The sequence below is a fragment of the Polypterus senegalus genome, chromosome 3, assembly GCF_016835505.1.
Source record: "Polypterus senegalus isolate Bchr_013 chromosome 3, ASM1683550v1, whole genome shotgun sequence".
Taxonomy (NCBI): domain Eukaryota; kingdom Metazoa; phylum Chordata; class Cladistia; order Polypteriformes; family Polypteridae; genus Polypterus; species Polypterus senegalus.
The window spans coordinates 291,213,479-291,285,567 of record NC_053156.1 but is presented as its reverse complement, the minus strand read 5'-3'; the positions used below and the strand labels follow the sequence as shown (position 1 = coordinate 291,285,567).

The following is a 72,089-nucleotide window of genomic DNA, read 5'->3' as shown; positions in this document are numbered from 1 at the left end:
AGTATTTAAAAATAAAAAGATAGATATAAAAGTCACTGTATGACAGATAGATAGATATAAAAGGCACTATATAATATATAGATAAATAGATAGATAGGAAAGTCACTAGATAGATAGATGGGAAAGGCACTATATGATAGATAGATAGATAGATAGATAGATAGATAGATAGATAGATAGATAGATAGATAGATGTGAAAGGCAGTACAGTTGTGCTTGAAAGTTTGTGAACTCTTTAGAATTTTCTATACTTCTGCATAAATATGACCTAAAACATCATCAGATTTTCACTCAAGTCCTAAAAGTAGATAAAGAGAAACCAGTTAAACAAATGAGACAAAAATATTATACTTGGTCATTTATTGATTGAGGAAAATGATCGAATATTACATATTTGTGAGTGGCAAAAGTATGTGAACCTCACGGATGATCAGTTAGTTTGAAGGTGAAATTCAAGTCCGGTGTTTTCAATCAATGGATGCCAATCAGGTGTGAGTGGGCACCCTGTGTTATTTAAAGAACAGGATCTATCAAAGTCTGCTCTTCACTACACATGTTTGTGGAAGTGTATCATGGCACGAAACAAAGGAGATTTCTGAGGACCTCACAAAAAGAGTTGTTGATGCTCATCAGACTGGAAAAGGTTACAAGACCATCTGTAAAGAGTTTGGACTCCACCAATCCACAGTCAGACAGATTGTGTACAAATGGAGGAAATTCAAGACCATTGTTACCCTCCCAGGTGTGGTCGACCAACAAAGATCACTCCAAGAGCAAGGCACACGTGTAGTCGTCGAGGTCACAAAGGACCCCAGGGTAACTTCTAAGCAACTGAAGGCCTCTCTCACATTGGCTAATGTTCATGTTCATGAGTCCACCATCAGGAGAACACTGAACAACAATGGTGTGCATGGCAGGGTTGCAAGGAGAAAGCCACTACTCTCCAAAAAAATTTGCTGTTCGTCTGCAGTTTGCTAAAGATCACGTGGACAAACCAGAAGGCTATTGGAAGAATGTTTTGTGGACGGATGAGACCAAAATAGAACTTTTTGGTTTAAATGAAAAGCGTTATGTTTGGAGAAAGGAAAACACTGCATTCCAGCATAAGAACCTTATCCCATCTGTGAACCATGGTGGTGGTAGTATCAGGGTTTGGGCCTGTTTTGCTGCATCTGGGCCAGGACGGCTTGCCTTCATTGATGGAACAATGAATTCTGAATTATATCAGAGAATTCTAAAGGAAAATGTCAGGACATCTGTCCATGAACTGAATCTCAAGAGAAGGTGGGTCATGCAGCAAGACAACGACCCTAAGCACACAAGTCATTCTACCAAAGAATGGTTAAAGAAGAATAAAGTGAATGTTTTGGAATGGCCAAGTCAAAGTCCTGACCTTAATCCAATCGAAATGTTGTGGAAGGACCTGAAGCGAGCAGTTCATGTGAGGAAACCCACCAACATCCCAGAGTTGAAGCTCTTCTGTACGGAGGAATGGGCGAAAATTCCTCCAAGCCGATGTGTAGAAATGATCAGAAGTTACCGGAAACATTTAGTTGCAGTTATTGGGGGGTCACAACAGACACTGAAAGCAAAGGTTCACATACTTTTGCCACTCACAAATATGTAATATTCGATCATTTTACTCAATCAATAAATGACCAAGTCTAATATTTTTGTCTCATTTGTTTAACTGGTTTCTCTTTATCTACTTTTAAGACTTGAGTGAAAATCTGATGATGTTTTAGGTCATATTTATGAAGAAATATAGAAAATTCTAAAGGGTTCACAAACTTTCAAGCACCATTGTATATTACAGATAGATAGATGTGAAAGACACTATATGATAGATACGTAGATAGATCGATAGATAGATAGATAAAGATCAAGGGAGGCTCTATGTTTCCCTGATCTGCTAGTTGACAACATCCTTGGACTTCAGTACACATTCAGACACCCGCAGGGAATGCTGGGAACTGTAGTCCAGTGGGGCCAGTTACACTCCCTACTTTTTAGGACTTCTGCATGATCCACAAGCGCTTCTGGTGGGTGACAATGCCCTGGCACCAAATGTGCTCTCAGGTTTTTGATAAGGGAAGTCGGAGTCGGGAATGTAGGGGAGCTGAACAACACTCGTCTGGTAGGAGTGGGGGAAATAAAAGAGAAAGAAGAGTATTTGTAATTGAGCAACATATAAGAAACCTTTTAAGTAAGGTGTTATTGTAGAATAAATCACTTTATTTATTTTGGGACCTGTGCCATTTGTGGCTGTGTTTGGGCTATGGGGTGCTGCAATGCCCCATGTTGGCCACAATTTCTGCAAGTGTGAATTTGTACGTAAAACTGCAAAACATGAAAATCTGCAAAGTGATGTTTTCCAAGTCGTTTGGGATGGCAAGCAAAGGATATTGCCCCCTATTTGTTATTCTAAGGCTGAACCCCCCCTGTCCCCTTCCTTGACTGAACCTCCAAACCTCAAAAAAGAGTTTTGCTAATTTGAGTGTTAGTTTCATGAATGTTTGCAAATTGAAACTTACTTGTTTCACCCATCACACAGACCATACAGATACAAAGACCCCAAAAAACACAAGTATTATGAAAACAGTGATGCTGACCATGATGGCTCATCTACTAAAGGTTACCACTTCCAGTAATTATTTTGAATACGTACCTTCTGAAAGTAAGAATTTGAAGAGTCTGAGCTGACCCATGGAGAAAGGTAAGAATGTCAGTAGGACCCCTGAACCGATGTGTAGGAGCAGCCTCCGTGGGGACACAGCACTCTGGCAGATGGCTGGTTGGTGCTTTATATCCACCCTTTCAAATCCTCCTCAGCTACAGCCATGAGCTTTTGAGAAATGTGCCTTAAAGTGAAATACAAAATAACACAATAATTAGAGAAAGAAATAATAAAGTGGATAGCCTTGTATATAAGCATAGGAAAATTAAAAACAAGGGGAAGCTACAAAATCTGGATGATGTTGGCATGGATAACTATTCCTTCAGTTTTATCCAGAGGGGAGTACAAAAGGCTGGGCCTAAGCCAAGACACAGCAATGTATGGTGGTCTTTGATGTTCTTGGAAAAGTACCCCCTTAGTTAATATCCTTCACTCCATTTTTTTTAAACATTTCAGACTCACAGGTCCCTGCGTGGAGATTGCATGTTCTCGCCGTGTCTGCGTGGGTTTCCTCCGGGTACTCCGGTTTCCTCCCACAGTCCAAAGACATGCAGGTTAGGTGGACTGGCGACTCTAAATTGGCCCTAGTATGTGCTTGGTCTGTGGGTGTGTATGCGTGTGTCCTGCAGATTGGCTCCTGCCTTGTGCCCTGTGTTGGCTGGGATTGGCTCCAGCAGACCCCCGTGACCCTGTGTTCGGATTCAGCGGGTTGGAAAATGGATGGATGGACTCACAGGGTGCTATCCTGGTGGCCTTTGCATTGAGTTGGGCACAACGCCACCCCTTCCTATACATACAGCGGGGAAAGTAAGGATTGAACACGTCAACGTTTTTCTCAGTAAATAGATTTCTAATGGGGCTACTGACATGAAATTTACACGATATGTCGGTAACAACCCAAGTAATCCACACATACAAAGACATCAAAACAAATAAGTCCATAAATGAAGTTATGTGTGATAAAGTTGAATGACACGGAGAAAATAAGTATTGAACACGTGTACTGAAATGTATTGAATACTTAGTAGAAAAGCCTTTGTTGGTAATGACAGCTTTCAGTATGGAGAAACGAGTCCCATGCACGTGTGATTTTGCCCATTTTGGCCCGTTCTTCCACATATAGTGTCTTCAAATCTTGAAGGTCCTGGGGGGGGGCTCTTCTATGAACTCTGAGCTTCAGTTCCTTCCATAGATTTTTGATTGGATTCAAGTGGGATGATTGACTCGGCCATTCTAGCAGCTTTATTTTCTTTATTCTCTGAAACCAATTGAGAGTTTCCTTGGCTGTGTGTCTTGCTGAAATGTTCCCCCCTCATTTCATCTTCTTCTGCGTCCTGGAAGATGGCAGCAGATTCTTATCAGGAATGTCCCGGTACATTTCTCCATCCATCCATCCATTATACTGCCTGCTATATCCTAACTATAGGGTCACCGGCGGAATGTGCTGGAGCCAATCCCAGCCAACACAGGGTGCAAGGCAGGAAACAAACACCAGGTAGGGCACCAGCCCACCACAGGGCACATACACACACACACTAGGGACAATTTAGGATCACCAGTGCACCTAACCTGCGTGTCTTTGGACTGTGGGAGGAAACCCACGCAGACACGGGGAGAACATGCAAACTCCACGCAGGGAGGACCCGGGAAGTGAACCCAGGTCTCCTTACTGCGAGGCAGCAGGGCTACCCACTGCGCCACCGTGGCTCATCCTGCCTTCAATTCTATGATGTCTGCCAGTATTATGGAGTGTTTTGGGGGTGACGTGCAGTGCCATTTGTCCTCCCATCATGGTGTGTACAATGACATCCAAAGAGTTCAATTTTGGTACCCATCGGACCAGACTCTATTCTCCTAGTATTTCATTGGCTTGTCCAGATGTTTAACACAAGCTTCAACGTGCTTTCTCTTGCGTGGTGAGTGTGCATAGAGTCCATGGTGGTTGAGTGCATTCCTTCTTGTTTTCTTTGAAACAACTGGACCTGCTAATTCCAGGTCTTTCTGAAGATCTCGGCCAGTGGTCCTTGGCTCTTGGACAACTCTTCTGATTATTCTTTTGTCAGACCCAGCTCACTTCACTCGCCCACCCCCAGGTTTGGTTATTTGCTCCACCCCCAGCTCGCTTCACTCGCCCACCCCCAGGTTTGGTTATTTGCTCTGCCCCCATCTCGCTTCACTCGCCCACCCCCAGGTTTAGTTATTTGCTCCGCCCCAGCTCGCTTCACTCGCCCACCCCCAGGTTTGGTTATTTGCTCCGCCCCCAGCTCGCTTCACTCACCCACCCCCAGATTTGGTTATTTGCTCTGCCCCCATCTCGCTTCACTCGCCCACCCCCAGGTTTGGTTATTTGCTCCGCCCCCAGCTCACTTCACTCGCCCACCCCCAGGATTGGTTATCCAGATATACAATATAAAGAGATTATTATTTTCATGGGAATTGTTACCTACTCTTTTGATTCTGTGTTGCATCGCTTCTCCATAGTCATAAATATTCGTTTTGAGCATTGAACAATGCTTACGCGAAAAGATTACTATAGATATTTTGCCTGTAGTGTTTGTGGATTTCACTTTATCAAACAACAAATTTTTTAATTCTCATGGATACGTCTCTTCTTTGGGAGGCAACACTACTTTTCCCTGATGGCAACATGAATGTGACGATCTACAAGTCTCCGACTTAAACTTTAAAGCCTTACAATATCTACATACTTCTGACATATCACCTATGTCCATATATTCGATCTCTTTTTGCTGTTCCGTTATTTCACCGTGTAATAATTTCCATTTGTTTGTGCTAATACGATCTTTATGTACTTTTTTTTGAGCCTTTCGAATTTTACTACTTTCATAATCTCTAACCTGCTCTGCATGTGTATCGTGCCAGCATTTCTGAACGTTTTCATGAAGTCTTTTATTTCTGACCCCGATTGGACCTATGAGCTTTTCAATTCAGCTTGGTCCGGGCTGATTATTACTTTCCTTATTTTCAGAATTTGCACATAGATTACTATTGTTCTTTTTTGCCTTCTTTTCTCTCCAACGCTTTCGAGTCTCTCTTTGATGCGCTGCTCTTTCCTCTTTGAGTAGTTGTTGACGTACCATCTAGAATGTTTAAAATGTTTAAGAGCTCAGAGTGTGTCTGCCAAAAGCATTCCAACCACTAAGAGGTTAGATGTCCGTGATCTTGTTTCAAATTGATTGTTCTCGCGGGACGTCAAAGTGTCTTTCCGAGAAGGTCACGTCTCGACCCAAGATTCCATCCATCCATCCATTTTCCAACCTGCTGAATCCGACCACAGGGTCACGGGGGTCTGCTGGAGCCAATCCCAGCCAACACAGGGCACAAGACAGGAACCAATCCCGGGCAGGGTGCCAACCCACCGCAGGACACACACAAACACACCAAGCACACACTAGGGCCACTTTAGAATCGCCAATCCACCGAACCTGCATGTCTTTGGACTGTGGGAGGAAACCGGAGCAAACCCACGCAGACACGGAAGAGAACATGCAAACTCACATGTCCATAAGTATTCACAGCCTTTGCTCAATACTTTGTCGATGCACCTTTGGCAGCAATTCCAGCCTCAAGTCTTTTTGAATATGATGCCACAAGCTTGGCACACCTATCCTTGGCCAGTTTCGCCCATTCCTCTTTGCAGCAACTCTCAAGCTCCATCAGGTTGGATGTGAAGCGTCGGTGCACAGCCATTTTAAGATCTCTCCAGAGATGTTCAATCGGATTCAAGTCTGGGCTCTGGCTGGGCCAGTCAAGGACATTCACAGAGTTGTCCTGAAGCCACTCCTTTGGTATCTTGGCTGTGTGCTTAGGGTCGTTGTCCTGCTGAAAGATGACCCGTCGCCCCAGTCTGAGGTCAAGAGCGCTCTGGAGCAGGTTTTCATCCAGGATGTCTCTGTACATCGCTGCAGTCATCTTTCCCTTTATCCGGACTAGTCTCCCAGTTCCTGCCCCCCACAGCATGATGCTGCCACCAACATGCTTCACTGTAGGGATGGTATTGGCCTGGTGATGAGTGGTGCCTGGTTTCCTCCAAACGTGACGCCTGGCATTCACACCAAAGAGTTCAGTCTTTGTCTCATCAGACCAGAGAATTTTGTTTCTCATGGTCTGAGAGTCTTTCAGGTGCCTTTTGGCAAACTCCAGGCGGGCTGCCATGTGCCTTTTACTAAGGAGTGGCTTCCGTCTGGCCACTCTACCATACAGGCCTGATTGGTGGATTGCTGCAGAGATGCTTGTCCTTCTGGAAGGTTTTCCTCTCTCCACAGAGGACCTCTGGAGCTCTGACAGAGTGACCATCAGGTTCTTGGTCACCTCCCTGACTAAGGCCCTTCTCCCTCAATCGCTCAGTTTAGATGGCCGGCCAGCTCTAGGAGGAGTCCTGGTGGTTTCAAACATCTTCCACTTACGGATGATTGAGGCCACTGTGCTCATTGGGACCTTCAAAGCAGCAGAAATGTTTTTGTAAACTTCCCCAGATTTGTGCCTCGAGACAATCCTGTCTCTGATGTCTACAGACAATTCCTTTGACTTCATGCTTGGTTTGTGCTCTGACATGAACTGTCAACTGTGGGACCTTCTATAGACAGGTGTGTGTCTTTCCAAATCATGTCCAAATAACTGAATTGACCACAGGTGGACTCCAATGAAGCTGCAGAAACATCTCAAGGATGATCAGGGGAAACAGGATGCACCGGAGCTCAATCTGGAGCTTCATGGCAAAGGCTGTGATTACTTATGTACATGTGCTTACTCAATTTTTTTATTTTTAATAAATTAGCAAAAACCTCAAGTAAACTTTTTTCACGTTGTCATTATGGGGTGTTTTGTGTAGAATTCTGAGGAAAAAAATGAATTTAATCCATTTTGGAATAAGGCTGTAACATAACAAAATGTGGAAAAAGCGATGTGCCGTGAATACTTTCCGGATGCACTGTATCTCACCCCTCGCCACTCAGGACTACCGGTAGGACTGTTTCATTCATTTATTACAGAAGCTGTTCCTGGGATTGTCATCTTCGCACCAAACCATTTCGTCCACTTTTGCTGATTGGACTGACTATATAAGGACATTATCGTAAGTGTTTATTGTTGTGGTTCATTGTTTTGTTAAAATTGTATCACCGTAGGGGAAAGGGGAGGTTTGTCTGATTGTTGTTGTTTGTATTGGGTTTTCCATTTAATATATTAGTTATTCATTTGTTAGTTTTGTGCCTCTGCCTGTGAGTGTGAGAGGGTCGGGCCAAGGCTGGGTGCGTTCCTGGAATCTCCACCAAAAAAATAAATAAATCACCGTCCTATTGATGGTTTGAATTTTAGCAGACCGCTACAGGGTTAGGGTGGTCAGGAAAAGTTTTAATGCTGCAGTATGCTGGGCCAGCGACATCACTTCAAGAGAGGCCCACCAAATTAAGAAGCCGATGAAAAAGACAAGCTAAGATGTGGGAGGCACTATGGACCCAATGGCGTAGCTAGGAGGGGACGCCATTATTGGCCAAAAGGCTCAGTACAATTCGTGTGTAACCAGCCGGGTTTGGAAAAATATCACTCATGAATGACTCTGCGTTTTTTCCCCAGTTGACTTTGGGGTTCGTCAGCGGTCTGTTTCTGCTCCTACTCTGTTCAATGCTTGTATGGACTGGGTGTTGGGCAAGATCGTAGGGTCCAGCAGCTGTGGGGCATCTGTTGGTGAAGAAAGATTCATGGATATTGACTTTGCTGATGATACTGTGATGTTAACGGAATCAATGGACTCGGGGCGCTTGAGAGACTGAGTGAGGGGTCTGAGTGTCTGGGCTTGCGAGGGTCCTGATAAAAACCAAGAGCCAGGCCTTTAATGACCTCTTAGGCACGGCCATCAGCAGTGTGTCTGTCTGCAGAGAGAGTGTCGACCACGTGGAGAGGTTTACTTACCCAGGCAGTGACATTCACGTCTCTGGTGACTCTTCCTGTGAAGTCAGTAGACGGATTGGGTGAACATGGGGGGTCATGAGGTCACTGGAATGGGGTGTGTGGCGCTCCTGACATCTCTGCAAAAGGACGAAGGTCCAAGTCTTTAAGAGTCCTGGCGTTTCCTGTCTTGCTATATGGTTGCGAGACATGGCCGCTATCCAGTGACCTGAGATGAAGACTGGACTCCTTCATGTGTGTCTCTCTGGAGAATCCTTGGGTACCATTGGTTTGACTTTGTGTCGCTCATGGAGTCCCGAATGAGGCACATTACCTGCATTGTGAGGGAGCGTCAGTTATGGCACTATGGCCATGTGGTGCGTTTACCCAAGGGTGATCCGGCTCATAAGATCCTTATTGTTGGGGACCAGAGTGGTTGGACCAGGCCAAGGGGTCACCCATGTAACTCCTGGCTGTGGCACATAGACGGTCATTTCCGTAGGGTGAGACTGGACCGCGTGTCTGCCTGGGGGGATTGCCAACGTCGTGTGGAGGGTGTGGCAACGTGCTGTACCAGTGCATGCGCCTCAACTTGACTTGACTTGAATGATAAAAGTAAAATTCTCTGAATTTTATCCACAAATGCTTCAAAAATAATTTTCAGACTGTCCTTCTGTGACGGCATCAGACACAGCAATTGAAATTTATGAGGTAATAACAAAAATAAACAAACGTTACACCAATAAAAATAATTTCTAGGAAGATAAACAACTACCATAATTTATAATTTATAATTTCATTTAGTTAGAAATCCAAATGCGTTCTTGCTCTGCGCAGAAAACATCCCCACCTATCACTTGCACACTGCATTGGTTTCTGGTTGTCGCAGCGTAATTATATTAAACTAATAATTAGAACACGGCTTATGAGTGCGTCTATACGATATTCTTGTCTAGTTGATGCTTATAAATAATTATATGTGAAAAATGATTGCTGTTTCTCTATATATGAATAAATCTGTGCAAAATTGATCTTAAAGTTTTCTCTATACGTCATTTTAATTTTCGATTTAAATAGGTTAACATATTCAGATATGTTGGAGGGCAGCAAACTGAAGCCCCACTCTGCCCTGTCCCGTCCCGAGCGGCACAAACCCGAGCTACGCCACTGCCTGGAGGTGGTACTGGAGAAGAGAGTTTAAACAAAACTGAACTAAAACTAATAGTTTCTTTCCAGAGCCATAGCCCCCTCAAACCATAACTTAGCCTGTCACCTTTGTATATTCATTCGTTCTGTCATGGACTGTATGTACAAGTGTGTGTGTGCACGTGCATACACTCCACACACTCACACTTTCACTTGCACATCTCTTTTATAATCACGCTATTTTGCAATTTTGTATGAAGTTTTTCTTTTTAACGTATGTTATTTATGTAATGTGTATGTGATGTTGTCTTCTATTATAAGCAGCTCAAAATCTACCAAGTTAAATTCTTATACATTAAGTACTGGAGAATAAAAGTGATTCTGATTCTGACTTTCAGGCAATGAGTTAGTTATTCAGAATGTGTCAAGAAATGCTGCTGGAGCTCCCTTACCGTTAGAGAGCCTCACAATGATTACGGCTGCTCTTTTTATCTTTAGCTAGGTCAGAGGTTTTCTTTTAATTATTCTTGTGTGTATTTGCTTACTGTCTTATTTATGTATTGTCACATATGTGCACTCAGGAGTCCTCAGACAAGTTTGACTGGGGTAGGCAATACCACTCTGGGATGAGCGAGGGCGCTGTCGCTAGTGCTATCCTGTCCTTTCTTCACAGCCCAGAGAGGGCGCTCCCACCTGACCGTGACTTCCAGACCAACTCCTGGCCCTTATGGCTGATCTGTAATATAAACAGATGGCACAGAAAGGTGGTGTAATTTAAGTAGACCTGGATCTGAGTCCACTAAGAGCCAGAGACGCATACCATAAAGTGAAAGCAGGGAAAGCCTACAAGACTGACCTCAAGTCATTGTCTTTTTAGTTGGGGATTGAAGAACTTCTTTTTGCCTTTTTGTTTTTGTATAATTAAATGGGATTGCAAGGGTACAAAGTACGCATTGATTTATGTAGTTGTTTATTGCGCTTCTGTAAAAAAACTGGTTTCCTTTTTGGGACAAGTTAGAGTTTCATTCATTCATTCATTACCTACCTACCCACCTACCTATACAGTACACCCACCCACCCAAACCTACCCACCTACCCACCTACCTACCTACCTACCTATACACCCACCCATCCTACTAAACCTACCTACCCACCCACCCAAACCTACCCACCTACCCACCTACCTACCTAGCCACCCACCTACCTACCTACCTACCCACCCACCCAAACCTACCCACCTAACCAATCTACCTACCTACCTATCTAGCCAACCCACCCACCTACCCACCTACTCACCTACCTACCTAGCCACCCACCAACCTACCTACATTGATACCCACCCACCCAAACCTACCCACCTACCCACCAATCTACCTACCCACCTACCTACCTAGCCACCCACCAACCTACCTACATTGATACCCACCCACCCAAACCTACCCACCTACCCACCAATCTATTTATCCACCCACCAATCTACATATTTACCTACCTACCTACCTATCTACCTACAAAAATCCACCCACCCAAACCTATCCACCCATCTATGTACCCACCAATCTACCTACCTAGCCACCCACCCACCTACCTACCTACCTACCCACCCACTAATCTACGTGTCTACCTACCTACCTACCTACAGTGGATTCAGAAAATATTCAGACCCCTTCACATTTCGGAAAGGTTTACAAATTTTTTAATAATCAAAAACTGAAATCTCTCATTCATATAAGTACTCAGACCCTTAATTCAGTCGTAGAAGTCACATTTGCAGCAATTCCATCTGAAGTCTTCTTGGGTAAGCGTCTACAAGCTTTGCACCCCTGGATTTGGCCAGTTTATTCTATTCACCTGGCAGATCCACTCTGTATTGACCAGGATATTTTAAGGGTTACTTGCATACTGTTTGAAAACCCATAATTCTAAGGTTTAATTAGGAATGTCATTGGCTACACATCATATTAGTGTGATGACACAACAGCCAAGAATACTCACCCCAAGTGTGTTATATGAGGTTGCAATATTAAAATGTCTGGGGTGAAGATGGACATTTAAAAGTTCTCAGGAATATTTCTCTTAAGTTCTAATAAGAAAATCCTAAAGGTACTCCATTACAAACCACAGATCAAGATGCCACTCTGGGTCTCCTTGTGGTCAATTTTGTTTCAGTGCTCACTGCTTGATTCTCACACGGTTATACATATGAGGCAACAATGCACTGTCAGAGGGTCTCATTATTATAAACCTTGGGATCTAGAAAGAACCTTAAAGGAATCTCTTATAAATATGGAGTAAGTGTCTGGTGTTATAGACTTAAGAGTCAAGATTCACTGGCAGAATCTAACAAGGCAGTAGATGTGATGTCAAGACGCACTGCCAGAAGGTTCCAGTCACCAAATATATCCATATATTGTGACAGGCAGCAAGGTCCCATACCCTGCCGGGACGCCCCTGCTGCATATGTTCCGGGGGAACAGTCATGGGCTCCTCAGTACCTCCCCTGGGATGCTTGGTGGCAGCCTCCCTGGTTGACGATGGTGCCTCAGTTTCCCGCAGGGTTCCATGGGAGATGGAGTTCTCCACAACCCTGTGGGGATCTGGGGTGGCCGCCAGGGGGTGCTGCATGGATCCCGGAGCCAACCTGGACACTTCTACAGCCCCGCCCGGAAGTGCAATTAGGAACAGGTGATCAAGCACCTGGAGCATTTCCGGGTGGGCTATAAAAAGGGCCAGCATCCACCACTCAGGAGGCAGAATCGGGAGGAAGAGGACGAGGTTGCCTGGGAGGAGAGGTGGTGCCAAGGTGGAGAGTTGTGTGTTATATCAAGTGCTTTTGGGACTGTGTTGTGGCTGGGGATTCACGTGCCCTCCGGCTGAAGAAAAGTAAAAGTCTAGTGTGTTTTTACACGTGCCTCTGAGTGAGTCTGTGCCGGGTCAGGCGCTATACAGCATCCATTTTACAATATATATATATATATGAACAGCAAGTGTTCAACAGCAACTCTTTCTTAAAACCTCATTGCTGAAGTGTCATTGCTTATTTCTTTACACAATGAATGCAAGTATCCAGACCAACATAAACTACCTTACAAATGTGAAGGCTACAAGAAAGCTCCTGGCACGATGACTGGGCAGAGGTCAGCTCACTGCAGGATGTCACCCGTGTCTCATCACAGTCCAACTGGCCATTTTCTGTATTCCATTTGTGAGAGTTAGAAACCTGATTAGCACTAACAGCCCAAAACCTTGGACCCTCCAGCAGTAGAGAACACCAAAAGTGCTGGCGGTCTGAGCTTCACTATGAAATGAGCACAAACAAAGACACTTCACACCTTCACTTCTCAGGCCACTCATCACCATCACAGCAGTGCCTTAGCAGGGCAGAGTGTTGTCAACCTGACAGCAATGGGGAGGACATCCCAGTTCAAAGGCCAGTGCAGTGCACCAAAGCAAATTTGGAGAATAGCACCTTCATTTAGACACTGATATGAAGGCTTCAAGAAGAGCAGGCGGCCCAGGAAGGAATTAAACTGACCGTCCATGTGCTGTCAAGCCTTCTTTAGATGGTGCCTTTCAAACCGAGCACCGTCACAAAACACTAATGACATTTTAATGATTATTTGCTCAAAAGGCCACATTATTCGGCCATTTTGGGAGCTGCTTGGCAAACACATAAACAAAATCAAAAAGCCCTTTTTGTCAAAAAATGTACAACCTAAAAGAATATGATCTTAAACAATGTGATGAAATAAAAAATAAAATAAAAGCTACTGTACAACAGCCTACCTTCTCTTTCACATCAGGACTGGAAAAAGCATTTAAATTGTGGAGAATTTTTCTAGGGCCACTGGAGCTGCTCCAATTCTCAAAGGGGGTCCATTTTTTTGATGAAAAAATGCTGTGGTAAGCAAACTACATTTTTACCCGTTACGGCTGAGCGAGAACAAAGAAACAATTTAAAATAAGGACTTCTGGACAGCCATTTGGGTGCAGCAGGAAATGCCTCTTGTCAACTTTTGTCTTCTGCGGCAACGTGGTACCAACTGGCTGCTGAGTAATGAGACAGACTGCACTGTGAGGCGTTCCATGTGCTGGAGGAGGAGGACAACCATCACGTAACACAGAGTGCAGGTGGGGCCGGCTTTCCAAGGTGTGCCTCCCATTCATGTACAGTTATTGTAGGATTTACAGTCGTAATTCATTCAGACCACGTTGCAGAGATCTGTTGTCTCTGTGAGTCTTTCTGTTCACTACAGTCATGGCCAAAAGTGTTGAGAATGACCCAAGTGTTGGTTTTCACCACGTTTGCTGCTGCAGTGTTTTTAGATCTTTGTGTCAGATGTTTCTCTGGTATACTGAAGTAGAATGACAAGCAGTTCAGAAGTTTCAATGGCTTTTATTGACAAAGACAACGTTCACTAAAACACTCATGTCACAGCTGAGCTCCTTAAAGTTCTACTTGGCTGCATATTCATGTGCTGCGGGATTGAAAGTACAGCCATATTAGCCATCCCATCAGTATAGTGACCAGTGGGGATTCGGAGTGCAAGGGCATCTTCTTTTGACAGCGTGGAAATCCCTCAAATGTCCTCAGCAATACAAAGTCTATAACTACAGTTGTGGCAAAAAGTTTTGAGAATGACTCAAGTGTTGGTTTTCACCAAGTTTGCTGCTTCAGTGTTTTTAGATCTTTGTGTCAGTTGATTCTATGGTGTACTGAAGTAGAATGACAAGCAGTTCAGAAGTTTCAAAGGCTTTCATTGACAATGACATGAAGTTTATGCACAGAGTCCATATTTGCAGTGTTGACCCTTCTTTCTTTTTCAAGACCTCTACAATTCACCCCTGGCAGGCTGTCTGGCAATCAACTTCTGGGCCCAATGCTGACTGATGGCAGCTGCCCATTCTTGCAGAATCAATGCTTGGAGTTTGTCAGAATTGATGGGTTTTTCTTTGCCCACATGCCTCTTTAGGATTGACCACAAGTTCTCAATGGGGAGATTCCTGGCCATGGACCCCAAATTTCAATGCCACTTAGCTCTCACTTTTGCCTTCTGGCCTGGTGCTCCATCATGCTGAATTGTTCATTGTTGGTCACTAAATTGTTCTTGGATGGTTGGGAGAAGTTGCTTCCGGAGGATGTTTTGGTCCCATTTAAACACAGCTTAAATCTGTTATTCTGTTCACTTGGATGGCAACGTACTGGCATTCCTAAAGTACATTTCTGGAATCAAGAATGGCAAAAATGAAGCAGCTTTGTCAAGAATCATGTCAGTCTGTTGATTTTTTGCAGAATAAAAGTTATTCCATATGTCAGCTTGCCAAGAAGCTAAAGATTTAACACACTTTCTCACCAAAGGAACTTCTTTTAGGAACCAGGGACCTTTTAGAAACTCGGGAGCTTTGTAGCATTCCCATCACAGGAACTCAGGCCATTTGTAGTTTGTGGCATGTTTTTTAAGCTCCTACTCCAGGGTATCCATCCATCCATTATCCAACCTGCTATATCCAAACTACAGGGTCACAGGGGTCTGCTGGAGCCAATCCTTGACCAACACAGGGCGCAAGGCAGGAAACGAACCCCAGGCAGGGCGCCAGCCCACCGCAGGGCACACACCCACATACCAAGCACACACTAGGGAGAATTTCGGATCACCAATGCACCTCATCTGCATGTCTTTGGACTGTGGAAGGAAACTGGAGCACCCTGAGAAAACCCACGCAGACACGGGGAGAACATGCAAACTCCATGCAGGGAGGACCCAGGAAGTGAACCAGGGTCTCCTTACTGTGAGGCACTCCAGGGTCTGTGCTTTTGATTCAATGAGAAACTATTGTGGGTGGGGCTCAGGTGATAAATTGTGCTGATTGGTTGACCATGAGCAATGGCGCCATCTTACACAACTGTTAGAGAGTTATTAGTGAAGACTGAGAGATGCACTTTGTATCACATCACTCTTAATAGTAACTTCATATATTTTGTATATTTATGCTAAATATGTGTAGAGCAGTGGTTCTCAACCTGTGGGGCGGGACACGAAGTAACAAAAAGAGATGTGAAAAAAAGAAAACAAGAATCAAAAATATGAAAAATACATCTATTGAAACCAAAACAAATGAACATAAACTACATTCTGATACTAGAAAAATAAATATAGAGTTAGATAAATGTCGATAAAAGTTAAGTTGGTATAATAAAAAATGCATCTATGATATATCATTAACTTAAAAAAGAACAAATTGGTATTAGTGGGCTCCTTTCAAAAAAACGTTAGGGGGGGCGCAATTAAAACTGTTATGAAAACTGGGGTCGCAAATACTTAAGGTTGAGAAACGCTGGTGTAGAGTGAGAAACAAGAAGCCAAGAAAAACATCAGGGACAGACTGATAATCTGCAAAAGCGACAGGGATTGGACTGCTGAGGACTGCTGGGGGAAAGTCATTTCTCTGATGAATCTCCTTTCCAATTGTTTGGGGCATCCAGAAAGAAGAAAAAGTAATGTGTGATGCCAACTGTAAAGCTTTCTGAGACCATTCATGTCATGTGGGGTTGCTTCTCAGCCAAAGCAGTGGGCTCACTCACAATTTGGCCTAAGAACACAGCCAGGAATAAAGAATGGGACCCAATCATCCTCCGAAGAGCAACTTCTCCCGACCATCTAAGAACAGTTTGGTGACCAGCAATGAACAATCTAGCATAATGGAGCACCGGGCCAGAAGGCAAAAGTGAGAACTAAGAGGAATCCAAATTTGATGTCCATGGCCAGGAATCTCCCCATTGAGAAGTTGTGGTCATACCTCGAGAGGCGGGTGGACAAACAAAAACCCACCAATTCTGACAAATTCCAAGCATTGATTATGAAACAATGGGCAGCTGCCATCAGTCAGGATTTGGCCCAGAAGTTGATTGCCAGATAGCCTGCCAGGGCGTTATTGCAGAAGTCTTGAAAAAGAAAGAAGGGTCAACAATGCAAATATGGACTCTGTGCATAAACTTCATGCCATTGTCAATGAAAGCCTTTGAAACTTCTGAACTGCTTGTCATTCTACTTCAGTACACCATAGAATCAACTGACACAAAGATCTAAAAACACTGAAGCAGCAAACTTGGTGAAAACCAACACTTGGGTCATTCTCAAAACTTTTTGCCACAACTGTAGTTATAGACTTTGTATTGCTGAGGACATTTGAGGGATTTCCACGCTGTCAAAAGAAGATGCCCTTGCACTCCGAATCCCCACTGGTCACTATACTGATGGAATGGCTAATATGGCTGTACTTTCAATCCCGCAGCACATGAATATGCAGCCAAGTAGAACTTTAAGGAGCTCAGCTGTGACATGAGTGTTTTAGTGAACGTTGTCTTTAGTTTCTCTCTGTATATGCTCACCCCATGTTAGTGACCCACAACCCTCCAGCAAGAAAGAACTGGGCAGCAGATGGCAGAATTTATTAGGCAAAGCATTGAGCCAACTGGAAAGACTTATAAGTAACTCAGTCCAAGACCATGAGCCTCTGGTTCACACTCCCATATAAATAAGGGAACGCTGAGTATGGAAGTAGCATGTTGTCAGTGTTGTCAAATTTTAAACTTCATTGACTTTTAAACATTAACCGTTGAACCCCTGATTTGGAGCTTATGTCGATTACATCAATGTTGTGGTGGGATTTCCTTTTGGCAGATGAAGTGCTGGCATTGTTCAAGCTGTCATTGATAGAACACCACATGTCATCTTGCAGATGCTCCTCCAGATTGCACACCCAAATCATCTGATGTCAGCCATCGCATGCCCCTAAACTGCACCTAGAAGTCGACTGACTTTGATATCCAGCTGTATAGAAAGAGATAGATACATGAGACAGTTAGTGCGAAGGACGCTAGTTAATCCCAACTGGAACAGCTTTTGCACAACACAAGTAACCGTATAAGCCTTCATATGGATAACACATAACCCATTATGGAAGATAGGGGGTGTCCTTCAACCAAGAGGTTTATTTTAGCAAAACTAACAATGCATATGACAGTTAGAACAACTTTGGGTAACAAAAAGAATCATATAAGCCTTCATATGGATAACTTGTGTGGAAGATAGGGGGCACTCTCAAGTTGTAGGGTCATAACATACAAAAATAAAAGACTTATTTTAATGAAACTAACTGTACATGGGGCAGTCTGTGTGGAGCTCACCACTTTGTCTGAATTATAAGGTTTCAAATGAATATGTTTGCCCCCCGGGGATTAATACAGTGTGCCAAATAACAAAAACAATACATATAAGCAGCATGGAAGATAGTGGGACATTCTTCAGCCATGAGGTTCATTTTAACCAAACTAATACTACATGAGGCACTTAGTGTGAAGGGCACCACCTCATCCCAGTTAGAAGAGCGTTGGATAACACACGTGACCATATAGAGTACCAGTCAAATGTTTGGACACACTCACAAAGTGTTTTTAATGGGAACTGCTTGAAATGATTTGCCCCCCAACCCGAGGGATTAATACAGTGTGCCAAATAACAAAAAAAAAACAAAACATATAACGAGCATGGAAGATAGTGGGACATTAGAACATTAGAACACTCTAGATGAGACCAAACAACAAAGCTCACCAGTCCTGCCCACTTATTTCTTCCAAAAAAACATCAAGTTTTGAAAGTCTCTAACGTTTTACTGTCTACCACACTACTTGGTTGCTTATTCCAAGTGTCTATCGTTCTTTGTGTAAAGAAAGACCTTCCTAATGTTTGTGCGAAATGTACCCTTAACAAGTTTCCAACTGTGTTCCCGTGTTCTTGATGAGAACATTTTAAAATAATCGTCTCAATCCACTGGACTAAGTCCCTTCATAATTTTAAACACTTCAATCAGGTCTCCTCTTAGTCTTCTTTTGTTTAAACTGTAAAGGCTCAGCTCTTTTAATCTTTCCAAATAACTCGTCCCCTGTAGTCCCTCTAACCAGCCCAGTCGCTCTTCTCTGGACCTTTTCTAGTGCTGTTATGTCCTTTATGTATACAGTAGTACTTTGGAGACTAAAACTGCACCCAGTACTCCAGATGAGGCCTCACCAGTGTGTTATAAAGACTGAGCAGAACCTCCTGTGACTTGTACTCCACACATCAAGGCGCTATATAACCTGACATTCTGTTAGCCTTCTTAATGGATTCTGAGCACTGTCTGGCTGTTGATTATGTCAAGTCCACTACGACTCCTAAATCCTTCTCACAAGGTGTACTCTCAATTTTCAGACATCCTATTGTGTATTCAGACCTAACAAGACCTAAAGTTAATGCAACCGTTAGGCTCAGCTCTTTTAATCTTTTCTCATAACTCATCCCCTGTAGCCCCTCTAATCAGCCCAGTCGCTCTTCTCTGGACCTTCTCTAGTGCTGTTATGTCCTTTTTGTAGCCTGGAGACCAAAACTGCACCCAGTACTCTAGACGAGGCCTCACCAGTGTGTTATAAAGATTGAGCAGAACCTCCTGTGACTTGTACTCCACACATTAAGGCGCTATATAACCTGACATTCTGTTAGCCTTCTTAATGGCTTCTCAGCACTGACTGGCAGTCGATAGCTTAGAGCCCACTATGACTCCTAAATCCTTCTCATAAGGTGGACTCTCGTTTTTCAGACCGCCATTGTGTATTCAAACCTCACATTTTGACTTCCCACATGTAATCCTTTACATTTACTGACATTAAATTTCATCTGCCACAAATCTGTCTTAGCCTGTCTGCTGTCCAACACCCACTGTGATGATTCAATGGATTTGAGATTATCTGCCAGTCCGATGATCTTGTAATCCCCTGTAGTCCTCTAATGTGCCTAGTTGCTCTTCTCTGGACCTTTTCTTGTGCTGTTATGTCCTTTTTGTAGCCTGGAGACCTAAACTGCACCCAGTACTCCAGATGAGGCCTCACCAGTGTGTTATAAAGACTGAGCAGAACCTCCTGTGACTTGTACTGCACACCTCAAGGCGCTATATGACCTGAAATTCTGTTAGCCTTCTTAATGGTTTCTCGGCACTGACTGGTAGTCGATAGCTTAGAGCCCACTACGACTCTTAAATCCTTCTCATGAGGTGGACTCTCGTTTTTCAGACCTCCCATTGTGCATTCACACCTCACATTTTGACTTCCTATGTGTAATTCTTTACATTTACTGACATTAAATTTCATCTGCCACAAATCTGCCCAAGCCAGTCTGCTGTCCAAGTCCTTCTATGATGATATAACAGATTTGAAATTATCTGCTACTCCACCTATCTTGGTATCATCTGCAAACTTAACCAGCTTGTTACTTATATTCCTATCTAAATCACTTATATTTATTAAAAATAGCAGCGGCCCCAGCACTGACCCCTGCTGGTCACCACTCTTAGTGTCACCCAATTCTGATGAGGTTCCTCGCACCATCACCCTCTGATTCCTGTGTCTGAGCCAATTCTGCACTCATCTAAAAACATCACCCTGAACTCCCACTTTTTAAATTTGATGCCCAACATCTCATGTGGCACCTTATCAAATGCTTTCTGAAAGTCAAGATAAATTCTTCAGCCATGAGGTTCATTTTAACAAAACTAACAACATATGAGACACTTAGTGTGAAGGTCACCACCTCATCCCTGGGTAACAAAACAAATCATTTAAGCCTTCATATGGATAACATACACAACTTATGTGGAAAATAGGGGACACTCTCAAGTTGTAGGGTCGTAATATGCAAAAATAAAAGATTTATTTTAATGGAACTAACTATACACGAGGCAGTTTGTTTGGAGCTCACCACTTCGCCCGAATTATAAGGTTTCAAATGAATACATTCACCCCTCAGAGATTAATACAGTGTACCAAAGAACAAAAACAAAACATATACGCAGCATTGAAGTATGTGGGACATTCTTGAGCCATGAGGTTCATTTTAACCAAACTAATACTACATGAGGCACTTAGTGTGAAGGTCACCACCTCATCCCAGTTAGAACAACTGGGTAACAAAAAGAATCATTTAAGCCTTCATATGGATAAGATACACAACTTGTGTTGGAACATAGGGGGCACTCTCAAGTTGTAGGATCATAATATACAAAAAGAAAAGATTTATTTTAATGAAGCTAACTGTACATGAAGCAGTTTGTGTGGAGCATACCACTTCGCCCGAATTATAAGGTTTCAAATTAATAAATTTGCCCCCCGGGGATTAATACAGTGTACCAAATAACAAAAACAATACATATAAGCAGCATGGAAGATAGTGGGACATTCTTGAGCCATGAGGTTCATTTTAACAAAACTAATACTACTTGAGGCACTTAGTATGAAGGTCACCACCTCATCCCAGTTAGAAGAGCTTTGGATAACACACGTGACCATATAGAGTACCAGTCAAATGTTTGGACACAATCACAAAGTGTTTTTAATGGGAACTGCTTGAAATGATTGCTTTTCAATTTATTATTCACATATAACTGCAAATCATACCACAGACCAAGAGAAAATAAATAAAAGCGTGTGTTTGGACTTCCATGTGTCCCAGTGTCTGTCTGTAGTCGGCCTAAATGTTCACAACATGTAGAGTGAGAAAAAATTGCCTTACATGTCCTGTCAGTTGGCCAGGGCTTTGCATAACACATGTGCCCATATAGAGTACCAGTCACATGTTTGGACATGATTGACGTTCAATTTATTATTCACATATAACTGCAAAGCCCCCTCCTCACTCCCCTAACAGAGCAAGATGCAGAGGACAGGAAGATATGGAAAAAGATGATCCATTGTGGAAACCCCTAACGGGAGCAGCCAGAAGAAGAAGAAGAAGCCCCATAGTCAGTAAAGCCCCATTGTCAGCAACCATTCCTTCAGTGTCCTAATAGTAAACTCCCTGTGCTTATCCTTAATTAGTCATTTTAAATGCTAAGGAAACCTTTGAAATTGAATTATCCATCCATCCATTATGCAGTCCACTATATACTGTACTAACTACAGGGTCACAGTGGTCTGCTGGAGCCAATCCCAGCCAACACAGGGCGCAAAGCAGGAAACAAAAACTGGGCAGGGCATGCACACACACACCCACACTAGGGGCAATTTAGAATCGCCAATGCACCTAACCTGCATGTCTTTGGGCTGTGGGAGGAAACTGGAGTACCCAGAGGAAGCCCACACAGACACGGGGAGAACATGCAAACTCCATGCAGGGAGGACCCGGGACGCGAACCCGGGTCTCCTAACTGCGAGGCAGCAGCGATACCCACTGTGCCACCCGTAATTAAATTAGAACCGCTTAAATCTGTTATTATATTCACTTGGATGGCAAGGTACTGGCAATCCTAAAGTACAGTTCTGGATTCAAGAATGGCAAACATTAAGCAGCTTTGTCAAGAGTCATGTCAGTCTGTTTTTTTTTTTTTGCAGAATAAAAGTTATTCCATGTGACAAGACTGCCAAGAAGTAGATTTAATAAAGGTGTGAAGCAAATCTGAAAGTTTTGTGACTGGTAGCTCAAAGACCAACATCTCTGCTACAGACAGTGTTGTATAGTCACATGGAGGACCATATGATATGACACAAGCAAGGTAAGTGGCCAGTGAGCACACTGCAGTCAAGTGTTTAGTCTGTATGACCAACTAACATTCAGGAGTGAGAGCAATAAAATAGTTAGATAATATGTCAAACTGAAGAGAAACGATTTTGCCTTTTTTGGAGACTTAGTCACAAACTCTTCATTACTGATTATTAGATAACATGCCTACCACTTTCTTTTATGTGGACTCGTTCCCTGGACACTTTTTACTACTTTTTCTGTTATACCTGCATTTTGTATTACTCTTTAATTTAATATCAGTATGCTGGGATTAATAAAGTATCTATCTATCTATCTATCTATCTATCTATCTATCTATCTATCTATCTATCTATCTATCTATCCTATAGTGCCTTCCATATCTATCTATCTATCTATCTATCTATCTATCTATCTATCTATCTATTATATAGTGCCTTTCATATCTATCTATCTATCTATCTATCTATCTATCTATCTAGATTACCACAGTTGTTTCCATGAAGATGTACCTCTTAGTTTCAGTCATCTGTGTAGCTCCCAGTCCAAACCTGAACACTTTGCTCTATTCAATTCCTTTCTGTAGAACATCATCTCAAGGCACAAAACAAAGCCATAGCACAATTGCTTTCAATTCCCTGTGACTATACAACTCTGTCTGTGGCAGAGATGACGGTCTTTGAGCTGCCAGTCACAAAAATTTCAGATTCGTTTTACACCAGCAAGCATGTGACTTAATACCACATTGTCACTCAATGAGTGAATAAATGGGCATCCACAAGTAGAGCATTAAGGTGTCACACACGTACACTTGGGCGATAACATCAGGGCTTGTCAACTGGGGATCCCACCCCGAATCAAGAGTTGGCACTGCCACCTAATGCCTCTCTTCTTATTCTGTCAGCAGATCTGATGGCTCACACCGGGATGACGACTGATGTCACTTCTGGTTTCTGGTCACCCAAACAAGCCTCATAATCAGCTCTACTGCCAATTCTTTGAGCAGTCAAACTTTTGGATTTACATATAAAAGACTTTCTCACTTCTATTTGTTAAATCACTTTGTTGTTTTTGTCAATAATAAATAAATACAGGGATTACCTACTGCTGCCCCAACCTTTTATGATGTGTTTGTGCTTTACTTTACAAGGCTTTAGAGGTAAATAACCCACCTCCCTTTTTCTACTGTCTCCTTCACCAGGAATACAACCAGAATTGTATTTTTAAGCACGGGGATAAATTCTGAAAAACAAAATCACAACAAAAAGAAAAACATGCAAATCTTTAAATATAATCAATGCATTTCATAAAGCACCTTTCATAGCAGTTTCAAATAAGCATCCCTGCAGTACCTGACTGATTCTTCAGCTGGTGTAAGGTGGGGAACTTGAGTGCTTCATGGTTCACATCTTGTTCATCCTCTTTGGGGGACTCTTCCTTGTCCTGTAAGAATGAATGAACGTGTGACAGTGTGATGAACGTGGGGAATACATGCCGTGTCCAAAAGTGATAAATAGCTGGTAATCAATGTCACTGAGATTTGTGGGCTTGGTTTCATTTAATGTAGGAGTCATTGGTTTACAATAAAGAATTGTGATTACATTTTAGCAAGTTGCTTTGCCTCTAGGTAGGTTCTGGTTAGGGAATGTGTGCTTCAATATTTCCTGACATGCACCTTCATTTTCAGACACTGGTATGTTTCGTTCTTTTTAGTAATGTCCTGTAGCATTACTCTCTGTCTTCCTCATAAATCGCCCATCAATTATAACTCTTACCAGCAAATCATATTCCAAACACCTTCTCTGTCATATGTCTGTTGTCCTTGTCAATGCTCTTTACCCTCCCTACTCTACAAAGTACCTTCTCATGATTCACACCTTCTCTCGAACTTATCCTCTCTATCCTTCTCCAAAGACACAAGCTTTCAAATGTTTAATATCTGATTTCCTTAGTGTCGAATATGAATGACTAGCTTTAAAATATTCTTCCCCTACAATAGTTTTTTTTTTCCAATATGTGATTTTGAGGGCACTGAATTCATATCTTGAACTTGTTAATTTATTGGTCATCACAGTCGTCTTCTTCTTCTTTTGGCTGCTCCCGTTAGGGGTCACCACAGCGGCTCATCTTCTTCCATCTCTTCCTCTCCTCATCTTGTTCTGTTACACACATCACCTGCATGTCCTCTCTCACCACATCCATAAACCTCCTCTTAGGCCTTCCTCTGGTCCTCTTACCTGACAGCTCTATCCTTAGCACCCTTCTCCCAATATACTCAGCATCTCTCCTCTCCTCCACTGTCCAAACCAACGTAATCTCGCCTGTCTGACTTTGTCTCCCAACCGTCCAACTTGAGCTACACCCTCTAATGTCCTCATTTCTAATCCTGTCCATCCTCATCACACCCAATGCAAATCTTAACATCTTTAACTCTGCCACCTCCAGCTCTGTCTCCTGCTTTCTGGTCAGTGCCACCGTCTCCAGCCCATATAACACAGCTGGTCTCACTACTGTCCTGTAGACCTTCCCTTTCACCCTTGATGATACTCGTCTGTCACAAATCACTCCTGACACTCTTCTCCATTCACTTCACCCTGCCTGCACACTTTTTTCCACCTCTCCTCCAGATTCCCCATTACTCTGTACTGTTGATCCCAAGTATTTAAACTCTCCTCATCACACCCAATGCAAATCTTAGCATCTTTAACTCTAAATTAGACATCATAGTAAGGATATTAAAATAGCCTCACATCTTCCTTGCAGTGGCATCTTTGATATCAACCATTTTAGAGGTAGTAGGTTAGTGGTTTCCAAACCCATTCAGGGGAAACTGGGTGACAGACAACTCGGCGAAAAGACAACTAGGTGACAGAAAACTCAGCGAAAAGACAATTCGGCGAAAAGATAACTCGGCGAAAAGACAACTGGGCGACAGACAACTCGGAGAAAAGACAATTCGGCGAAAAGACAGCTCGGTGAAAAGACAACTGGGCGACAGACAACTCGGCGAAAGACAATTCGGCGAAAAGATAACTCGGCGAAAAGACAGTTCGGCGAAAAGACAACTCGGCGAAAAGACAACTCGGCGAAAGACAATTCACCGAAAAGACAACTCGCCGACATCCTTTACCAGTTATGTAATAGGTTCAAAGAGATTATTTAATGATATTTAAATGACAACATAGGGCGCTGCAAAATCCACAGAATCACCTGCTTTATGAAAGCCCCAATACGTTGAGAGTAAAGATATTCCTTAAGCCGTAATATAAATTTATTTTCAACATTTTAAATCATGTTGTCATTTGAATATAATTAAAAAATCTCTTTGAACCTAACTATTACCTAACTGGTAAAGGATGTGGCCGAGTTGTATTTCGCCAAGTTGTTTCTTCGCCGAATTGTCTTTTGCCGAGTTATCTTTTCGCCGAGTTGTCTTTCACTGAGTTGTCTTTTTCGCTGAGTGGAATGTTGCCCAGTTGCCACCGAACCTTCTACAGCATCACTAGAATGAAATAATCAGAAGTACATGATGCCTTGAGTGCAATAAGATGAAGGTCAGCACAGGATATTCCTGGGTTATCTGAATTTGTGGAGAAGTATAAAGTGACATTCTTGTTCAATTTTTATTTACTTTTCTCGGTCAATGTTGGTGTCCTTTCTGTGGTTTTTACCTCAAAGAATTCTGTTCTGTGGTTAATTGTTTTCTTTCAGTTGCTGTTCAAAATTTGAAAACAATTTTTCTTGTTACGTGATACCATTTTCTTCTGCCATTTTAGTGTACCCGTTTCAGTGGTGATCCTTCTCGTGATCCACTGAGGCTCTGTAGCCTTTGATGTCATCGACAAAATGGTATTTATGGCCATCATGTCTTGACCCCTGTGGTGGGCTGGCTCCCTGCCTGGGGTTTGTTTCCTGCCTTGCGCCCTGTGTTGTCTGGGATTGGCTCCAGCAGACCCCCGTGGCCCTGTTGTTAGGATATATTGGGTTGAATAATGGATGGGATGGATGTCTTGACCCAAATCATCCAATATTAGATTGAAAGGAACCTTTCCTTTTGACTTCTTTATTAATGGATCAGAAAATGACGTTAAATCAAGAAAATCATGCTACATTTGAATTTCTTGATGTTTAAAAGTTAAATAACTAAAGGAATTGATCAGAAATTTATGAAGCCTAGAAGAAATTTAAATCACAACACAATATGCCTCTGTTGGTACCACGTAGCACTAATAATTGTTGGTTCATGATGTTATATTCTAGACAGTGTAAAAGCCACATGGGCTGGACGGGCATCCCAGCCGGAAGAGGAGATGGTTTCTTAACTGGATGGGAGGTTCCTAACAGGCAGATAGGCATCCCTGCTGGGGAGAAGAAAGGGATCAGACACGGAAGAAAGGACCAAAAGGGATGGTCCACTGAAAAGAGAAGATGTTGCTGGGTTTTTTTTTTTCTCCCTCATCATGCTAGATGGCATATCGGCGCCCAGTAGGAAGCCAACAGGGCATGCCAGGAAATGTAGTCCGGTAGGGCAGCCCTGCTGGTGTCACTGGGTGCCTCAAGAGGGCTCTGCACGGAGACAAGCTCCCTTTTGTAATGAACTTTCATATGACCCGGAAGTGCTTCCATCAGGCAGTCGCCCTGGCACCAGAAGTACTCCTGTGTCCATAATAAAAGGGTCTGCACTCCCTTTTCCAGGCAATTAGGAGCTGGGAGGATGGAGAGCAACACTCAACTGGAGGAGGTTAGTGGCGGGGGTGAGAGGTGAATTGTGGAGGGAGAAAATCAGCACTTGTGTTACAGTGAAGGTATTGTAAATAATAAAAAACATCCTTTATTTGAACCTGGGACTCTTGGTGTGTTCATGTTGGGGGTTTGGGCCGTTGATGCCCTGGTTTCCTTTGCAACAGTATTAAGAATAGCTATTGCCCTCCTCTTGACATCCAGATTTTCTTGACTATCAAAAAGGAACTTCTGAGTTGTTAACGTGCATTTTCAAGAATTCAGACATTAAATACTGATGCCAGTTTTTCAACACTGGTTTTGGGTGGGCATATTGGGCTTTATTCTTTTTCAGCATTTTTGATTAGTTAGGTTGGACTTCTACAGATTATTATTGCCTTCATTTTTACCTCTTCAATCGCTGGTCCTTTTTTCAAATTAAAATAAATGCCCTGTCTTTAATGGCAGTACATAAATAAAAGGCAAAACCTATGAATCACACCCTGAGCTGTAATTTTAGGATTAATCCAAAAACTTCTACATCATCTAAAAAGCACCACCATGTTTCATACTGGCAACATTGTGATGTCACATGCCACACAAATCTGACCACAACTTCCATAGGAACGAACAACATGGCACCAAATGGAATAAAAGGAGTAAAATAACAGGAAGATTCTTTTAAACTAAGGCTGATAACAGAGGCTTAGCCTCTCTTTCTCTTGCTGCTGCCGAATGCAGAAGGCCATGTTATCTGTGTTCATTGTTTCGGCCACCATGTCTCCCCAGGCTGGGGTTCAAAGTGGTGTTTCTTGTTTGTTTTCTGTTAATTTATTTTGTATTAATGTTTGGTTTATTTATTATGTACATTTTTCTTTGTGTTCAGTTGTAAATGAATGGAGCCTTGGACATTCCTTTTGTGGGTGGCTCCCCAAGAGGCAGGGCCACCTGCCAATCACAGCCAGGAACTGCCCTCCACTCGATTTATGGAGGGCCTCCCATAGTTCCTGGTGATTCAGGGAGTGTAGAGTTGTAGGTATCTCTGCCTTTTTTTGCCTTATGATTTTCTGGATTTTTGATCTCTGTCTTGTTTTTTGACCGTGACTCCGGATTTTGTATTGAAACTGTGTTTAAAAACCTCTGCTCTCTTTCCGAACACAATTTTGGATTCAGTATCGGAACTTTGTTCACTGTGTATCGCCATGCTCTGTGGAGCTAGTGTATTGCAGAGACTTTTGTGGTAAAAAAAAACGAACTTTTATTTAAAACGTCTGCCCCCTGCTCGCTTCACTCCCCACCCCTCCCAAGACTGCACTACACGCTAGCCTCTTTGTGGTTCTGCTGCTCGCGTATGGAGGTGCGGATGTACAATTTAAAGACATTTTTATTATCATGGGAATTGTTACATATGCATCAACGCAATGTATAACTGCCCGTGATTGAATTTCATTTCTTTCTCTCTATTAAATAAAATGACTTTTTCAAATGTTTAGCTCTGAGATTTGTTAATTGTCCTTGCAAAAGCTATTCTAATCGGAACCTGTTAACGTTTTAATACAAATGGCATATCAAGATCTCCTTTTTTGTCTAATGTTTTCCGCGGAAGATGTACTACATTACCATTGTTGGATGCATTCTTCTTTCTACAGTAATTTGTGCGGTGGAAGACCAGACATTGTTAACATTTGTAGATATTCTTTGTGATATTGTAAGTTGATGTTTTCATCTTCTGCGTGATCACCACCAACTGTTTCAGTATAACCTATTGATACACATTTAACCTATTTGCCATGTAACTGTTCAACATTTTTGGACACATTTAACCAATTTGATGTGTAAATGATCAACATTTTAGGACGCATTTAGCCAATTTTATGTGTAACCGATATACATTTTTGGACACATTTAGCCAATTTGATGTTTAACCGATCTACAGTTTTGGACGTATTTAACGAATCTGATGTGCAAACAATCAACATTTTTGGACGCATTTAGCCAATTTCTGTGTAACCGATCAACAGTTTTGCTGTTAATTCATTTGACTTCCTCATTTCTCGGTGCTGGGATTGCATGTGCACTCATTTTTTATGTTGATAACCATTTGTGATGAAATTCTTCAATAAGATTTGGACATAATACATCTTCTTAATTGGGAACTTAAACTGAGGAAAATGTTAAAATGTATAAGAGCTGAGAGTGCAGGTAGTGTGTCTGACAAAAGCATTTACACAAATGGAAGTTGAGGTGTTGTTTAAAAACGTTAGAGTAGGGCGAGACTTGAAAAAAGTCTTGTGGGACTTGGAAAAAAAAATCTCTCTTCCAAAAAAGTCTCGTCTCCAAGAAGTTTTGTGGTGTCAAAGTATTTTTTTTATATAACAGAGAGTTTTTTTTTCGACTCTTTGGGTTTCTGGTTGGGGTTTTTAAAGGTGTTTTCCCTCAACTAGTGGGCAACTTTTGAAAGTGTTTTGTACCTGTGCTTGTGGGACTCCCCAGCATCATGATAATCTTTTTCTACCCTTACCTCCAAAGTCCAGGGCAGAACATGATGGGCCAGAGATTATTCAACATACTAAGAACAGCAACCAGTCACCTGGTAGCCAATTACCAGATTGTATTGTTTTCTGAGACTCGTTGTATTCGCTTATATTTTCGGCTTATTATCGACAATGCATGAACAAATGTGTAACTTTCTGTACTGCCTGTTTTGATACTCTATCTTATTGCCTGGGGTAACAGATGTAAAAGAAAGGGGGAATTACTGAATAGCAATAGTAAAACTGATGGTGACTAGCAGCCAAGAATAAAAACATACAAATGTATAGCTGGGATTTGGGTCTAAAAGAGAAAATAGGGTCACCCTAGGACCTTACCACAGCAAAAGTTACTTACCCCATTAGGTTTGTAGCAATCCTGAAGAAAAAATATCATATCATGTTTTCATGGAGAATGGAGGTAACCAAGTTTGCGATACAACAGGCATTGATGGGGACCAACACTGGACAACAGTAAACAATATCAAAATGTCCAAGAAAAAAGAAAATCTCAACTTAGTCATGCCACAGAATCCACATGTCAGTTAGTCTGTAGTAGACTCACAGTGTGTAAAATGCATTTTGCTAAAATGCTGAAGATCCTCTTCTTGCCCCTCATTCATTGGTTAAGATTTCTGTGTTCATTTCTAGTTTAAATGAGTTTCCTGTTTGGGCTCAGAATTATTTTGTGATGTTTCAACCAATGTTCCCTGGGTCATATATATTTTCATTTTATTGGTCAGTTTTGTTCATTGCAAAGTATTTGCAAGTATTTATTGTATTTATGTAGTCATTGTTTTCATTTTCCTATTTATTATCCATGTACTTAGTAGTGTTCCTCTCTGTTCCTTGAATTTTGTGGAACCCCCAATATGCAGATACACCCTTATGCCAAAAAGGTAGGCTAGGAAGCAAGTCCCTTCATGGTTGACTTGAGAGGACCTGATATTTTACTAGTTCTTTATTTTTGCTTCTGTTATTTTGAATTGCGTTTTGGAGCCTAGTTGCTGTTTGCTGCTTCTTTGGCAAACCCTTTTAAGACTTCACAGGCATTTTTTTTTTACCATTATTGTGCCATATGAGGAACATTCAAAATGTTTCAGCACTTTTGTTTTTCAATCTATTTATTAAGAATTTCAAAAACAAATGACCTCACTTTTCTACATAGTCTCCTTTGTTAGTGATGCAATTTTCCCAGCGTTGTACCAACTTTTTAATGCCCAATTACTTCTCCTCCCGCCTTCACTATTTCCAACGAAAATATAAAAGTGCACAAACTTTTTAAACATCCCTTGTAAATATCTTCATTTATAAAGATTTTGTTTGACTTTATCCTTTATAGCCAAAGGTTTTTATAGTTAATTTCCCTGAATAACACATTTGTGCATTTTGGGACTTTTAACATCCTGGTTCCTTTTTGGTCTATGTAGATCAAAGCCATACATTGTAGTTCTGGGGTCAGGTTGCTTAGAGTAGGCCTTAAGTTGGGATTTTTTCAGAGGCTGTAATGGGAGGATAAAAATGATACATTTTTGAGCTATATTTAAAATAAGCTGCAATATACAGATATTACTCAGATGGACGGCAATTAATGTCAATGGACTTTTGAAATCAATTTAGTGAATTATATCTGCATTCTTTCTTTCCTGTGACCAACAATTTACGATATTCTTGGTTTAAACTATTCAGAAAATGTACAACTTAATAGAAAAAGAACTGAAGAAATCAAGACATTACAAAGATATGTATGAGAATCGAAGCTAGCATCACCAGGAGAATTGGACAGTATTTTTGTCGGTAATATCATAAAGGCCAGAATACCATGTGAACTTTTGGCATAAATAATATCCCATCGGGGAGAGCAAACAGCAACAACAAAAACAAAGATACATCACAGAATGAAATACAATTTAGGAAAAAACAATTCATGAATCAGCCCTACTGTTAAATCTAAAGGCCGTCCAGGACCTTATCTTTTGACATTGCTGCTAGTCATTAGTAATCTTTCTAAGACTATATAAAACCAGACTTTGTTATCTCTTTATATTTTCCATTAAATTTCCTTCTATTAGTAGTCTCTCTATTATAGTAAAAAAAAATATTGGGTTGAAACGTGATCTTCTCGGAAAGACACTTTGACGTCTCGCAAGACAAGACTTTACAATCTTTGGAAGCAAGACGGTGAGACGGTGACTTTTGCACGTCACGCCCTACTTACAAAGAATTTAAAACAAGATCATGGACATCTAAACTCTCAGTTGTTGGAATGCACACTTCATGTGCTCCTAGATCTTAAAAAAGTTGTAAACGTTCTAGATGGCACGTCAACAACCAAGCAAAGAAGAAAGAGCAGCGTGTCGAAAAGAGACACAAAAGCGTTGGAGAGAAAAGAAGGCAAAAAAGAATGCACAAAAGAACAATAATAATCTATGTGCAAATTCAGAAAATAAGGAAAGTAATAATCTGCCCGGACCAAGTGGAACTGAAAACCTTGTAGGTCCAATTGGGGTTTAGAAATAAAAGACTTCATAAAGGCGTTCAAAAACGTTGGCATGATACACATGCAGAGCAGGTTAGAGATTATGAAAGCAGTGGAAATCGAAAGGCTCAAAACACATGCAGAGTAAGTTAAAGAATATGAAGGTAGTAAAATTCGAAAGTATCAAAAAAAAAAAAAAGTAAAGATCACATTAGCACAAACAAACGGAAATTATTACTCAGTGAAATAACGGAACAGCAAAAAGAGATACATATGGACATGGATATGAATATATGGACATATTTGGTATGTCAGATGTATGTAGATATTGTTTGGCTTTAAACTTTAAGCCAGAGACATTCATGTTGCCATCAGGGAAAAGTAGTGTTGCCTCCCAATGAAAAGGTGTATCCGTGAGAATTAAAAGATTTGCTGTTTGGTGAAAGTGAAATTCACAAATATTACAGGTAAAATGTCCGAGTCTACAATAAACTTTTTGCTATCATATCATTCAATGCTCAAAATGTAGATTTACACGATTCAGGACCATACGCTATGAGAGTCTGTGGTTCCGCAAAAATTAAAGCTACAACAAGTTTAATTTCAAAGAAAACACAATTCGTTGAGGTGTATATTTATAATCATGGAGAAGCGATGCAACATAGAATTGAAAGAGTATGTTAACAATTCCCATGAAAATAACAATCTCTTTACATTGTATATCCGGATAACCAAACCCGGGGGTGGGCGAGCGAAATGAGCAGGGGGCAGAGTTCCCTAGTTTTTAATAAGAAGTATGTTGCTTTTAAATTTCTATATCTTAGCTTATATCTAGAGTGACTGAAAAAATAAAGAGCACCTAGTGCATGGGAGGTCTTTTCCTACTGGGGTTTCAGGCTGAGAAAAGATGCTTTCAAAAGAAGAACAGTATCCATCCATCCATTTTCCAACCCGTTGAATCCGAATACAGGGTCACGGGGGTCTGCTGGAGCCAATCCCAGCCAACACAGGGCACAAGGCAGGAACCAATCCTGGGCAGGGTGCCAACCCACCCACACACAAACACACCCACACACCAAGCACACACTAGGGCCAATTTAGAATCGCCAATCCACCTAACCTGCATGTCTTTGGATTGTGGGAGGAAACCGGAGCGCCCGGAGGAAACCCACGCAGACACGGGGAGAACATGCAAACTCCACGCAGGGAGGACCCAGGAAGCGAACCCGGGTCTCCTAACTGCGAGGCAGCAGCGCTACCACTGCGCCACCGTGCCGCCAGAAGAACAGTATAGTAGAAGTAAAACATTGTTGGTTGGTTAAGTGGTGCATAACCAAAGGGTGCATCGGCCTTCATGTACTCAGGATACTCCTGTAGATCAAAGTACAAACTGGATTCCAAAAAAGTTGGGACACTAAACAAATTGTGAATAAAAACTGAATGCAATGATGTGGAGATGGCAAATGTCAATATTTTATTTGTAATAGAACGTGGATGACAGATCAAACGTTTAATCATTAATTAATGTATCATTTTAAAGGAAAAATATGTTGATTCAAAATTTCACGGTGTCAACAAATCCCAAAAAAGTTGGGACAAGTAGCAATAAGAGGCTGGAAAAAGTAAATTTGAGCATAACGAAGAGCTGGAAGACCAATAAACACTAATTAGGTCAATTGGCAACATGATTGGGTATAAAAAGAGTTTCTCAGAGTGGCAGTGTCTCTCAGAAGTCAAGATGGGTAGAGGATCACCAATTCCCACAATGTTGCGCAGAAAGATAGTGGAGCAATATCAGAAAGGTGTTACCCAGCGATAAATTGCAAAGACTTTGCATCTATCATCATCAACTGTGCATAACATCATCCGAAGATTCAGAGAATCTGGAACAATCTCTGTGCGTAAGGGTCAAGGCCGTAAAACCATACTGGATGCCCGTGATCTCCGGCCCTTAAACGACACTGCACCACAAACAGGAATGCTACTGTAAAGGAAATCACAGAATGGGCTCAGGAATACTTCCAGAAACCATTGTCAGTGAACACAATCCACCGTGCCATCCGCCGTTGCCAGCTGAAACTCTACAGTGCAAAGAAGAAGCCATTTCTAAGCAAGATCCACAAGCTCAGGCGTTGTCACTGGGCCAGGGATCATTTAAAATGGAGTGTGGCAAAATGGAAGACTGTTCTGTGGTCAGACGAGTCACGATTCAAAGTTCTTTTGGAAATCTGGGACGCCATGTCATCCGGACCAAAGAGGACAAGGACAACCCAAGTTGTTATCAACGCTCAGTTCAGAAGCCTGCATCTCTGATGGTATGGGGTTGCATGAGTGCGTGTGGCATGGGCAGCTTGCATGTCTGGAAAGGCACCATCAATGCAGAAAAATATATTCAGGTTCTAGAACAACATATGCTCCCATCCAGACGTCATCTCTTTCAGGGAAGACCCTGCATTTTTCAACAAGATAATGCCAGACCACATTCTGCATCAATCACAACATCATGGCTGCGTAGGAGAAGGATCCGGGTACTGAAATGGCCAGTCTGCAGTCCAGATCTTTCACCTATAGAGAACATTAGGCGCATCATAAAGAAGAAGGTGCGACAAAGAAGGCCAAAGACGATTGAACAGTTAGAGGCCTGTATTTGACAAGAATGGGAGAGCATTCCTATTTCTAAACTTGAGAAACTGGTCTCCTTGGTCCCCAGACGTCTGTTGAGTGGTGTAAGAAGAATGGGAGATGCCACACAGTGTTGAAAATGTCCTTGTCCCAACTTTTTTTGGGATTTGTTGCACCATGAAATTCTGAATCAACATATTTTTCCCTTAAAATGATACATTTTTTCAGTTTAAACTTTTGTTCCGTGATTTATGTTCTATTCTGAATAAAATATTAGAAGTTGGCACCTCCACATCATTGCATTCAGTTTTTATTCATGATTTGTATAGTGTCCCAACTTTTTTGGAATCCGGTTTGTAGCATTTAGTTGGGGATTATAACCAGGGGCACCCTGAAGTTATTCGTGCTAATGATAGTGAGCATTGAGGAATAACAGGCATTGTAGGAATCACTCAAACAGTCTAGGTGGAGTGTTGAGGAGTGGCAGGCATAACTCCTAAACAGTACGTAATTGGCTAGTGTCAGTGTGTGTACATCTTTTTATTTGTGTTAAGCTTGAGGTGTGAGAATAGACCAATCTAATAAAGAACTTAGAGAGTACCACTCATCCATCGATGACACAGCCGACTATACTTGTTTCGTTACAACAATGATCATAACACATTTACTTAAGATTTTAACAAAAATGCATGTGTTACACACATTGTGAGCATATAACAGGATAACTGACTACTAGATTATGTGACACAAGCAGCATGATTTTTCCATGGAGATTTTTGATATCATTTGATGTTGCCCAGTGTTGGTCTCCAAAGGCACACATTCTATCAAAGTTTTTATCATCTCCATTCTCTTGAGAACATAAGATTATTTTTTTCTCTTGTCACTATAAACCACATGGAGCAATTAACAATCACAAGGTATGTAATTTTGGGTGGAATGTTCCTTTAAATAACGTGTAGCTGATTCAATACATGGCACTACCTGCCTCCTTTGTGAGGGTCTTACCAGAGTGCAGTATGTCATTTCATTGTGGAGCCACTTCGTCTTCAGAGCTATCCCACCAGCTTCTTCTCTGATGGATGCGTTTTCCTTCTCCAGTTCGGCTATTTCTTGGCACAGCCACTTAATATCTAGGGCCTTTTGCTCCGTTTCAGCCCAAAGAGCTTTATTTTCATTGCTGTATTGCATTAGATCTTGCTGCAGCAACTCAATTTCAACCTCATGTTTTTCATTTTGCAGCCTGTACTCGTCCACCTTCTGTTGAACCCTCTTCAGTTGAGAGGCCATCTCCTTGATCTCTGAACTCAGTGACACATTTTCATTGTTACGTTTCTCTATTTCTGTGCGAAGCCACTGGACCTCAACTCCAAGTTCCACACTCTCGGTTCTGCATGTTGCTACTTCTTGTTGGGCAACGTTCCCATGCAAGGCCTTCTCAGTCGTGTCCACCTCAAGCTTCGCCTTCATTTCCTGATACATTGTTTGCATTTTAGGGTCTGGCTCTCTATTCTCGGATGTCAGTGATGTGTATTCTGGCTCAGGCTTGACCACTGCTCTGCTTAATGACTTTACTTTAGCCCGAAGAACCTCATTTTCACTTCTGCAGCACTCCAATTCTTGACGGAGTTGCTGTACTTCTAAAGTTTCCTCTTTGGGTCTGACCATCAAGGGCTGATTTTCAATATGAAGTCTGGAAAAATGAGAGAGAGAGAGAGAGAGAGAGAGAGAGAGAGAGAGAAAAGTGTCAAATCCATGTGAAGTATCACATTCTATTTTAAATTTCACAAATTTAGAAAATATTGCTATGAATTGTTTTCCCACACTTGTTTGTTCAATGCCAGGGGGATCACAGGTCATATTGTAATTGAGACTTGGTTCATTCTTTGAGCAAACTGGGACTGCACTTGGATTCCAAGGCAGACTGGATAGAGAGGGGCCCAAATCACAAAAGTTCAGAAGTGCCATCAGTGCTTTATAATGTCAATATTGTAAACAAGACCAGGTTCAGTCCTTCAGGCACCTTCTGTGGAGAATCTCCCACTATGACCCCTGCTCGGGTCACTTTCTCTGCGCAGTTTGAACGTTCTCTCCATGCCTGTGCAGATTTTCTTCTCATCCTTCCACATCCCGAGCACATGTAGGCTAGGTGGATTGGCGAGTCTGCATTGAGCCTACTTGGGATTGTGTCAATGTGCTTGAAGATGGATTAGTACCCCATCCAGGTTTGAATCCTGCCTTTCCCCTGTCGGTGCTGGGATAGGCTCCGCCTTCCTGTGACCCTGCATTGGAATGAAGAGGTTCAGAAAAAGGATGGATGGAAAACCAGAACTGTCTTCTTACTCTACAGTCTTACTCATCTATTGTGTTAGGGGTTGACTTGGGGCTCCTCCACAGCACCTCTTTTAACCTGCAATCTGTCCCCAGCCTCTCTTATTTGTGTCTGTTACATACTAATGATATGTAGTCACACAATATAAAACGGGGGACACTGGGTAATGGATTTCTTTCAGCATGGTCCTTTTGCTAAGCCACAAAGTTCCCCTAATGTTTAATGTTTTCCTAATTATCCGAAGTATATTATACAGTATATATATATATATATATATATATATATATATATATATATATATATATATATACTAGACATTAAGCCCATTACAATAACGGGCGCTAGAACAGTAGTGCATAAACATTAGTAGGAACAGTCTATATTAAATGGCAAGGGACCTTGACCTCATTCTGTTTCTTGTCTTAATTTTTTTTGTCAAAATATTTTTCAAGAAGCCTAAAGTAAAATAATAATAAAAATAAAATAGAAACGTACATGACAATACAGTAAGTATAATTAATATTGCCTTAGTGTAAAACTTTGTAACAATCTGTAAGACACAATATCTGAAGAAGATATTTAGGTAAAATTTTCAATTTTTTTACCTCATGAAATTTTTCTGTACAATTTCATTATAGACAACATTTATTGTAAATATTCTGTCTGAGTTTGGCAACAGTTTGCCTTGTTCAGGAATCTCTACAACCTTGACAACAACATCTGGAAAACTTCTAACTCTTGATAATGCAACATAAAACTGACCGTGGCTGAATACTGGTTCTGGCAAGTAAATGGCAACCTTTTCTAAGGTTTGCTCTTCTGAGTCTTTCTCTTTTAGCGTTTTTCTGACAGTCATTTTCTTTTTCTTCAATCGATCTATTTTCTCGTATTTTTCTTTGTCTTTCAGCATTTCTTTTGTTGATGTTTACTTGTTGAGCTGGCCGTTCTTCCAGTAGATGTTGCTTATATAAGATTTGATTGTCTGTGTCTTTTGTCCTACTTGACGTGTCCTTTTTTTGTATGGCATGTTGTTAGTAGATACGTCCGTAATATTTTCTCCGACAGTAATACTGGCTTGTTTGTGGCTGTAATATGCATCCTTTAATATGTCTTTAATTTTCTCTCACAATAATACTGGTTTGTATTTCCATAAAATGCCTGTAATTTTCTCTGACAGTAATACTGGCTTTGATGTCCGTAATATGACTTTAATTTTCTGTCACAATAGTGGGCAATCAGCAGTGTCCCCAGCAACTGATGTAATGTGTGGCGTGCTGCTTATAATCGTGCCTGTGGCGCCTCCCCAGCAAGTACTGTGCAGTTCCCCAGCAAGTATTTTAATCTGTGGGGGCGTGCAACTGATTATTTTGTGTGGCGTCTCCCCAACAACGGATTTTATGTGCGCTGCCGCGACTACCCAATCAGCACTCTCCCCAGCAATGGTGTCCTTTATATCTTATCATGCGCGGCCGTTCACTGTGTGCCCAGCTTCCAGTGTGTGTGCTTTATTTGCTCATCGTGCGCGGCGGCAGCGGCAAGGCCATTCACTGCGCGCCCAGCTTCCAGTGTGTGTGCGTCCATGTGCCGAGCGCATTGGAGGGGCACGGTACAATGTGCGGCGCGGCCCGCGCATGCGCACTTCACCAGAAGACACACACGGACACTTGGACACACACAGGGGTTTTATTAAAGAGGATATATACATATATATATATATATATATATATATATATATATATATATATATATATATATATATATATATATATATATATATATATATATATATATATATATATATATATATATATACACATACACACACAGGAGTATACATATGTATACAACTTTGAAGACATTAAGTAATCTTTATGTGTTAATCAGTGTCAAAAAGGCTGTATGAAAAGTACTGCAATTAAATGTTGTCAAACGTGAAAACTTCCAAAGTTACACTGGGAGAAGAACTATGGAAACATTTATACAATACAGTAACAATCTTAATAAAAAAATTATAATGTACTGTAAGTAATTGTAGGGAACTATGTATGTAGTTTGAAAATTATAATATATATATCTATCTATTATAATAAAAAAAATCCTGGGACAAGACGTGATTTTTTCAAGTCCTGCGAGACGAGATATTGTGCCAAGAGATTTAACCATGCCCAGGGCCGGAAATAAAAGACAAAGAGTAGATGCAAAGTAGAATGTTGTAAAGAATACAAAAACATTGGTGCAATACACATGCAGAGCAGGTCAGAGATAATGGAAGTACGAAAATTTGAAAGTCTGTGAAAAAGTGAAGATCGCATTAGTGCAAACAAACAGAAATTATCACTCGGTGAAATAACGGAACAGAGTAAAGAGATGGAATACATTGTTCGGATTTAAACTTTAAGTCGGAGACTTGTGGATCGTCTAATTCGTATTGCAATCAGGTAGTGAAAAGTAGTGTTTCTTCCCAATGGAGAGGCCTATACGCGAGAATTAAAAGATTTGTTGTTTGGTGAAAGTAAAATCCACATACGCAAGTGGCAGAGACGAGAAGTGGCTGGTGAAAAGTTGCAGGCCGGGGGAGTTGGTGAGCGAAGCGAGTAGTGGGCAAAGCCCCCTAGTAAATAAATAATAACTAGCTGTCCCCCATGGCTCCGTCCCCATAGTAGTGGAACAGGACAAACTTTAAAAAATCAATAAAAGTAATAATTTGTTTTGAGAAGAATTAATATTGATAGCGTATCCGAGGGTCTCTTGATATTTTGCTATTGTGGTGAGAATGGTATCTCTGGCTAAGCAGAAGGCAGGTAGGTACGCTCCAATGTTGAACATTGTCACTGTATCTGATCGTGTTCAGCTCTGATGGGAGAGCATCCCCCATGTGGAGAGAAGAGCATGTGGCAGTGATGTGTTTTAGAGGGTAGCTGCTCATTGTCAGACATATGTAGCTGTGATCTCACTCAAAAATGTCAAACTTTACTCCTTAACAATCTCTAGATGATAATGTCTGTTGAACAAACGGGCATCGTTAGCTAAGGGTAGGCAAGGTATGCTCGAACACGTGACAAGAGGTACAGCGACTCAAACAGAGGCTGGCGCATGAGTGAGGAGGGCCACGTCTGGCTCCTTACTCCTGACGTTCCGCCTCCAGCTCCCCTCGGCCCGCAGCCGCTCTCTCAGATTCATACAAATAAATCGGTGCTGGAACCAAACTATGAAACTTAGCGCAATGAGAGAAGTCACAAAATCAACTGGAATGTTCAAGCAAATTATAGAAAACAACCAGATCTAAATCCGTTAAGTAGTTCTCTCGTGAAAAGCGGGCAGACATACAGACAGACAGAAAGATGTTGGATTTTATATATAGAGAGATTAAAACTGTTAGCTGCATACGTGTCAAACCGATCATCTTACATTATGTGTAAAGTTTATGCCATGAAGAATGTGGCTGTTGCTCTACAACTGTTGTCACGCATGTGAGCATGGGGACCACCCTCCAGACTTTGAGAAGGTAAGCAGTACCTCCGGGAGACCTGGCACTAACCACTGCCACTCCAATGAGTTGTCCAAGAATGGCGCCTAGCTCCACCTGCATGGCCAAGAGAAGGCTTTGTCCCTCACCAATGGGACGCCATAAAAATGGGTTGTCCCCTGGAAGAGTAGTTTGTTTTGGACCAGGGACCTCGTTTATAAACCTTTGTGTGGATTTGAGCATGAAAATATGTGCATAGCTACTTTACCTCAAAATAACTGAGCCCAAGTCACGGAGACAACATCTTAGAATCACAGATGACATGTGCATTAATGGATTGTTAACAGCTTACAGTTAACAAAAGCAGCTACATTCTCGCAAGGTTCCCTTATTTTAATACGAGTGCTGTAAAGAGTTCCAATTACATTAGCAGAACTGCAGCAAATTGCCTTTTTACGTTGACAGATCCAAAAATGTGCCTTTCCTTAGGTGGCATTTTTTAACACACTGGCCCTGGATAGATAAATAGATATAAATGGCACCATATTGCACATAGACAGGTTTGCAAGTGTAGCACCTTTTTGTGTTCTCTTCACTTTGATCCTGTGACGTTGCATGTTCCACACACTGGTCCACTGTACTCTGGCACTTGTCTGCTTCTGGTGCATCATTAGTGATTCCTTCTATAGTACAGTTCTTCTGTTCCTCAGTCTAATAGTAGCACAAACAGAAAATTGGGTTACTTCCTGTTATAGAATTTTCTCTATAAAACTCAATGGATGTGTATATACAGTTAAAGGTATTAAGTGAACATAATGTTAATCTTCACTCGTATGCAGATGACACCCAGTTATACCTTTCTTTTAGATCAAATGAAGTTTCTCCAATGCTGTCTTTAATTAGTTGTGTTAGTGAATTAAAGAAGTGCATGGATGAGAACTACTTGTCTTTAAACACAGATAAAACAGAGATGTTAATTGTTGGAGGGAATGAAGCTTATCACAACAATATTTTGTCATCATTTAACTCAGTTGGAATCACCATTCATTTTACTGAATCAGCCCACAATCTCTGCGTTATCTTTGACTCTAGCATGTGTGAACTGGGACCCGGACACAGGCAGACGGACAACATAGTTCCACCACACACCGTTTATTTACAATAATATTTACAAATTTGTGCTCACGTGCACCCCCAGTGCCTCCAGCACCGTTCCCCCAAATGTCCAGGCCTCACAGTCTCTGTGCCTCTCTTTTGGCCGCCTCCCGTCCTCTCTCCAGCTCTGTCCTCTTCCACCCGACATCCACTGCTGACTGGAGGGAGACGGCTTATATGGAAACCCGGATGGGCTCCAGCTGCTTCCCGGCAATCAGTCATAGCCACACCCCAGTGTGGCGGAAGTGCCGGCTGCGCACCTGGAAGCCATCCGGTGTCCCTGTCTTCCCCAGCACTTCCTGGTGTGGCGGAAGTGCTGGGCTCCAGGGATATGCAGGCATTGGGGCGGCACCTGAAGGTGGCCACGGGTCCCTACAGGGCTGGGCTTCCAAGTCCTGTACCCAAGGCCCCCAACATAACCAGGACGGACGCCACCTCGCGGTCTGGAGGAGGCACAAGCCCTCCTCCGGTCCTCCTGGGTGTCCCGGCCTGGCTCCAGCCCCGGCCGGGGACCACACATGTTATTTAAAGCGCACATCACAAAGTTGTCCAAATCATGTTTTTTTCCATCTTAAAAATGTTGGGAAATTAAGATGTTTTCTGAATAAACAGTATTCTGAGAAATTAATTAATGCATTTATTTCTAGTAAGATTGACTACTGCAATGCAGTGTTCACTGGCTGTTCAAACTGTTCTTTATACAGCCTCCAGTTAATCTAAAATGCTGCTGCAAGAATTATTACAAGAACAAGAAAATATGAACACATAACTCCAGCTCTAGAGTTGTTACACTGGCTCCCGGTGAAGTTTAGGGCAGAATTCAAAATCCTCCTTTTAACATACAGTATAAAGCCTTAAATGGCAGAGGGTCCAGCTTACTTATCTGAACTTATCAGGACTTACAAACGTGAACGCTCATTAAGATCTCAAGATGCCGGTCTGCTTGTGATTCCAAGGATTAATAAAATAACAGTGGGAGGTCGAGCTTTCAGTTACAGAGCCCCTAAACTGTGGGGTGGTCTGCCTGCTACTATAAGAGATGCCCCTTCGGTCTCAGCTTTCAAATCTCACGACTTCAGTTTAGCACACCCTGACTAGAGTTGCTGATTACTGTGCAGACTGCATCTCTGTTGTCAGTCAATAGCACTAAAACATAAGTAATATGATCTTTATAATTTGTTACTAACCCTCACCTATTCTGTTTCTCTTCTTGGTACTCAAATGTGGCACTTGGTACCACGGCCAGCCTGCCAAGTTGTTTTGCCTGCCTAAGGTAAAGTCATCCCTGATGGAGGATCGCAGGAATCGTGGGGTAGTGGGGTCCTTTCATCGGATTGGCTGGCTCAGCGCTGTTTCAGCTGTGGAATGTCTAATAGGGGGAGGCAGCTTGATGGCTAAGGTCTCTAGGATTCTCTGAACAAATCCAAATCCTATTATGGGATATCATCTACTGTTAAATTCTGCTCCATACTTGTACATTTTTTTATTTTTATATTGAATTGAGGATTACTTCTGTTCTGTGTATTGTATTGACCCACACTGCATGCCCAACCTAACTGGAAAGGGGTCTTTCTTTGAACTGCCTTTCCCAAGGTTTCTTCCATTTTTTCCCTACAAGACTTTTTTTGGGAGTTTTTCCTCGTCTTCTTAGAGCACAGGTGTCGAACTCCAGGCCTGGAGGGCCGCAATGGTTACAGGTTTTCATTCTAACCCTTTTCCTAATCAGTGACCAGTTTTCACTGCTAATTCACTTTTTCCCTTCATTTTAATAGCCCTGTTAAAAGGATTCAGTCCTCTGAATTGATTTGTTTCCTCATTAAATGACAGCCAAACAAAAATAAGGCATGAAACGAGCCAACAGATGACCCGCTAAACTGGGGCTTCAAACTCCAACCAGTTTCTTAATGAGAAGCCAATGCTTGCTGTTAATTAAACCTGTTATTTAATTCCATGGCTTGTTGCTGCTCTCGTTCTGCCACAGCAGACATTTCCAAAACTGTTAGATTTTCTGTTTTTCATAAAAACATTGTCAAAGTGTTTTGGTGACCTGAGAGATCAGCATTACTTAGACCTTCACTTTTCTTTAATTTCAGATATTGCGTGATGGGTACAGGTGAGCTGGTCATTAGGCGGCTTGTTTTGCGTCTCATTATTGTTTGGCTGCTAATTAAGGGAAAAGAAATAACTAAGGGGCATGAGTTAAGTTAATTAAAAGAAGTAATTAGTAGCAAAGCTGGTCACTAATTAAGAAGATGGTTAGAATGAAAACCTGCAGCCACAGCGGCCCTCTGGGACTGTCTTAGAGAGTCAAGGATGGGGGGCTGGCAAGAGGTAGAGCATGTTAAAGCCCATTGCGGCACTTCTTGAGTGATTTTGGGCTACACAATAATACATTGTACAGTATTGTATTGTATTGTATATTGAGGCGGCCTTCTGCTGTTATGCACCTAAAATCTGGAATAGCCTGCCAATAGGAATTCGCCAGGCAAATACAGTAGAGCACTTTAAAACACTGCTGAAAACACATTACTTTAACATGGCCTTTTTATAACTTCACTTTAACTTAATACTGATACTCTGTATGTTCAATTCTTCATAATAACTATTCACAGTGGCTCCAAAATCCGTACTGACCCCTACTCTCTCTTCTGTTTCTTTTTCCGGTTTCTTTGTGGTGATGACCTGCGCCACCTCCACCTACTCAAAGCATCATGATGCACCAACATTGATGGACTGAAAGCCAGAACTCTACGTGACCATCATCATTAGGTCCTTCCATGAAAACCCTAAATACAAAGAGGACTTTTGATTTATGTTAGGTAGATTGCCCAGAGGGGACTGGGCGGTCTCTTGGTCTGGAACCCCTACAGATTTTATTTTTTTCTCCAGCCTTTGGAGTTTTTTGTTTTTTCTGTCCACCCTGGCCATCGGACCTTACTCTTATTCTATGTTAATTAATGTTGACTTGTGTTTATTTTTTATTGTGTCTTCTATTTTTCTATTCATTTTGTAAAGCACTTTGAGCTACATTTTTTTGTATGAATATGTGCTATATAAATAAATGTTGATTGATTGATTGATTGATATTGTAGCACAGGGCTGTCAAACTCAGATCCTGGTTGGCTGCAAGTTTTTTATTCTTTTCGAGACATTTTCTTAGCACCGATGCCTGCTGCTAAGTGAATTTCCTTCACTTTTTTGACTTTCTTTTTGAGATGTTGAATGTTTTTTTTTTTGCTCTTTTCCTTAAACGGTGGCCAAAAATGAATCTGATGCAGTTCAAGCAAACTTTCAAACAACAAGGTTATAAATTTGAGCTTTACTGAACAATAAAGGCATTCATACATCTAAAACTGCCCCTTGCCCTTAAGTTTACATTGCCTCCCACAAGTCCCTCAGGATCACAGTCCAGATGCACACCTCTAGTTCATACACTGTATAGTAAAACATGCAGTCCAAGTCCTTAATTTAGCTGGCTATTCTGACATTAGTGTACTGCAACTTAACAACAAGTTTAATGTCTTGAATAGGAAACTTTTGGAGAAATGTGAAACTTAAACAACAGAACATCACATTGCATTTGCAAAATCACCTAATTCAATTCAGAACTGCAATTTAACTCTTTGAGGGCTGAATATTTTTTCCAAAAAACTCAGTTTTATGGAAAGCACACAAAGCAATGGTCTCACACATAAGTCAAGATAAAACGTCAGTTGTTATGTGCTGTGGCTGCTGTTGGTGCATGTTTAGCATCTCTGGAGGCAGTGGCTGTGTGGGGGCACCTCGTTGGTCAACAGGAATGCACGGTGGGCCAGCTGCCTGGCTGTCTTCGCACAGCAGGTGGGTGGTGGTGACGGTTGCAGTGTGACGCAGTATGGCTTGTAGTTCTTGTCATCATAAGTGGTGGTCCTCCCAGGCAAACGCTGCTGTAGGTGCATCAGCTACACAAAAGTGTTCAGCACCACGATCAGCTGGGGACCGGTCGAGATGATGCTGGGACCTCACTTTCGTTTTTGATCACTTGCATCAAACTCTGAGTCCGACAGGTCAGAGTCCTATTCAACAAAATTACGTAAAACGTCCATGGAGTATTTTGCTTTGCACATTCACTTTAGTCTCTCGCCAGATGTCGTGCCATTTTAGAGGTTGTATACTCTTCGCTACTCGTGCATGTGTAGGGAATCGAGATTCAATCATCAAGGCTATGTAACTTTCCTTCTAGCAAAGAGAGTCGGACTAAAACATAAGGGTGAGTTTTGTTGCAGTTTATAGCTGATTATCGTCCTCTACTCCTGAATTTTGACAAAGGTCAACATCAGCCCTGAAAAAGTTAAGGCTTGAGCCCATCCCTATTATTCAGGGTATAAAAGTAGTGGCTTCTGAGGGCCTTGGTAAAAAAAAAAACCCTAGAAGGAAAAAAATGGAAGAAACTTTGGGAAAGGCAGTTCAAAGAGAGACCCCTTTCCAGGTAGGCTGGGCGTGAAGTGGGTGTCAAAAAGAAGGGGGTCAATACAATACAGTACACAGAAAAGAACAAATCTTCAATGCAGTATAAAAATAAAAATATTACAAGTATGGAGCAGAATTTAACAGTAGATGATATCACATAATATGATTTGGATTTAGTACAATTTGATATAATGCCTTGTGGTCAACTATAGTTTGCAGGAGAGAAGGCTGATTGTCAAAATCTCTCCAACACTGAAGTGGCCCATTCTTTTTAAAAACCTCAAAATACAATTTATATGGATGGCATTGTGCGAAGTTATGAATAATCTGTAGCTTCTTGGATTCAAAACGTGGTCAGAGGAAAACAGGGGCTCTTCAGAACAAACAAGGCACTGCTACTAATACCTCAATTATTTCTAAACAAACAAAAAAAAAAACGTGTGTGATGAAAGATTCCAACCAATGGAAGGTTACCTTCGGATGGACGCGATTCTTCTTGCTCATCCACTGACCAAACCGCCACAATCTCTCTCTCTGAAACCAAAAGAAATTAAGAAATGGATTACAAATTTCAACAACATATTGCTTAGGAATACAAGAAATACAAGAAAATATTTTGTTGAGGAAAGGTGGGGGTTAAATCACCAAAGTTGTCCCTCACTTTGTAAGAAACAGTTTATTGGCTCGGACTGGTGTGTCATTCCAGGTACAGTGCTTACATTACCAACTGTTGTAATTCACAAAAACAAGGCCAGAGCAAAAGTCAGTCATTGTCCATGGCTATATCCAAACACAGGGTCAAGGGAATCTGCTGGAGCCAATCCCAGCCAGCACAAGGCACAAGTCAGGAACAAACCCCGGGCAGGGTGCCAGCCCACTGCAGGACACACACACACACTCACTAGGGACAACTTAGGATCGCCAATGCACCTAACCTGCATGTCTTTGGAATGTGGGAGGAAACCCACACAGACATGGGGAGAACATGCAAACTCCACGCAGGAAGGACCCGGGAAGCGAATCCAGGTCTCCTTACTGCGAGGCAGCAGCGCTACCACTGTGCAGCCGTGCTGCCCAGAATTCATCCATCCATATATCCCAACCACAGGGCCACGGGGAGAACATGCAAACTCCACACAGGGAGGACCTGGGAAGTGAACCCGGATCTCCTAACTGCAAGAAGGCAGCACTACCCACTGCACCACTGTGCCGCCACCCAGAATTCACAGTACTTTTATTTATTGCCATAAAAGATTTATTTTTGACTTCATCCATCCATTATCCAACCCGTTATATCCTAACTACAGGGTCACGGGGGTCTGCTGGAGCCAGTCCCTGCCAACACAGGGTGAAAGGCAGGAAACAAACCCCGGGCAGGGTGCCAGCCCGCCACAGTGCACGCGCACACACACACACACCAAGCACACACCAGGGACAATTTAGGATCGCCAATGCACCCAACCTGCATGTCTTTGGACTGTCGGAGGAAACCCATGCAGACACGAGGAGAACATGGAAACTCCACGCAGGCAGGACCCGGGAAGCGAATTCAGATCTCCTTACTGCGAAACATCAGCGCTAACACTGTGCCGCCGTGCTGCCCAGAATTCACAATACTTTTACTTATTTCCGTAAAATATTTATTTTTGACTTTAATCGGAGTATTACATAAATGGCATTGATTGGTGTACTTTTGTTAACGGTTGGCTATGGAGAAAGAGAGAGCGAGAGGTTGGGCGCATGCGCTTGATTACAGCGCATTGCCGCACCCACCACACGGCAAATCACCCGGATTGAGATCCGAACGCTGATGTGCAACGGGTGATACTTCAGCACCACAGTGAACAATGTCATTTAATTTATTATTATTATTATTATTATTATTATTTTTAACAGTGGGTGGCACATTAACGTCTTACTCAGGACAGCGCAATTACAGATTAAAGGGTTTTGCCGAACGGAGTGGCTATGAAAGGTAAACGAATATTAAGCAATAAAGAAAATATCACATCAATTTAAATTCACGTAAAAAAACAAACAAAACCTGCAATTACCATCCAACAAAATAAGCAATCAAAACCTAGAGAATATTAAAATTTAATTAAAGCTTGGAGCATCACAAGGAGCCCAGTCTACCTGAAATCTATTTTCCCATACAGCTTGCGTCGTTCCGTCCACGTGCTTCCCTTTTATGGGTACTTCAGCTGGCGCGCCCGTTTCCAGCTCCCGCGCAAACTGCCCTCCTCCACTTTGGCGCTCCACAGACAGCACGACAAGCAGTGCCACTGCCGTAAACTCATAAGCCCGGTAAGTAACAGCCCTATTTATGAAAGATTTGTTTTAAATTATCAGCAATGGGAAATGTGCAGAAAGTGACTTGGGCAAAATGAGGCAAAAGCACTAACTACCGTACCGCCCCGTTTTAAATTTCTCTGTACACCAAAACCAATGGCCTATACTTTATATACAGTACGTTATACAGGGTGGCACCGGGGAACGGGAGATTTTGGAAGTAGGTGTTGGCGACCCTGGGGCATCGGCAGTTGTTTGGGACCAGTGCGACCTCGTTTAGGAACCCCTTGCCATTAGTTCTAATGGAGCAGTGGAGTGGTAAGCAAGGAGCTTTCGCTGTGAAAGCCTTTTTTCAGAATGGTGATAGAATGACTGCTGCGCAAAGGGAAATTGCAGCGTCATTACCAGTTAGGGAACGTCATGATCGTGTCCCGTCTTCTCAAGCGATTACAGTATGGGTGCGTAATTTCAAAAAAACGGGTTCAGCCTTACAATAGCAGTCCCCAGGTGGAGCCACTTCACATACTGCCTGCCCAACGATCCATGGCGGCTGTTCGACGATTGTTTGGAAGGCGCGTCTTTTCACGCAACGGTAACATTCCATGGCCTCCGAGATCCTCAGATCTCACGGCTTTATGAATTTTTTTTTCTGTGCGGACATCTTAAAAGCCAAGTGTACCGCACACGTCCTGCAACCACTGTTGAGCTAAAAAAAGGAGGACTGAAGTAGAAATCGCTGCCATTCCTATTGACGCGTTACTTCAGCAAAGCAGAATTTCCACCACAGGCTGCAATAATGTGAACAGAGAAATGGGCAACACCTTCTTGATGTTTTTTTTTTTTTTTGCAAAACGTAAAATTAATATCGATTATCATCATTAATTGCATAGCCTGTACAATACATTTCATCATTAAATGGATTTTGTAACGTGTTTATTTGTGCATTGAATGTCACTTGAAAATTTCCAGTTTCCCTGCGCCACCCTGTATTTACGAGTTGTTTTTAGTAGTTAACGGCTGTTATTTTGAGTAGACTTTACTACAAGTTGTTGAGTGATTGCAGTTACTACTAATTTATTGGTAGGTAGATTATTCTACCAATAGTTGTCCAAAACGGGAACTTAAACTTTTACAGAAGCGCCAAAAAAATTAAATATGATAAAAATAAAGAACTTCCCCCCAAATCTCTCTCTATATAAAAATCCAACATCTGTCTGTCTGTATGTCTGTCCGTTTTTCACTAGAGAACTTAACGGATTTAGATCGTTTTTTTTCTACAATTTGCTTGAACGTTCCGGTTGATTTTGCGACTTGTCTCATCGCGCTACGAATCATAGTTTGTTTCCAGCACCAATTTATTTGAGTGAATCTGCGAGACAGGGTGCGGGCCGAGGAGAGTTGGAGGTGGGACCACAGGAGTAAGGAGCCGGACAGGGCCATGCTCACTCATGTGCCAGCCTCCGTTTGAGGCTCTGTACCTCTCGCCACATGTTCGAGCGTACCTTGCCTTCCCTTAGCTAACAATATTGTAACAATTCGTCTCAAGCACTAGCCTGAGGTTAATGCCACCACTATTCTGACCTAGCTAAAGGCAGATGATAAAAGGATAGGCCAATATCACACCTTAATAAATTTCCCGTATCGCCTTTATTCTAATAAAACAATTCCTTAATATCAATGCATTTATAGGTCACTGCACACCATAGTCCATATTTATCCTTGCAGTCCATCAAATAAACAACAAATAGAAAAACAATCCCTTACGCACGGATCGCCCCGCCCGAACCTAAGTAACCCTTAATTTGCAGCGCCACACACATATATATGTATCTACACATCAACAGTTTTCATTCCCCCAAATCCTGTTCCAGAGATAATAAATAGATCCGCAGAATAGTCCACTGTAATACTCCCGCAACGGCCGGCGAGCTGTTGAAGAGTCCTGAAAATAGCGGACTATATAACCAATCTCCTCTTCATCATAAAAGACATACAGTCAGACTTGCACCATGATTAAAGTATAGTACGTCCGTTTTTAATAGCTCACCCGAGTCCGTAGGTAATAGCGGAACAATCGATTCCCAGGTACTAAAGAGAAGACCATCCACCTTCTGACAGGACTGATAGGAGCTCCTAGGCTTTTCCCATGGCCAGAGCAGAAGCTGATCTGCCTTTTTCTGTTATCTGATGTTCTTCTTTCTCTTCTTCTCCCTCAAAGACGGCGCGCTTTATGCAAATGAATCCCCGAACCAACCGGAAGTTCCACCTGTCAGAAGACTATTCCCCCCCAACAACCGATCGACAGCAGAAAACATTATCTTTATGTGGCAGCGCTACAATATATTCAAGCTAGTCCAAGACAGAGGCTGGGGGCCGAGGGGAGTGGGGAGCCGGGCAGGGCTCTCGTCACTGTCCTGTTTCACCACTACGCAGGCAGAGCCACGGGGGACAGCTAGTCATACATAAAAACATCTGACTTGGATTACAGAGAGCTGCTACTGTCAATACAGGCTTGTAGGTTGCAGTAACATGAGGTCAAACCTGCTCTATTGTGACATAGCTTTTGGACATAGCAGTGTCCATGAAAAGAGCAGGCCTAATAGGCTTTAATTCCTTCTTTGAAGTCACCAGCATTAAGAATGGTTTATCAAAACAATATTGGTACAGAGGGAATCATTTCTGTACCTGAGTCAGTTAGGATGATCTAACTTCCTTTCCCAGGCAGTGACACGGACAAATTCAGTCTGCAATTCAATGCCTGCATCACACTTTTAGTTTTAATTATACGATGCCTCCTTTTTCATCACTGCACATCCACAAAAATCTCTAGTCCTCCTCCTTTTATTCTCACTCAGTCTGATGAAACCTGTCCAGCGTTAAAATAGCATCTGAAATGTGAGGTGTAAGCTGGTTCTCTGCACCTTGAACTTATTGTTTAATGTTCTGTTATGCATGTTCAAATGTTCTCCTGATTTTGTTTTTCTTAGTGAACAGAGCTCTAGTAGCCTGTTAACTTGTACAATACATCTAGAAACCAAAATTAGAAAAACTCTGCAAAAATTGGACATTGATGGTCCGACATCTGGTCTGCTCCAAAATACTTCCATGCAAAAAAAAGAAAGTCTGTGTATTTTACAGATTTAGATGTGGAATTTCATTACCATAAATCATTTGTACTCAGATTCAGTGGAAAATGCAATTTTGAAATAAAAATCTGGTTTGAAAAAAGTAAGTTAGGTTTGTATTCTTGAATAGGTATTTGTCATAGTTTTACTTATTACTTATATTTTAAGTTGAAAAATTGCAGTCTTCCCCATTCTTAAACAAAAAAAAAATAGTTTCATAAACTTAATTTAATCACAGACATAATTAGAGTTTTATTTTAAAGTTGATGCGTTCACTTTGTGTTCAGAAAACATAACATCCATCCATTATCCAACTCACTCTATCCTAACTACAGGGTCACGGGGGTCTGCTGGAGCCAATCCCAGCCAACACAGGGTGCAAGGCAGCAAACAAACCCCGGGCAGGGTGCCAACCCTCCGCAGGAAAACATAAGTAATTTAAATAAATCTGTTTGAATAGAATTGGTGTAGAAAAGTAACTGAATCCTTTTCATTGAACTTAAATTACATATCTATTAAATATTTTTTGTTTTTAGTTGAGGACACATATTTTCCTTAAGTAAATCCAGCCCAGTCTTATCTTACTACAAATCAAAGCCATTTTCTTTACTAAGTGCATAGTGGTTCATACATTACCCAGTACAGCTAACAGTGATTGATTGCACTTTTCATGGAATCTTAACAATAAAGTTGTTTTGGAAACAAATGAAGGTCTTTTTCTCATGTAGGGTGGGTGTCATGTAAAAAAACATAGTGTATTATATTTACAGTATATATTGTGGAAGATGAAGAGCACTATAACCCGACGGACACAGACGCAGGAAGCCCAAATCCAAGCACATGTGATTTATTTTTCTACTTACACAGTTCCAGCAAGCACACACACACTTTCTTTACCTTTCTTTTGCTTTTCTTCTCTTTACTTTTCCTTCCTTCTTTTCTTTTCCTTCTTTCTCCACTCCTCCTCGGGAGGCTTCGTCCACCTCTTCCTGACTCTGGCTCCCCGGGTACTGTCTGCCGGTTCCTTTTATATGTTACCCGGAAGTACTACAGGTGCTTGATGACCTACTTCCAGCAGCACTTCTGGGTGTGGTGAAAGGATTGCCCATTTGGGCTCAGGATCGGCTGCAGCACCCTGTGGCGGTGCCCCCAGATCCCAACAGGGCTATAGACATCTCCATCTCCCATGAAGCTCTGCAGGAGTCCAAAGCACTGATGCAACCCATAGGGGCTGTTATCTAGCGTCTCGGGGGAGGTACAGTTCTGACCACGCTTGCTCCCTTTTGACAAAAAGATGACCCAGCTGGGTATAATATAAATGTAGAAGGTATGTGAAGTGGTTTGCATATTTGTAGCTACAGATCCACAAAGGGAGAAAATAAGTCACGTATCTTAAATTAGTTTTTTATTCCTAAGCTTTCGACATCTTTCCAGACTTGGATACTATCCAATGACCTGAGATGAAGACTGGACTCCTTTGGTACTGTGTCTCTTCAGAGAATCCTTGGGTACTGCTAGTTTGACTTTGTGTTGAATGAGTGGTTGCCCATGGAGTCCTGAATGAAGCACAACACATTGTGAATGATCTTCAGTTACGGCACTATGGCCATATGGCGCGATTCCACGAAGTGGTCTGGCTCACAGGATCCTCATTGTTGAGGACCAGAGTTGGCTGGACCAGACCAAGGGGATGCCCTCGTAACACCTGGCTGCAGCAAACGGATGGTCATTTCCAGGGGGTGGGACTGGACTGCATATCTGCCTAAGGGGGGATTGCCAACCAGAATGTCAAACTGTTTCTTTGAGTGGATGCTCCCCAACCTCACCTGACCTGATCTGACTGTGATGGATAGTTGGTCATTGTGGGACTTTGCTGATGAACTGTAGAGTCAGGAAATTATTTCATCTTTAAGATCTGCAGAGAATGCATTTATGAGGTTGTCTGTAATGTAATGGATAGCCTGAGTATGTGTTTATTCACTATATGCATAAAGTGTCACCAACTATGACTATGGAGCTTTCTTCCTCTTTCATTAATTTCTACATTGGTGCTTCCGTTCTTTACTTTTACGGTCACAAACATCATGTCACTTACCTGCTATGATTATATGGAGCAGGAGAAGTGAGCTGCTGTGACTAATGTTCACACCTGCTGCCACCCAACTACCTCTACAGACAACATATCAAGCACAAGCTGTGGCATCATGTATGATTCTGCTGGTGTTTGTAAAAGATTAAAAAAATATGAATATACACATTAAAGTGTTGTTTCTCAAGGTAAATCTGAAATCTGTAATTAAAGTTATATGGAATGTTTCTCTACCGTGTTTCCCTGAAAATAAGACCGGGTCTTATATTAAAGATGCACTAGGGCTTATTTTCAGAGGATATCTTATATTTATTGATGTACAACAATATACATTTATCCAGACATCTTCTGGAATATCGTCATAACTCCCCACATTCAAACCCTGAATGCCAGCCTGAATTTCTTGTGACTCCAGTCGCTGTGCGGATCCTACGGGAATGATGTGCGCGCTGCGATGTTTGATGAATGGTTCGATGTGGTGAAGCAAAATGCCGACATACAGATGCATCGTGGTGCTTTTAAATTCAAGCGTCGCATATCGTAATGACACAATACATTTTAAAAGTCTCACATGCCATCTTCTGTGCCGTCTTTTTTTTTTTTATGCACCTTCACAATGCCATCAGAATGTACGGCAGTGTATTTGAGCAACGGAGAAAAAAAAATAAGGACATAATGAAAATGTCTATTTTGTGATTAAAGTGGAAATTTTGGCTTTAAACTTGAAATGTCCACTTTAACCTCGTAGTTTACTTTATCATTAAAGCAGACCGTCGTAAATGTCATCTTAAAACCAACGCAGTTGTTAATCGCTATGAGTGTCTGGGGCTTCCTCCTGACCTGACAGCAGCAGCAGGCAGCAATAGATCGCCACAAAAAGCACATTAAATTTATGATATTCCAGCTCTCTGCACATTTAGAATTCTTAGATTTATACCATTAAAATATGTATATTACATTTTACAGATAAATCATAAACTTTGTTTAAATAATGAATACTGTTAATAGTTACACATATGGAGGTGGCACGGTGGCAGAATGGTAGCGCTGTTGTCACACAGGGAGTCACGTCACTGGTGTTCCCTGCCTGGAGTTTGCATGTTTTCCTGGTGGGTTTCCACAGTGTGCTCAGTTTTCCATCCAAAGACATGAAAGTTTGGGGATTTGGTAAAACTACAATGATGCCAGTGTATGTGTGTGTGCTTGTGTTCACCTTGCGATGAGCTGATACCCCGTCCAGGGATTTTGTTTCTGTCTTGCGCCGATGTTGCTGGAATGGGCGCATCCCCGAATTGATGGATGTAATCCGTAAACATCCTTTTCAGAGATATTGTGGCAAGGCGTCCTCTGAATTTAATGGATGTTTGAGGCACACGTGCCACATCGCGTTAAGTATAAACCTGGCCTTAGGTGCCTTACGTTTCAGCTGACGATCTTGACTAGGGCTTATTTTTGGGGTAGGGCTTATATTACAGAGCAGCCTGAAAATCATGCTAGGGCTTATTTTCGGAGTAGGTCTTATTTTCGGGGAAACACGGTAGTATAAGACAAAAACGTTTGCAAATTCTCCAAATGCTTTTCAGAGGGAAATTTTGAAATTTCAAAACTTTGTACCATTTTCAAGATATCACAACAGCAACTGTCCTTGAAGAGTGTGCTAAATGTCAACAAGATTAGTTAACCAGGATCCGTGCTATTTCAAATGCAGATAGATGGAAAGATGGAGGAACATGAGACAGACAGATGCAGAGATACCTAAAAATGAATTTGACACAGGGCAAGGCATATTTAAGGCAGGCGCTATGTCCCAGTGGGTAAGTCACTGGACTGACACTCGCAAGGCCAAATGTCTAATAGCTGTCAACACTTGTAAAGTATTCAGAATGAAAGGTACTTTTAAAGAGAGTTTGTGAGTACACTAAAGAATACTCTACAAAACTACACTTGAACAGAACTCTGTGGACAATTGTTAATGGCTGATGTGCATAGGACTGGAAGTGGAAGGCACTATATAAAGTGCAGACTACAGATGATAGCATACACATGACGTGATGTTATTTTAGAAGCATTAAGTGGATAGGACTGGTGAGCTTTGTTAGGCTGATCGGCCTGCTCTCGTCCAGACTGTTCAAATGTTCTAACACTATATAAAAATGGCATGGACAAGCAGGGCTGCTGATGACCCCTGCATTATGAAGATCCCACCTACATTAGAGAACTCATTATATTAAGTAAACACACATTGGACAAGTTATAAAAATAAAAACCCTGCAAATAACCAGTGTAATTTTGTCACTACAATATGCTCTTAAGCATTAAGCCTTCATATTAACGATGCCAGTGTCTTTACTAGTCACCACTTTGACGGAGGGTGTGAGCATAGATGGGTCTGGCACCTTCAGCTATGATCAGCACTTCACCAAATCTGAGCAATCAGGAATATGGAAAACAAGACTCACCACATCCATCTAGATGCAAGATGCCAGGGTCACTTGCAAAGGGAGCTTTGTCACCAGGTTCAATACTTTGTTTTGTGTAGCTTCAGTCTTCAGGTTTCAGAAATAAAGATGACTGCACCAAAAGAAAAATAATGAATCAATTTATTTTCTCAGCTCACATCTTTCAATCCAAGGTGATGAGGAAACAAAGCCTATCCTGGCAGCACTGTGAGTTAATATACCCACCCACTCACACACCTGGATGACTTGGGGATGCCAATATATAGGTAAAAATATATATATATATACTAGGAGGTCCCCCTCTACCCACTTCACGTCTCTGTTGCGCACATTGTGAAGAGCGTGGCTGAAAGAACCCCAAGGAGACGTGGTTGCTCCTCCAAAAACCCCTCTTAAACTGTGATACAATGGGAAATACATTTTTCTTAATTTTTTTACCTCCTCTTTGCTCAATCATCTGCTGGATTACTGCATCTCGTGCGGCGCTTTGAACATTTAAAAGCCTGTACAGCAGCCGTCCCACTCCTTATGTTTTATTTCCAGCCCCGGGCGTGGTTAAATCTTTTGGCACATCTCGCGGGACGTGAGTTCTTGATATTTTTTAGTTTATAATTTAAAAACAGAATACAAATCTGAAAATCTAACAACATCACATTAAAATTCAATAAACTCTGAAAAAAATGATACCAAACATTGTTGGATACAAAACATATGTAGGTTTTAAAATAAGCCCGATTTCAAGAGTGACAAAAAAGTGACATAAAAACGTCACCCTTGCACTTTTATGTTTAGCATTTTATATATAGAGAGTAGATATATAAAAACTAGCTGTGCAAGCCCGTGCTGTAAAAAGCTTGGGGTCCTAGAAACTATTGAAATCATCAGAAAAAAAATTTGAAATGTAGAGATGTCAGGTAATTGAAAGGAACTACTCTGGGCATCTCTCTCCTAGGATTTGTTTTGCTGACGTGCTCACAACAGTTGTGCATTAGCGGCTAAGCAAGTTGTTTTTTCGGAGGTTTTATTTTGCTGACATGCTCGTCTCGCTTGTGTATTAGGGATACTGTTCCGTTTTGCCGATGTACTTGCCTTGCTTGTGTATTAGCGGCTAAGCGAGTTTCTGTTTCCTCAGAGGTGGAGCCCTTACCACGACTCTACCACTTACTTCCGGGCCAGACAGACAGACACACACACTTCCACACGTAGACGTTATATATATACAGTACAGGCCAAAAGTTTGGACACACCTCCTCATTCAATGTGTTTTCTTTATTTTCATGACCATTTACATTGGTAGATTCTCACTGAAGGCATTAAAACTATGAATGAACACATGTGGAGTTATATACTTAACAAAAAAAGGTGAAATAACTGAAAACATGTTTTATATTCTAGTTTCTTCAAAATAGCCACCCTTTGCTCTGATTACTGCTTTGCACACTCTTGGCATTCTCTCGATGAGCTTCAACAGGTAGTCACCTGAAATGGTTTTCACTTCACAGGTGTGCCTTATCAGGGTTATTTAGTGGAATTTCTTGCTTTATCAATGGGGTTGGGACCAGCAGTTGTGTTGTGCAGAAGTCAGGTTAGTTGGACGATCATTTATTTTTCAACAGGACAATGACCCCAAACACACCTCCAGGCTGTGTAAGAGCTATCTGACCAAGAAGGAGAGTGATGGAGTGCTGCGGCAGATGACCTGGCCTCCACAGTCACCGGACCTGAACCCAATCGAGATGGTTTGGGGTGAGCTGGACGGCAGAGTGAAGGCAAAGGGGCCAACAAGTGCTAAACACCTCTGGGAACTCCTTTAAGACTGTTGGAAAACCATTTCAGGTAACTACCTGTTGAAGCTCATCGAGAGAATGCCAAGAGTGTGCAAAGCAGTAATCGGAGCAAAGGGTGGCTATTTTGAAGAAACCAGAATATAAAACATGTTTTCAGTTATTTCACATTTTTTTGTTAAGTACATAAGTCCACATGTGTTCATTCATAGTTTTGATGCCTTCAGTGAGAATCTACCAATGTAAATGGTCATGAAAATAAAGAAAACATATTGAATGAGGAGGTGTGTCCAAACTTTTGGCCTGTACTGTACATATACTAGCTGCATGTGGTCTTGGGACAAAAAACAATTTTAAGACTCCCTAGCATTTTTACTATATTGGTGAACTTGCAGAGGTGTTAGCTAAGTGGGCCGGGACAGATTGTATCTTGTCTGAGACAGCTGTGTAGTCAAGTGCAGCTGTGGCACAAATTGTCCATTGTGTGAACGTAGAACGTCTGTGTGCCCCATAACCCAGTTTGTCTGCTTGGGTTGAATGAGCAGTGAGGTGCATGTTCTCCCTGTACCTGTATGGGTTTCCCCTGGGTGCTCAGGTTTCCTTCCACAGCCCAAAGACATGCAGGTTAGGTGGACTGATGATACTAAACTGGCTCTGGTATGTGGTTGGTGTGTGTGTGTGTGTTTGCCCTACGATGGACTGGAGCACTGTCCAGGTTTTGTTTCTGCCTTGCACCCTGTGCTAGCTGGTATAGGCTTCAGTCCCCATGCAACCCTGGTCTGGATTATGCAGTTTAGAAAATGACATGACGAGCAATATACACTCACCTAAAGGATTATTAGGAACACCTGTTCAATTTCTCATGAATGCAATTATCTAATCAACCAATCACATGGCAGTTGCTTCAATGCATTTAGGGGTGTGGTCCTGGTCAAGACAATCTCCTGAATTCCAAACTGAATGTCAGAATGGGAAAGAAAGGTGATTTAAGCAATTTGGAGCGTGGCATGGTTGTTGGTGCCAGACGGGCCGGTCTGAGTATTTCACAATCTGCTCAGTTACTGGGATTTTCACGCACAACCATTTCTAGGGTTTACAAAGAATGGTGTGAAAATGAAAAACATCCAGTATGCGGCAGTCCTATGGGCGAAAATGCCTTGTTGATGCTAGAGGTCAGAGGAGAATGGGCCGACTGATTCAAGCTGATAGAAGAGCAACTTTGACTGAAATAACCACTCGTTACAACCGAGGTATGCAGCAAAGCATTTGTGAAGCCACAACATGCACATCCTTGAGGCGGATGGGCTACAACAGCAGAAGACCCCACCGGGTACCACTCATCTCCACTACAAATAGGAAAAAGAGGCTACAATGTGCACAAGCTCACCAAAATTGGACAGTTAAAGACTGGAAAAATGTTGCCTGGTCTGATGAGTCTCGATTTCTGTTGAGACATTCAAATGGTAGAGTCAGAATTTGGCGTAAACAGAATGAGAACATGGATCCATCATGCCTTGTTACCACTGTGCAGGCTGGTGGTGGTGGTGTAATGGTGTGGGGGATGTTTTCTTGGCACACTTTAGGCCCCTTAGTGCCAATTGGGCATCGTTTAAATGCCACGGGCTACCTGAGCATTGTTTCTGACCATGTCCATCCCTTCATGACCACCATGTACCCATCCTCTGATGGCTACTTCCAGCAGGATAATGCACCATGTCACAAAGCTTGAATCATTTCAAATTGGTTTCTTGAACATGACAATGAGTCCACTGTACTAAAATGGCCCCCACAGTCACCAGATCTCAACCCAATAGAGCATCTTTGGGATGTGGTGGAACGGGAGCTTCGTGCCCTGGATGTGCATCCCACAAATCTCCATTAACTGCAAGATGCTATCCTATCAATATGGGCCAACATTTCTAAAGAATGCTTTCAGCACCTTGTTGAATCAATGCCACGTAGAATGAAGGCAGTTTTGAAGGCGAAAGGGGGTCAAACACCGTATTAGTATGGTGGTCCTAATAATCCTTTAGGTGAGTGTATATATATCACTTGTGTCTTGCATCTACTTGTTGTTTAGGAATGGCTTCCTTTTTTTATTTTAGGTGTTACTTCTTCATTTAAACCCATTCCTTAGACTAGTGTTAGGTCAGTACTAAAATGTAGACTTTGGTATTGATACCAGCTTTCAGACTTTAGCACTGGTACCAAAGTGTTACCAAAGCATCCAACACCCCATCTCACAGGTGGTTCCCCCAGCCTGCAAACACACACACACCTCCCTGCTGCACTGCACTACACAAATCATGAAAATTCATTTAGCAATGCATTTATAAAAATAGACATGCTCAAAAGTAAGGGTGGGTGTTTCCATTGGTTACTTAAGCTAGATGTAAATTTTAAAGCTGGGGGTGCTTCATAAATTTGGGGGCAATAACAGAGTGGAGCAAATGTAAGTCAGTCATTATCCAACCTTCTACATCCTAACACAGGGTCACAGGGGTCTGCTGGAGCCAATCCCAGCCAACACAGGGCGCAAGGCAGGAACAAATCCCACTGCAGGGCACACACACCAAGCACACACCTTAGCATCGCCAATGCACCTAACCTGCATGTCTTTGGACTGTGGGAGGAAACCCACGCAGAAACGGGAGAACATGCAAACTCCACGCAGGAAGGACCCGGGAAGCGAACTCAGGCCTCTTTACTGCGAAGCAGCTGCGCTACCACCGCGCCACCCAAATCTTAAGTGTGGTTTCCTCAAAAGCATGTTGGCTACCTACTGACCAAATGATAGAAAATCTTGTTAAATATATTGTTGTCATTTTCATTTAGTTTGCAGTTTGGCATTCTTCAATTATTATTTATAGTGTTTAGAATCAGAAGTGTAACATGGCATATCTTCCACAACATAAATGGTGGCCGCTGTATCACTAAATAAATATGGATGCACAAAACTACATAATGATCTCACAGGACAACCACAAGCTGTGGACTTTGGACAAGATTAATTTTGTAGCAGGACAATGACTCAAACCATATAGGTCAGTGCTGCACAGTGGATTGGCCAAAGCCTGCTTGGTAAGTAAAATTTGCAGTGTCCCGATGTGTAAACCCAGAGAGAAAACAAATTAAAAATATATTGAAGTTCCCATTCATCTTCTGAATCCAGTCATGTCCAATTTAGGGACACAGGGAACTAGAACCTTTCACCTCAGAATTAACTCTGAATGGATTGCTAGTTCATCAGAGGACCTGCTAGTTACTAATAGGTTGAGTACATTGAAGTCAAATTCCCCAGGAGCACCATCAGACTCCTGACAAATAATTTGACAAGGCTGGGAATAACCTATATATGATATAACGTGCACTCATTATTTATTACAGTGACTCTACCACATTCATTTGGACTTTTACTTTACGGTAGTATAATACTGACCAGAAATTGCATTTTGAATTTGAACCTTGATGCTATAAGGAAGCTACTGTCCCTACTGCTTTCCCCTCACAAATCTTTCCTTCTGACCAGGACTTAGAGGCTGAGTCAGTGTTCTGTTGAAGCCTCTCGTATAAGGCTAATGGGCACCTACCAATGATGAAACTTCAGAGATACGGGGGGGTGGACAACCAAGCTAATACCTCCTCCGAGATAATGACAAGATTAACTTTTCATTAACCACTCCCTTTCCACAACTACATTAATAAAAAGGCTTTCTTTTCTTTTCCATATGTTACTCTTTCTTTTATTAACTTTCACCTCTTTGCCTTCTTTCCCATTTCACCACTGTGTAGGTAGAGCTGCCTAGAACCACCAGATGGCAGCATCATTGCAACTATGGTGCTTAAACCCTGCTGCTTCAATTGCCAAAGGCAGCACAAGACTGATATTTAAGTGAATCCATTTTACCTGGGATAGCTTGTCAGCAGACGAAAGGTCCACCAGAAGAGAAAGTAAATGAAGAAGATGAGTAAGTAAGAAGTCAGCCTATTGTGATTTTGGCAGAGAAGCAGGTTAGCAGATCATGTAGTTTTCAACCCTGATCCCTGCATAGACGGACTCTGGTAGCTGGCTGTAGGAGTCTGATTTTTATTTATACTTTTTGTGACCAAAGTAGGCATCTTTCTACGAAAAGAACAAATTGGCGATAATAGTTTAGTGTTTCTTTGTGGCAGTGGTTAGAAAACATTAAACATCTCTATATATAATAATCTTCATTTGGATCTTGATTTTTGTTTGTCCACGAATGAATTAGAAGAAGAAGCACTAGATGGCAGTAGAGAGACAGCTAAAACATAGGCATTGCATTAAGAATCTCCTCCAGGCTTATACTACTGAAGACTGTAGTACGCCAGTCACACCTCAAAACACAGACATTCAAACTAAACAAATTGTTGTGCTTTAAATTAACTAAAGGATCTTCATTTAGATCTTGATCTTTGTTTGTCCGCAAATTCCACGCATGCGTAGACCACCTTCCAGTTTAGTACGTTGTTGTTACTCACGGATGTCAACAATGTGCCGGAATAATGAAAGGGGTGGTGGACAGTGTTACGCTGGTAAGCTCCTGAGGCCTGGTTAGAGAATGAGATTGCTGAAGATAAAAGGTACGTGCCTACGTAACATATGAATGAAAGAAAGACAGTGGGGAAAATGAATGACAATGTAACAGCACGTTCCGGAAATTATTATTGTTACGCTGTAGCCGGTGAGTGCTGCGCATCTCACAGTTGTACCGTGGCTTGCTCACATGTCAGTGAAGTGATCCCAATTTATGCTTTAAAGAGCCTGGATACCTATGTGTCCCCCTTTTATAACCATTGCTCCGTGTATGTTGCCTTACTCTTTGAATTGCCACAAAGCAACCTGCGAGATTTGAGAAGAGATCGTGAGAGGAAATGACAGCGTCGTGAAAACGGACAGAAGCAGAAATGCTCCTACACCACCACATAATTACGATTCGGACAGTGATTCCGAGTAGGCCGTTCCTATAAGGGAAACAAAATTTTGTAATTTTGTTTCCCTTATAAAAAAAATCATAATGCTGTGCGACGAAGGGCCCAGTTCATGACTGGCAGCCGCGTTTAAACAGGGAGCCCTTCACAGACAACTTTAACACACGCAACGTAGTTGGGCGCACATGGCTAGTCTACTATAATCTTGAACTCCTACTCTGTTCAATGCTTGTATGGACTGGGTGTTGGGCAAGGTCGTGGGGACCATCGGCTGTGGGGCATCTGTTGGTGAAGAGAGATTCACGGTTCTTGACTTTGCTGACGATGCTGTGATCTTCGCGGAGTCGATGGAGGCTCTGATCGGGGAGCTCGAGAGACTGAGTGAGGGGTCTGAGAAAAACAACATCCAGGCCTTTCATGACCTTTTGGGCACAGCCACCTGCAGTGTGTCTGTCTGTGGAGAGAGTGTCGACCACATCGAGAGGTTTACTTACCTTGGCAGTGACATTCATGTCTCTGGTGACTCTTCCTATGAAGTCAGTAGACGGATTGGGAGAGCATGGGGGGGGTCATGAGGTCACTGGAAAGGGGTGTGTTTGGCACTCCTGATATCTATGCAAAAGGACGAAGGTCCAAGTCTTTAGAGTCCTCGTGCTTCCTGTCTTACTATATGGTTGCGAGACATGGACGCTATCCAGTGACCTGAGATGAAGACTGGACTCCTTTGGTACTGTGTCTGTCTGGAAAGTCCTGGAAAGTACTGCTGGTTTGACTTTGTGTGGCACATGGAGTCCCAGATAAGGCACATGACCTGCATTGTGAGGGACCGTCAGTTACAACACTACGGCCATGTGGTGTGTTTCCCGAGGGTGATCCAGCTCGTAGGATCCTCATTGTTGGGGACCCAATTGGCTGGACCAGGCGAAGGGGTTGCCCACGTAACACCTGGCTGCGGCAGTTAGGAGGGTCATTTCCGGAGGGTGGGACTGGACCGCGTGTCTGCCTGGGGGGGTTGCCAACCGGGATCACGAGTTGTTTTGTCGTGTGGTGGGTGCAGCAACGTGCTGTACCAGTGCATGCTCCCCGACTTGACTGACTTGACTATAATCTTGAGACAAGGAGGTTGATCCGTCAGGTGAATTGGGTGAACCAGACATCATAGTCAAGAGTGCACTCAAAAAATGATTTGTGACATAAATTTAATTCATTCATGAATAGTGCTTCCTTACAATTAGATTAAGTCATTCTAAAATGATACAAGTTGATACATTCACTTTTTTTTTTGGAAAGCCCTCATTTAAATGAATGTATTTGTGTATAATTAAAGAAACTGAATCCCTTTCGTTAAACTTAAATTACGTGTGTTTATTAAACATTGTTTTTTTTAGTTGAAAATGCATATTTTTGTAAAATAAATCCAACATAATCTTATTTCACTACATATAAATGAAACATTGAACAGTGGTGCAATCTAATAAATGCATAGAAAACAAAAGGCCGGTTATGTGTGTAGTGGTCCACTTATTATCGCAGAAAGTACAGAAGTTATATTTTGCATTTTTTTGTGCAATCTTAACATTAATTACACTTTTGCATTGTAAACAAATAAAAATGTAGGGTGGGTGACAATCGGCTTCCACAACCCCACAAAACCCATGGCAATTGGAAAAAAGATCAATTTGCAAAATATTTTTAACGTTCTTTTCAAGTATACAAAGGTGTGGGAATCCCTTGGAATGTGTTATCATCAAAGGGGTGTTTTTTTATGCAAAATATCATACTTTATGCAAATATCCAGTAAAACTGATTATTTTAATTTAAATCAACTTAACTGGGTATAGGGAATATGGAGATATGTTTTAAGAAGCAGAAAAGGATTAATTTTGAGTAAGGATTAATATAAAATAAGTGAGTAATGACAACAGTCCCGGAGACAGATTTTATTATGCTTCTGTTGAGAAAAAAATAATATGATTGTTTTGTTGAAACATAAATTAGTTGTGTTAGTGTGACATCTAATAAGTTTCGGTCAAGGTAACCAGAAAAAGCTAAGTAGACCTTAACTGCAAACATTATCTCTCTATTATAAAAAAAATCTTGGGAGGGAGACGAGATGTGATCTTCTCGGAAGACAATTTGACATCCCGTGAGACAAAAGGACAGCTGCTGTACAGACTTTTAAATGATCAACACACAGCGCGACAAGCAGCAGCAAGACAGCAGCTGATCCGACCGCATCTCCTTAGCGTGCGTTCAGCCCCTCCCCCCTTCACAATGCGAGCGGCGTTATACGTCCCACAAGAAGGGGATTTAACCAGGCCCGGGGCGGGAAATAAAGGACAAAGAGTAGATGATAAAGTAGAACGTCGTAAAGAATTCAAAAATGTTGGCGCGTTACACATGCAGAGCAGGTTAAAGATAATGGAAGTAGGAAAATTAAAAAGTCAAAAAAAGATAGGAAAGATCGCATTTGTGCAAACAAACGGAAATGATTACTCGGTGAACAGCGAAAAGAGATCGAATATATTGTTCGGATTTAAACTTTAAGTCAGAGACTTGTAGATCGTCTAATTCGTGTTGCCAGTGAGAATTAAAAGATTCCAAAGACGTCGTTGTGGTATGAAGTCCCGTGAGACAGAGACTTTTAACATGAGATTCTTTCAATTCACACCCTACTTACAACTATTTTCAAACAAGACCACAGTCATCTAACAGTCCAAACACGGAATCAAAATTCAATTTCGATCTTGAAGAAAATTTAATTCCAAACATTGTTTTTAAAGTTTTAAAGTAAAAGTGAAAATAATGCATATGTAACAATTCCCATGAAAATAAATCTCTTTAAATTGTATATCCGGTAAACCAAAATCCGGGGATGGGCGAATGAAGCGAGCAGGGGGCAGAGCCCCCTAGTATATTAAAAAATATTCCTTAAATAATGCTACCATTACGTCATATTATTTTGTGCTCATTGTTCTTCACAAGAATTAAATTCAAAGAGCTCCAAATTCTGAAGAGTGAAAGGCGCTGCTCTATTCCTACCACCAGGGGACAATCTGTAATGGTGAAGTGGTATCTTGCAAAGCTCCCTTCAGTATCTAAGTTTAGAGTCTAACCTACTGTGCTCAATACTCAACCTATCAATAATCAGAAACCACTTCCCTCATCTTCATTATCTTCAAGTTTTAGTGGCCTTGTTCATCTTTCGTTCTGACCCGACTAATTTTATTTCACACTGAGGGACCTGACTGTTGACTACTGTATTCTACAGCCACGGCAGTGAGCCCACATTTAAAACAAGGTCACGGGCATCTAACTTAGCAGTTGTTGGAATGCATTTGGCAGACACGCTTCAAGTGCACCCAGCTCTTAACTGACAAGCAGAACATGCAATTCGCCAGGAGCAGCAAGCCAGCAGATGATCCGAGCGCTTCTCCTTAGCGTGCGTTCACCTCACCCCTTCACAATGCGAGTGGCAGAGACGCGAAGTGGCAAAAGGCAGCTGAACGAATGGCATCTCCTTTAGCGTGAGTTCAGCCGCCCCCCATTCACAACGCGAGCAGCGTTATACATCCTGCAAGAAAGAGATTTAACCATGCCGGAAATAAAGGACAGGTATTGTTTTTATAAAATTCTTAATAGTAAAAGTTAAAAATAATGCATATGTAACAATTCCCATTAAAATAACAATCTCTTTAAATTGTATATCCGGTAAACCAAACCCGGAGGTGGGCAAGCGAAGTGAGCGTGAAATGGGAATGAAGGGGCAGAGCCCCCTAGTTATTTTTAAGTTAAAGTAACTTAAACTAGTGTGAAGGACAGCCGGGTTCCAGGCCCGGCAGGGATGCCCCTGCTGTTTATGTTCCAGGGGAGCCGCCATGGGCAGTCCAATACCTCCCCCGGGATGCTTGGTGGCAGCCTCCCTGGCCGACGGTGATTCCCCAACCGCCCGCAGAGCTCCATGGGAGATGGAGTCCTCCACAGCTGGGTTGGGGCCCGGGGTACCCGCTAGGGGGGGCTGTCTGCTTCCCACAGCCCGGCTGGACGAGTCTTCAGCCCCACCCGGAAGTGCAATTAGGACCAGGTGGTTAATCACCTGGAACTCTTCCGGGTGGGCTATAAAAGGGCCCAGCCACCACCACTCGAAGAGCCAGAGTTGGGAGGAAGGAGACGAAGCTTGTCTGGTAGGATTGGTGGAGAATTGTGGTGTTTGTGAGTTTTGTGCTTTGGGATTGTGTGGCACGGGGAAGACATGTCCCACAGCTGAAGAAAAATAAAAGTCTTTTGTACTTTTTATACGTGCCTCCGTGTCTTTCTGTGTCGGGTCAGGCGCCTATATAGCGCCTTTGTTACACTAGATACATATATTGAACATCTCCAACAGATCTTTTTTTGAGTGGTTTAGTCAAGAACTTCAGTTTTTTAATAAAATTTCATTTTTAAATTCTCCTTATTGACATTCTTTATTTTTTAAATTAAAGCACAGATGATATTTTCTCTCACCTTTCAATCTCAAACTTGTTGACACTAAACAAGCCATTAAGTGATGCATGGGCCAATTTAATAGTGGACTAACTGGAAGAGACTGGGAAGAAGATGACTGACATCACGGTCACTCTGGTTAGGTGAGATCTTCTTGGCTTAAGGCAGAAGTGGGGAACAGTTAGGCTGTGCTGTAATGTCCAGCTTATTCCTTTGTGTACCCTTTACATTAAACCCAAAAAATGATGGAGCCTGCTTGTACGTGTGTATATATATGTTGTGGCAAACCTGGCCTGGACGCCCCTTTCATGGGTATTCAGGGGGAGCAGCCCTGGACGGTGCAGTACGTCCCCCTGGACGCTGGATGGCTGCCCCCCTGGGTTGGAGCGGTGCCTCAGTCTCTCGCAGGGCTTCATGGGAGATGGAGTTCTCCACAGCCCTGTTGGGATTTGGGGTGGCTGCCAGGGGGCATGGCATGGGTCCCTGGGCCCAGCTGGACGAATCTTCATCCCTACCAGGGGGTGGAACCGGAAACAGGTGATCAAGAACCTGGAGCACTTCCGGGTGGGGCATAAAAGGAGCCAGCAACCACCACTCAGCGGCCAGAGTCGGATGGAAGGAGGACAAAGCTAGTGGAGGAGTGATGGTGGAAGAGAAAGGGAGAGTAGTGTTTTGGTGTTGTACTTTGTGCTTTGGGACTGTGTTGTGACTGGGGGACACAGGGAAGATGTGCCCTCCAGCTGAAGAAAATAAAAATTTATTTATTTTTATATGTGCCTCCCGTGTCCAGTCTGTGTCGTGTTGTGTTGGGCGCAATATAGCACCTTTGTTACTATATATACCAGGAGATCCGGGTTCACTTCCCGGGTCCTCCTTGCGTGGAGTTTGCATGATCTCCCCGTGTCTGCGTGGGTTTCCTTGGTGCTCCGGTTTCCTCCCACAATCCAAAGACATGCAGGTTTGGTGGATTGGCGATTCTAAATTGGCCCTAGTGTGTGCTTGGTGTGTGGGTGTGGGTGTGTTTGTGTGTGTGTCCTGCGGTGGGTTGGCACCCTGCCCAGGATTGGTTCCTGCCTTGTGCCCTGTGTCGGCTGGGATTGGCTCCAGCAGACCCCCGTCTATATATATATATATATATACTGCTCAAAAGAATTAAAGGAACACTTTTTAATCAGAGTATAGCATAAAGTCAATGAAACTTATGGGATATTAAACTGGTCAGTTAAGTAGCAGAGGGGGTTGTTAATCAGTTTCAGCTGCTGTGGTGTTAATGAAATTAACAACAGATGCACTAGAGGGGCAACAATGAGATGACCCCCAAAACAGGAATGGTTTAACAGGTGGAGGCCACTGACATTTTTCCCTCCTCATCTTTTCTGACTGTTTCTTCACTAGTTTTGCATTTGGCTACAGTCAGTGTCACTACTGGTAGCATGAGGCGATACCTGGACCCTACAGAGGTTGCACAGGTAGTCCAACTTCTCCAGGATGGCACATCAATACATGTCATTGCCAGAAGGTTTGCTGTGTCTCCCTGCACAGTCTCAAGGGCATGGAGGAGATTCTAGGAGACAAGCAGTTACTCTAGGAGAGCTGGAGAGGGCCATAGAAGGTCCATAACCCATCAGCAGGACCAGTATCTGCTCCTTTGGGCAAGGAGGAACAGGATGAGCACTGCCAGAGCCCTACAAAATGACCTCCAGCAGGCCACTGGTGTGAATGTCTCTGACCAAACAACCAGAAAGACTTCATGAGGGTGACCCAAGGGCCCCATGTCCTCTAATGGGCCCTGAGCTCACTGCCCAGCAGCATGCAGCTCGATTGCCATAGAATACCAGAATTGGCAGATGCACCACTGGTGCCCTGTGCTTTTACAGATGAGAGCAGGTTCACCCTGAGCACGTGACAGAAGTGAAAGGGTCTGGAGAAGCCATGGAGAACATTATGCTGCCTGTAACATCATTCAGCATGAGCAGTTTGGTGGTGGGTTAATGATTGTCTGGGAAGGCATATCCATGGAGGGTCACACAGACCACTACAGGCTTGACAAAGGCACCTTGGCTGCCATTAGGTATCAGGATGAAATCCTTGGACCCATTGTCAGACCCTATGCTGGTACAGTGGCTCCTGGTGCACGACAATTCCTGGCCTCATGTGGTGAGAGTATGCAGGCAGTTCCTGGAGGATGAAGGAATTGATACCATTGACTGGCCACCACACTTTCCTGACCTAAATCCAATAGAACACCTCTGGGACATTATGTTTTGGTCCATCCAATGCCACCAGGTTGCACCTCAGACTGTCCAGGAGCTCAGTAATGCCCTGGTCCAGATCTGGGAGAAGATCCCCAACAACACCATCTGTCATCTCATTAGAAGCATGCACCGATGTTGTCAGGCATGTATACAAGAACACAGGGGCCATACAAAGTGCTGCGTACAATTTGGAGTTGCTGCAATTAAATTTTGGCAAAATGGACTAGCCTGCCACATAATTTTTTCACTCTGATTTTTGGGGCGTCTTTGAATTCAGGGCTCTGTAGGTTGATCATTTTCATTTCCATCAAACGATGTGGCATCCTTTCGTTCCTAACACATTACCCAGTCTATATCAGTATAGATATCCAGGAGGATTTCTTTTTCCCATTGAGATCTGATGTGTTTTCAAAGTGTTCCTTTAATTTTTTTGAGCAGTTTATATAACGTCTACACATGGAAGTCTGTCTGTCTGTACGGCCCGGAAGTGCGAGACTACAGCATGACGCTCAAAGAAAATGACTCAGTCTGTCAGTGAAACCACCGACAAAAGAGAAACTCGCTTAGCTGCTAATGCACAAGGGAGGCGAGCACATCGGCAGAACGAAACCTCCGAGGAGAGGGAAACTTACTTAGCCCCTGATAGACAATGGAGGTGAGCACATTGGCAACACATAACCACAGAGGAAAGAGAACCTTGCTTAGCTGCTAATAAACAACCGAGGCGATTGATTGATTGAAGTGCCATGCTTTTTACAGCATGAAGGTAAAAGAATAATTTAAAGATATTTGCTATCTCTTTCCCTATGTGTACCTTCAGTACCTTTTCTTTGTATTTTCATGTGTGAACAACTCTTCACCAGTGGTCAATCTTTCAAGCATGTTCTCATTAGGCCTGCTTCTCAGACTCTGTCATTTCCAAGGTGCCATTCCAGCCTCCTGTCCAATTTTTTACTTGAAGATGCTCTGAGCATGCCTCATACACCTTTACTCCTCATTGTGTGTCTCACACTTGCACTTCTCTTTCAGTCTCATCTGCAAAGTCAGGCTCACCAGTCACACCAAAGCCAAATTGGCCAATCAGATTGCTCAGAGGGATTAGACACACAGACCTGAGGGACTGGACAAACAGTCCTTAGTGTTTTATTATGTAGTATACACACCCCCTTGCAAGATTTTGCATTTTATTGTTCTACAACCTTAAATCCCAATTGATGTGTTAATTTAACACTAGATAGATAGATAGATGTGAAATGCACTATATAATAGATAGATAGATAGATGTGACTCACAAATATGTAATAGTCGATCATTTTCCTCAATCAATAAATGACCAAGTATAATATTTTTGTCTCATTTGTTTAACTGGTTTCTCTTTATCTACTTTTAGGACTTGAGTGAAAATCTGATGATGTTTTAGGTCATATTTATGCAGAAATATAGAAAATTCTAAAGGGTTCACAAACTTTCAAGCACAACTGTAGATAGATAGATAGATGTGAAAGGCACTATATGATGTATATATAGATAGATAGATAGAAGTGATTTGGGGCACTTTACAGTCCCAGTTTAAACTAACCAGTTTGATATTTTGGAGAAAAAACTAAAACAGTAGGGAAGACACACATGTTACACGATAAGAACATACAAACTCACATAGGCAGGTCCTGGGATGCTGTGGAGCTGTCCTCACCTCTATTATGCAGTGTTCACTTTCTGTTGGCCCGATTGTGAATGCTTTTTTTTTTTTTTTTGATGAATGTATTCTGTTGGCTATCTCTGCTCATGGTTTCTTTTTATTGGATGTCAGAAAGGTCACACCCACTTGACTACTGTTGAGTGGGCGGAGCTTGTTTCATCTTGTATTAAAATGTGTTTCCAGGGTAGCGTGCCTGGCAGTACCAGTTCCTCTCTGAATCGGATAGCACAGACCAGAATTGTTTGAAAACAGTGCAAGTCAAAGCATTTTAAGGTGAGATTATTGGAAAGGAGCAGTTTGCTTACAATTGTTTGGGAAAGGTGAAACTGGGGGTCTCTATCTCATTTTTTGCCTATTCCATTTCCATAATCTGGTTAAAAATTAAAAAGTTAAAAGGTGACAACCAAAATCAACTATCCCAAAATAGTTAGGACACATTTTCAATTTCAGTAACTTTGTTGAACTGGATAAACAGTAGTTGATGATGAGCTGGGCATCAATTCTAGGGAGGAACACAGGAAAATGGCAGTTGTGTTGCAGGTAGGCGACCAATTATCCACTTTTTGGTCAGGGCAGGCAGAGTTGAATAGAAAGAACAACAAATTTAAAGGCACCTTGTATACATTTATGGGGTGTCCCTTGACACCATGCAACCCTAGGTTGGATATAACACTCCTACTAAACTGTTTATCCTGTAGAAGTCCACATGTGTTTCTTATCTATTGAGCAATCGGTGCTTTTAAAAGTGGAGACGTAGAGGCTTAGAGCTGCCTCCTCTCATTTGTGTTACCCATATATATATATATATATATATATATATATATATAGTGAGACCTGGGTCTGAACACCACCAAACGGACACCGCTTCTTTATAAAAAACACACCTTTATTGCTGAAACACAGTC

At 42.1% G+C, this 72,089-nt stretch overlaps 1 protein-coding gene across 1 annotated transcript; it reads right to left on the bottom strand.

The window, feature by feature from the left end:
* Positions 1 to 23,446: 23,446 nt before the first annotated feature.
* Positions 23,447 to 53,324, bottom strand: LOC120526713 (protein Daple-like). The gene is made up of 6 exons (XM_039749869.1): positions 53,290 to 53,324; positions 48,183 to 48,366; positions 41,020 to 41,153; positions 35,653 to 36,337; positions 23,646 to 23,736; positions 23,447 to 23,535 (listed from the first exon to the last, which is right to left on the bottom strand). The coding sequence occupies exons 1-6, from the start codon at positions 53,322 to 53,324 to the stop codon at positions 23,447 to 23,449; spliced, it is 1,218 nt and encodes a 405-aa protein (XP_039605803.1).
* Between the last annotated feature and the right edge of the window lie 18,765 nt (positions 53,325 to 72,089).

Excerpts from the sequence above, each read along its gene's own strand:
- LOC120526713 (XM_039749869.1), bottom strand. The coding sequence starts at position 53,324 with ATGACCAACTATCCATCACAGTCAGATCAGGTCAG. Across the intron at positions 36,338-41,019 it reads AGTGAAGAGAACACAAAAAG|ACTTCATATTGAAAATCAGC; the intron begins GTGCTACACTTG and ends TCATTTTTCCAG. Across the intron at positions 23,737-35,652 it reads AAATGACATACTGCACTCTG|GACAAGGAAGAGTCCCCCAA; the intron begins GTAAGACCCTCA and ends TCATTCTTACAG.